General features: G+C 45.6%; 3 protein-coding genes across 3 annotated transcripts in view; 2 read left to right on the forward strand and 1 right to left on the reverse strand.

Moving 5' to 3' along the window:
• Positions 1–9,243: 9,243 nt before the first annotated feature.
• parp14rs3 (poly(ADP-ribose) polymerase family member 14-related sequence 3) lies at positions 9,244–26,673 on the reverse strand (the record flags this gene model as incomplete). Its single annotated transcript, XM_084443474.1, has 21 exons — positions 9,244–9,539; positions 9,808–9,982; positions 10,704–10,867; positions 11,285–11,941; positions 12,361–12,537; positions 12,744–12,920; positions 13,127–13,189; positions 14,101–14,220; positions 14,356–14,422; positions 14,594–14,766; positions 15,309–15,485; positions 16,189–16,251; positions 16,765–16,869; positions 17,616–17,804; positions 18,194–18,370; positions 18,499–18,561; positions 18,693–18,797; positions 19,305–21,266; positions 21,528–21,758; positions 21,869–22,108; positions 26,502–26,673. The coding sequence occupies 21 exons, from the start codon at positions 26,671–26,673 to the stop codon at positions 9,244–9,246; spliced, it is 5,553 nt and encodes a 1,850-aa protein (XP_084299600.1).
• Positions 26,674–27,114: 441 nt separating this feature from the next.
• nmi (N-myc (and STAT) interactor) lies at positions 27,115–31,758 on the forward strand (the record flags this gene model as incomplete). The annotated part of the gene is made up of 9 exons (XM_084443475.1): positions 27,115–27,150; positions 27,271–27,327; positions 27,422–27,580; positions 27,750–27,866; positions 28,402–28,567; positions 28,906–29,012; positions 29,654–29,840; positions 30,192–30,295; positions 31,355–31,758. The coding sequence occupies 9 exons, from the start codon at positions 27,115–27,117 to the stop codon at positions 31,553–31,555; spliced, it is 1,134 nt and encodes a 377-aa protein (XP_084299601.1). The 3' UTR covers positions 31,556–31,758.
• A 32,772-nt stretch (positions 31,759–64,530) lies between these two features.
• Positions 64,531–72,089, forward strand: part of LOC311313144 (rho-related GTP-binding protein RhoE) — an 11,612-nt gene continuing 4,053 nt past the window's right edge. Inside the window, exons 1-2 of the mRNA XM_084443205.1 lie at positions 64,531–64,799; positions 65,082–65,169. Coding sequence (XP_084299331.1) covers positions 64,650–64,799; positions 65,082–65,169 — 238 coding nt within the window. The 5' untranslated portion in view covers positions 64,531–64,649. The remainder of the gene's footprint in view (positions 64,800–65,081; positions 65,170–72,089) is intronic.

Below are 72,089 nucleotides of genomic sequence, written 5' to 3' on the forward strand. Positions count from 1 at the left end.
TCTCACACGGCTGCTCTACCTCCCCCTGCCGCCCCATGGACCCCTGGGTAAGTGTCTGGACTCATCTTCCTACCAAAGTATTCTAGATGAAAATGTTTCTGTGGTCGTATATTCATACTGTGAGATTTAAAAAATATATTTTAAATATTATGTTTTAAATGGTAAGTTACTAATATGATACTTCTAAACACTGTTCTGGCGTAGTCAAGGGATACAATGATTTGGGATGACAGTAGAATGGGCTTTAAGTATTTTTCTAATATGCTATCATAATACCCACTGGGTTCACATGAACATCTGCTGATCTTCAGGGTCTATACGTCCTCTGGATTACATGTATCTTTTTTATTTGTCTTTTCATATTGTTGTCAACATATATTAGCTTTTCATAGAAATATATTTTTACGTTTTAGTCATTTAATTAGCATACCCTTTTATTAAATGTTTATTAAATGATTTATCTACAAAGTACATTTGTCTAGCCCTTTGATAAGTACTGTCAACTACTCGATTAGAACGTAACAATCAGCATTTGCACTGAACACTCTTAAGGCCAATTCCTACTGTCCCAACATTAACCATCAAACACCAACCAACAGCCAACACAGCTGGGTTCTGGTGGGGTTCTGCTGGTGTTCTGCTGGTGTTCTGGTGGTGTTCTGCTGGTGTTCTTGTGGGTTCTGCTGGTGTTCTGCTGGTGTTCTGCTGGTGTTCTGCTGGTGTGCTGACCGACCTGTTGTCTGTTGCCATTTGTTGGAATCATTTTTTCCCCCAATTCAACTTGCTCAATCAGCTTTATTGTTGAGGTTGTGGTACAGTATGTTTGACCAGTGGGCTTTGACTCTAACAAACTTTGGTGTAGCGTCCCCTATTTCCATAATAAACTGGAAAAGTGAGTTATTTTACCAAACATTCTAAACCCAACAGCCAATAAGAGAATGTTTGGAATGTTGGTCATTGTTGGGGCAGTGTCTCCCCAATCAAACATGGCTACCATCGACTTCATGATGCCCGATCAATATTCCACACCCTGTGGTAATACATGCCTGAGTAATGCAGTTTGTCATAAATCAGACAGTCATTCCATAGAGTTGGGAATCAGGGGCTTGTCCTTCGATGAGTCATCCATAATTCAAACAAAGATTTTTACAGAAAATACATATCAGAAGAGCATTACAGGGTTACAAAACAGATCAGAACCCCAGAGTCTTGTTCTGTTACCAGATACACTCAGTCATCTGTGCATAAGCACCAGAAAATACCATAATGGTATCATTTACATACAAATATGTATTCTCAGAGCACTTTTTAGAAAGAGACTCTCAAAGGTCTTCTCCTATTCCCCTTTCATAAGGATAAATAAAACAAAAATACTACTAATAATATATAACACTACTAATAATAATAACTAATACTAACTAATTTCTATTTTTATTGTATAACGAATACCTACTAGAAAATATAAATGCTCTCCAAAAATGTCTATTTCTCTATCACAGTCGATGATGTCAGTAACACCATTGGAGCTAACTTCCCCTGAAACTATGACATCCATGGCCTCCCTAGCAGAGCTGGTCAGAGGCGTTCATCAGGGGTATCTGTTCGTTATTACCCCCCCTGCCCCGGTGACTCCTCTGGGCGGGGTGGGGGTAGGGAGGAGGTTCATCTGGGAATGTCTACAGTCATGATGATTGTGACTCTGGAATATGTAGGGGTGGGTCGTATGCCCACCTCCCTTGTTCTCTGTAAAGCGCATTGTGTTGCCTCTGGGTATGAAATGCGCTATGCGATTGATTGATTGATTGATTGATTAATTGATTGATTGATTGATTGATTGATTGATTGACTTCACAGTCAATAGTTATCTCTGGTGTATAAATGTCAACCCCATTGTCAAACTGACTGTTCACATTCCACGAATCAGGAGAAATCAGTGATTGAAGATGATGGTGGATGAATGTTATGCGGGTGGTGTGTGACGGTGGATCAATGTTATGCGGGTGGTGTGTGATGGTGGATGAATGTTATGCGGGTGGCGTGTGATGGTGGATGAATGTTATGCGGGTGGTGTGTGATGGTGGATGAATGTTATGCGGGTGGTGTGTGTCAGCGCGGGGGTTTTAAAATACTTTGTTCTTTCTCCAGTCTACCACCTTGGTCTCCCCGGCATGGCTGCTAGCTCTGTTCATCATTCATCCAGTCTATGGAATGCCCTCTCTGCGTATGAGAGGTAAGTGTGTGTGTGTGTGTGTGTGTGTGTGTGTGTGTGTGTGTGTGCTACTGTATATAAACACATGTCATATTCTCACCGTTATGTGTACCAGAGTAGACATGAGATGAGATGGTTTCGACAGGAATTTGGCATGAATATTCCACCAGTCACTGCAACTGATTGAATGTGCGAAGACCAGAAGAAGTCACTGTGGTATTGGCCAATAGCCAGTACCTGATCATTCTGATTGGTCTAAAACTGATTAATATGCACGCACCACATTCATGTGACTGTTCAATGACTGACTAATATGTGTGATTCGGTTTCATGTAATTGAATTTGATTCACCCCAGGACCGCTGATACTGATATAATGCTGGATGCAGTTGGTCTACAACTGATTCACCTGGCTGTATCAGTGGATATGATTGGTTAACAGTGGTCCTCTACCCTCTGCTCTGCCCCGCCCCCAGACAGCTGTCTGCATGTGTCTCCAGAGCTGGACCAGCTCAGGATCCAGGGAGAAGCTGTGGTTCTGGGCTGCCCCTGGCTCCAGACGTTCCTCAGAAAACACAAGCTCTACACCTCCGCCGCTGGGTACACCTACCAGGTCACCAAGAACAGCGGGATGGTGGGCGTGGCCTCTGAGGAGGAGGAGGAGAAGGGGCGGGTCCTCCAACGTGACGGACAGCTCTGGCTCCTCCCAGCTCACGTGTCAGACTCTGGAGAGTACATCTGTGTCTACAGGTACTGTAGGAATATACACAAAATAGGTCCTATACATGCCCAGCTGGAGGGTGAATATGGCAGTTAGGGCTGGGTATCAATTCGAATTTCATGAATCGATTCGATTCCGATTCACAAGTTTCAGAATCGATTATCACGATTCAATTCGTTTCGATTCAATATTGATTCGGTTAGTGTTACTAAAACCTGTTTGTTTTTTTAGCTGTAACCTTAATTACATGACTGCCAAGTTATGCAACACATCAATACTAGGGCTGGGTATCGATACTGATTTCCAAAAATGAATGAATGAATGAATCATTGAATGAATGAATTAACTATTCATTCCTTCATTTATTCATTCATTCATTCATTTAATAAAAGATCGATTCTGAGATCCATGAATCAATTCTGAATCATTTGATTCAGAATCGATTCAGAATCGATTAATCGATTTTTTAAAACCAGCCCTAATGGCAGTGGTTGGTGGACTGAAACGGCATTTGTACTGAACCATAGTTCCACAGTTGTAGAGCACACTGACTTCAGGATCTCAGCCCTATTTAGATGGTCTTGGTCAAGGTCTCGTAAGGTCTTCCCTAAAAGTGGCAGCTAAATATGTGTCTCTCTCTTTAAATCTATAGGAATGACTCTTTCTGTGTGGCAGGAAGCATCTCTCTGCAGGTGTATGCAGACCTGCTCCCTGACCTGGACAGCATGGTCTATCCCATCTCCAACCCAGAGGGACAAAACGCGTCCATCCAGTGTCCAGATATCGAGGAGTTCAACACAACAGAGGATATAGACTGGTACAAGGTAATACATGACTAGAAGAGATTGCATTGGTGTGATGTGTGTGTGTGTGTGTGTTTATGTGTGTGTGGATAGGTTTCTATGTGTGTACTGTATGTACAGTATATGTGTATGTGTGTGTGTGTATGTGTGTGTGTGAGTGTGTGTGTGGATACGTGTGTGTGTGTGTGGATACGTGTGTGTGTGTGTGTGTGTGTGTGTAAGTGTGCATGTGTGTAGGTATGTGTGTGTATTCAGTGCAGTAGGCTACATCCAGTATGACAATCTATTTATGCCAAAATCACCTCCCCAGGACTCCAGCTCCACAGCGCTCCCTGTGGGCAGTGGTCGCTACTACAGGGAGAGACAGGACTTGTTGCTCCTTACTGATGTGCGCCGATCGGACAAGGGCCTGTACACCTGCAAACTCAGAGTGCACGTCAACAACCGCCAATACAAAGTTAGCAGGATGCTGCAGCTTCAAGTAGAAGGTAGAATAATTCATTAGTACTGTATCAGCTGCATGAATCATCACCTTTAAAGGGATAGTCTGCTCAAAACACATTTAACAAACTCCTTTTATTTACTTTTGTCATGTTCTCTATCTACATAAGTTGAAATGCACTGATTTACTTTTGGTAGTGTATATATTCATCTTAGTTGTTCAATCATATGGGCAGTTATATTTAACAGTTTAACTTCTTGATGGGTGTTTTTAAAGCTAATGTGAGAGGTAACAGTGACATTGACTATGAAAATGACAATATTTTGTTATGTATTGCAATGTGTCTGATTCCTCTCAGGATCTGACTCAGGTGTTCATACCCAGACCACCCAGACCACCCAGACCACCCAGACCACCCAGTCCATCCAGACCACCCAGCCCACCCAGACCACCCAGTCCACCCGGCCCCACACTCACTCTGCTGGGACACCTGCTTCCCATCCAGCAGACCGGACCAGCCAACCTACTGTGCACTGTGAGTCCATCTGAAACACTAAGACAACAGGACAGCAATTACCATTACATGTTCAAACAATGGAGGCATGTCTATGTTAGAATAGAATAGAACGTTTATTTGCTATGGTGAATGAGTGACTGATGGCCTGATAGCTCTTGGGTGAGCTGGCATGTGGACTAGTCTGTTATTCTGTTTCCTTTTTTAACTGTAGTACCCCAGAGCCCCAAGATAATCTCCCCAGTAAATGGCACAGTGCGTGAAAGTCCTGAAGGTGAGTGAATGAGTTTTTCATATAAATACTTGACCATGGAACACTATTCATTCTATTCATATCAAGTCCCCGTCCATAACCCCATTTGAAAACTAATACTAAATAATGCTAGTCTGGTGAGACCATCCTGATCTTGCGAGCACTGGTTCTGTCTCTCTCCATGTGCAGAGAGAAACAGAATGAGAGCTTGTGAGAAGAGGGTGGTCTCATGAGGCTAAAAGAATGCCTCCTTCTTTCCTCTCCTCCTTGCGATCATCTCTGATTAGGATTCAAGGATGTTTATTTGTCGTATGTACAAGATGGCCTACAGGTACCATGTACTGTACAATGGTCAAAATAAAGCTTTAGAGAGGACACTAGAATTAACATTGGATAGGTGAAAACACACAGCTGTTACTAATCTAGTCAGATCAGATACTAATCTAGTCAGATCAGATACTAATCTAGTCAGATCAGATACTAATCTAGTCAGATCAGATACTAATCTAGTCAGATCGGATACTAATCTAGTCAGATCAGATACTAATCTAGTCAGATCAGATACTAATCTAGTCAGATCAGATACTAATCTAGTCAGATCGGATACTAATCTAGTCAGATCAGATACTTATCTAGTCAGATCAGATACTAATCTAGTCAGATCAGATACTAATCTAGTCAGATCAGATACTAATCTAGTCAGATCAGATACTTATCTAGTCAGATCAGATACTAATCTAGTCAGATCAGATACTAATCTAGTCAGATCAGATACTAATCTAGTCAGATCGGATACTAATCTAGTCAGATCAGATACTAATCTAGTCAGATCAGATACTAATCTAGTCAGATCAGATACTAATCTAGTCAGATCAGATACTAATCTAGTCAGATCGGATACTAATCTAGTCAGATCGGATACTAATCTAGTCAGATCAGATACTAATCTAGTCAGATCAGATACTTATCTAGTCAGATCAGATACTAATCTAGTCAGATCGGATACTAATCTAGTCAGATCAGATACTTATCTAGTCAGATCAGATACTAATCTAGTCAGATCGGATACTAATCTAGTCAGATCAGATACTTATCTAGTCAGATCGGATACTAATCTAGTCAGATCGGATACTAATCTAGTCAGATCAGATACTAATCTAGTCAGATCGGATACTAATCTAGTCAGATCGGATACTAATCTAGTCAGATCGGATACTAATCTAGTCAGATCAGATACTAATCTAGTCAGATCAGATACTAATCTAGTCAGATCAGATACTAATCTAGTCAGATCGGATACTAATCTAGTCAGATCGGATACTAATCTAGTCAGATCAGATCAGTGATTGCTGAAAGGAAGGAGGAAGGATTCAGTGTGAGATGTTGGATTAGAACAGTTCCCTTCTCTCCATGCGAACAATATCACTACTACGGACAAGTGATGACACGAATTCCAATGTGCCTGTACTTGTTACACATGACAAATAAACTTTCTATTCTATTCACCCACAAACAGGCTCAGGACTGACAATGGTTTGCAAGGTTCTCACAAACTGCCAATCAGTAGATTCCACGGTGGTCACATGGTTGGTGAATGGCCAATCAGTGGAGGTTTCCTACCTTGATGAGCGGGCACTCCAAGGCGGAAGGAGGTAACTCATATTGCGTGTGTGTGTGTGTGTGTGTGTGTGTTTCTTTAATTCAATCATGGGATTCAACTTCATATTACAGTTCAATTTACAGTAATACTATACTGCTAGTTAATGTGTCTGAATATTGCAATAATTCGCTGTTGTAATCAGGGATATAGCGAAAAGGAAATACTGAAACATTTAATATTAAGGTACTAAGGTACAAACAGGTATATACAAGGTGCAAAAAGTATTCTTGTGTACTGTAAGTGTCAGTAATATACCCTAGATCACTACTGATTCCATATCAAGCATACTCTCTACTGTACCTGTTTTGGATACTTGGGGTTCATATTATAACATTATTCCATTTCCATAAATGAGTTATGTGACGTGTGTGTGTGTGTGTGTGTTCTCAGGGTAACCAGGGGGGCAGGCGGTTGCCATGTGGAGATGCGCCTGGTGATCCTGGGGTTGAGTAAAGAGGACGAGGGGGCGGAGCTAACATGTGTCACTGAGAACCAGGGAGGAAGACAAGAGGTCTTCATTCTGCTCAGACTGCAGGGTAGGTCTGCACTTTGGGGGGGTTGGATTTCACTGAGTGAGTGAGTGAGTGAGTGAGTGAGTGAGTGAGTGAGTGAGTGAGTGAGTGAGTGAGTGAGTGAGTGAGTGAGTGAGAGAGAGAGAGAGAGAGAGAGAGAGAGAGAGAGTGAGTGAGTGAGTGAGTGGGTGAGTGAGTGAGTGAGTGAGTGAGAGAGTGAGTGAGAGAGAGAGAGAGAGAGAGAGAGAGAGAGAGAGAGAGAGAGAGAGAGAGAGAGAGAGAGAGAGAGAGAGAGAGAGAGAGTGAGTGAGTGAGTGAGTGAGCGGGTGAGTGAGTGAGTGAGAGAGTGAGTGAGTGAGTGAGTGAGTGAGTGAGTGAGTGAGTGAGTGAGTGGTGGAGTGAGTGAGTGAGTGAGTGAGTGAGTGAGTGAGTGAGTGAGTGAGTGAGAGAGAGAGAGAGAGAGAGAGAGAGAGTGAGTGAGTGAGTGAGTGAGTGAGAGAGTGAGAGAGAGAGTGAGTGAGTGAGTGAGAGTGAGAGAGTGAGAGAGTGAGAGAGTGAGTGAGTGAGTGAGTGAGTGAGTGAGTGAGTGAGAGAGAGAGAGAGAGAGCGAAAGAGAGACACTGGTGAAATGACTCCAATAATATATTCCCCCCCCCTTCTCTCATATTTCAGACTCAGTGTCCACCTGGGCGGCCGTGGCGGTAGTGGGCTCGGTGTATTTCCTGTTGGTCCTCGCCGTCCTCCTCTACTTCCTGCGCAGGCCCCAGAGGAAGGTGGACTACTTCCTGGCTCGACAGAACAGCTCTTTTTAGATGCCGCGCCGCAAACACAAATACCTCAATGTCATTGGTGCTGTAGGCCCGCTCCTTGATTGACTGTTAATATTGTTACTGCACTGAAATGGCCTTGAGAAATCACTCATTGATTCTTGTGGATATCTAACATCAGTTTGTATACAGACGCAGAACATTATGCAGATTATTAGGCATATAGGTGAACCAGATGCCATATAAACCTGGTTTAAAGAGATGTGTGATGTATGACACTATGAGGGAGAGCTTCTCTATATAGACTCGTCTGACAGATGCAAAAGAAACCTTTTGTGTTTTAACAGTAACCCAGATGATGTAAAGAGGTGTGTGATGTACGACACTATGAGGGCGGTCGAGGCGAGAGGCTGGTAGACGGAGTGTGTGTCCAGGCTCCGCCCCCTCGGCAGTAGAATGTTTCTACCAGTGCAAAATGGGCGCCACTGTAAAGCTCTCATGTAACAATGGGACATAAAATAAAAACGTTTTTCAATAAAAGCTTTTGTCTGGCATTGTGAAACCAAGGAAGGCCCGTCTCTGAACAACTAGTGACCAAGATTAAACAGTCGGATGACAAATGATAATATCACAGCTTTTATTGTTTCTCATTAGATCCAAATATGATTAACACACGATACACAGTCTCTGCAGAAGGCACATTGGGATTCTCCTGGTATGCGGTTAGTGCATTCATTAGTTCAATCATTCATTAGTTCAATCATTCATTAGTTCAATCATTCATTAGTTCAATCATTGCTGGCATTTGTGACACAGTCTGGTGTTTGGTTCTTATCTCAGCAGTTCTCAAAAGGCACTAGTGGTCCCAAAAACTTATTTAAAATTTTATTTTTTTAAAACTTTTTTTTCATATTATGAAAATTATTATTATTAGTATTGAAGGTGACGAACCCTAGCCTCGTGAGACCATCCTGATTTCGCAAGCTCACATTCGGTTTCTCTCTCCATAGAGATCTGTTTGTGCCAGATCAGAAAACGATTTCGCCAATCAGCGTTGGTTCTGAGGAATTTGAAACACAAACGGCTAAGCTGTGATGACAGCTCTGAAACTGAAAAATGACCTTGGCCTACTTAAGGACCAAAATACTGGACTGATATGTGTAGAACAAGATCAGGTATGGTATTGGTGATATTGCACAGCTTTTAGTAGAAGACATTGAGCCAGAATTCCCCAACATATATGGGGGAGTAGATCCCACTTTAAAATCAAATGGAAAGTAAACCAAGAACTCTGAGGCCTACAGTCCAAGAGCAAGTCTTCCGGTAGGTCTCTCTCAGTGATGATCTCCCCACTGCCTCTCTCTCAGGCCTTCTTGAAGCTGATGAGGTAGTCGGGATAGGCTCCCGCATCACAGAACACCACAAAGATCATTGGCTGCTTCAGGTTGTCAACTGCGCAGTCGTGGAGGTCAGAGCCGGGGTCGCCGGGGGTCAGGGGGTCCGGCTCCTTGATGTCCTGCCTCCCCTGGCAGGGTTTACCCACCAGGACCCTGGCGCGGTACATGTACTTCAACCCGCTGGCGTCCGGGTTGGAGTAGGCGTCCTGGCAGGAGTACCACGTGTCTTTGGCGAAGTAGGTTCCATTGCCATACATTGTAGCTGTGGAGGGAAATATACATATGGGTTAAAATTAGAAGTTCTCACCTCAGAAATGTTCTCAACCAGATATTAATACTTAATTAATACGTATTTGTGTGAACTCGTCCACACTGTAAATGAGGTAAACCTCAGTGCTTTACGAGTATAAATAAAGGTTTGAAATGAAATTAAATGAAATTCCTTTCATAAGAAATGAAATGGATGTTGTTCAGAAAGCACTGTTGCTATCAGAGCAGACTAGGGAGGTGCTTTCTGCTCTCTTCCTCACCGTTCCTCCCACAGAAGCTCCTGTTGAAGCCGTTGGTGTTGATCTTCAGGCAGATGTCCTTGGTGGTTCCGTGGTAGAGGTTCATCTCGTTCTTCTGGTTGGGATACTTCTTGTCCAGAGCCTGCTTCTTCACAGCGTACCTCTGCCACAGGTTCCGGCTCTGGATCCTCTTGATCTGAAGAGGAAACCACGGAGGTGTGGTCAGTGACCAGTGTTGCGCATGAACGCACTAGAAGAGCGCCGGTCACTGAACGCGCTCGTGTTTGTGATGAACCGTGAACTGAACGCACCCATCGGAAGCTGCCGATCCTGAACGACGTTCACTCTTGCGGTAGTTAACGCCGCCCCCGCGATAGTAAACTAAGCGTGGCCAGATACTGTGGAACTTTCCAGGTGAAAACCGGCGTAACGCACACAAAACAGCCCAAAAGATTTGGCGGAAAACCACCCAGTCTGGCAACACGACTGTGTCACACTGTTTGACGTCACCAACATGGCTAATATGCTACATCCATGGATGGCTAGTGAAGGGACTTCAGACGCTGCATATGAATACTTTTCTACCTCAGCCTGGGTACTTTTCTCCCTTGTGTTGGTACAGGATCATAAACCCCTTCACCAAGCATGGGAATGTGTTTTATGTTTTTGAACTGCTGCAGAGTAATTTGGTTCATGCAGTATAATTAAAATGACCATTGCATCTACAGTAGGCTATCCCTTTGCTGTACCTCTGGTTTCACTTTCTGCATAATAGGAAACTACAGACACTTTTTCAGTAGTAAAACGTATTAATTAAGTAATCGCTGTCTATGATTCTATAACGGGCTGTGGTGATGATTGGGGGATGGATGGATAAGAGGTATTATAAACAGAACAAAGAACTCTGGGAAGTTTACCTCAACCACTTTGATTGTCGGCTGCTTTGTAGCATTTGGTTGCTTGCAGGTTCTGAGGAATTCCTTCTCAACTTCCTGGTATTCTTGTGAGCTGGGAACCAGGTCAACAATGGCCAGATCTTTGGAGTCCATTTTGGACCAGCTTGGTGGGGGCTGAATAACAGCTGAGAACACACACACACACACACACACACACACACACACACACACACACACACACACACACACACACACACACACACACACACACAGACGGAAACAATAGTCACTCTACACAAAAACTGTAGTCAGACATTATATTGAAAGATGTTGATCTTATTGAGAGTTTGGCCTGATCTTATTGAGAGTTTGGCCTGATCTTATTGAGAGTTTGGCCTGACGCTATATGGATGTGTGACTGTCTGAAGAAGGGCTTGTAGCCCGAAACGTCATCTCGGTGTCAATAAAAAAATCCTGGGAGCATATTTCTGGTGTGCAGACTCGACTTTTCCTGAAGAGTTTGTTTTTCTGTCTAGCATCCAGTTTTAAACATTTCGGATGTACGTGCCTTTGTCCATTTCCTGCAATGCCTCAAACTCTACCTGTGTCAGCATCCACCCTCAGAGTCCTCTTCACTCTACTGATGGCCCCTTTGCTGTCGGTCCGCTGCATGCTGCTCAGGTCCACGCTGTATGTCTCCCCCTGGTGGCTGTAGGTGTAACTACGCGTCTTAGCGTGGAAGGCCAGCTCCAGGTCGTAGCTGAGGCTGGAGTCCAGCTCCTCCCAGGCCTCCCCCTCCCCCGCCTCCCAGCGCACCGTCCCCCTCAGCCTCCTCTCCTCCCCCGCACGGCTCTCCCGATCCTTGGCTCCCTGCAGCAGGTTGTTGACCTGGAGGACGGAGGCCAGCACGTCGTCCTTCTTCCCCGAGAGGGTCAGCCGGTCCTGGGACGCCGCCACCTGGACGCACACCTGGTTCTTCCGGCTGAGGGCCAGGATGGCCTCCTTCTCGGGCTCCAGGAGAAGGGCCAGGTGGCTGGACCACACGTCCTGGCTGCTGAGCTCCTCGGAGAGCTGCTCCTCCAGGAGCGTCTTGGCCTGCAGCAGGCCGGCCGGGGAGCCGGCGTACACCTCCACCTCCATGACAGGGAAGGGCACGGCCGCAGTGGCGCTGGCCAGGCACAGGGGGGCGCTGGTGGGAGAGGAGGAGGTGGACTGACTGGGTCTGGGGCCTTTAGAAGATTTCCTGGTCTTTTTGGCAGCTGTGGTAAGAGGGTATAAATCAGGAGTAGAAGTTACCAATGAGAGAAATGAATATTAACACTAGTAGTATTAGTATGGAGCTGTTGGCAGCTGAAGTGCTGTGATCTTTATTGGAGATACAGGTAGAGAGGTCGTTTTACTGGTGCATGAAACACACCTCTAATTCCGCGGTACTCTTGCCATTTAGCAACTTGTGTGTGTAGTCAAATCACTAATTTTTTATTATTCATTATTATTCATTAGTATTATTCATTATTTTGCGGCGCGTTAATTTCTGCGTACCTCGATCACAGCCGCCGGCCCAAAGGAAGTCAGAGGACGTGAGGTCGACGCGTACGCGTGGTCAAAGCAACTATATCACCATCGGGCTTTAGAGACCATGAGCTCTCGTTTAATATTCTTTAGCCCTCACACTCACCACTTGGAATCACTTTCTTGTACTTCTTCAAGACCTCCTCAAAATCCTTCATCATCTTGTTTTGGAAAATGACAATGTGAACGGAGGTAAGTAAGGGCTTCCTGAAGGCGCGCAGGAAGTGGTCTACAGCTTCCATCATGGCGTTCCCAACCTGCAACGCCCCCAAGTTCCCCGCACCTGGAGCAGACGAGGAAAAATACCACGTTACACCTCGAATCTGAGAGAAATAAACTTTGGTTTCTTCAGTGTCCATTGAATCCAATATGTTTATCATACATATCAAATATACGCTTTATTGTAAATATAGAAGTGTCAAAATCATGTCAATATGGAGAGTAAATACTACTAATGGAAATATTGTGTGATATGTGACTGTATCACACCTGTGCCAAGAGCTGGGAAAGAGACGGACTGTATTTTCTTGTCTTCACACATCTTCAACACTTTGAGCACGGAGCTGGTGACGTCCTCTTCCTTGGTCTGACCCACCATGTGGACGATGTGCTTGGCCTGGAGGTTGCCAGGTTTGGTGAGGACCACACCGTCGCTGGGCTGGGTACCTGAGGTCAAACAGAGGTCGAACAGAAATACAGCAACGGATCAATAACTACACCATTAGTCTACTGTGCTGTAGATGGTAGAATTTGTCATCACGTAAAAAATTGAAGATGTCATCCCCTTAATTGACCATTGAGCATTCTTGAATGACCATTCTAAATTGACCATACTTAAATAATAAAAACAATAAAATAAAAATGTCTCATACCCAGACTTTTACACTCGTCCACAACTGTCTGACCAGCTGCTTTGAGGATGGCACCCGACACACCTGCACAGTGAACATGTGTGTTACTTATGATTGAGTCAATCACATTGTCATGAGATTGTTTTGTATGTGTATTCACTGGGTACATATGTACACACAAAAAACCACAAGAAGCTTAACTGAACTCAGGTTGAGAGGAGGAGGAGGAGGAGGAGGAGGAAGAAGCTAACCTGAGCTCAGGTTGAGGAGGAGGAGGAGGAGGAGGAGGAGGAGGAGGAGGAAGCTTACCTGAGCTCAGGTTGAGGAGGAGGAGGAGGAGGAGGAGGAGGAAGAAGCTTAACTGAGCTCAGGTTGAGGAGGAGGAGGAGGAAGCTTACCTGAGCTCAGGTTGAGGAGGAGGAGGAGGAGGAGGAGGAGGAGGAGGAAGAAGCTTACCTGAGCTCAGGTTGAGGAGGAGGAGGAGGAGGAGGAGGAGGAAGAAGCTTAACTGAGCTCAGGTTGAGGAGGAGGAGGAAGAAGCTTACCTGAGCTCAGGTTGAGGAGGAGGAGGAGGAGGAGGAAGCTTACCTGAGCTCAGGTTGAGGAGGAGGAGGAGGAGGAGGAAGCTTACCTGAGCTCAGGTTGAGGAGGAGGAGGAGGAGGAGGAGGAAGAAGCTTACCTGAGCTCAGGTTGAGGAGGAGGAGGAGGAGGAGGAAGCTTACCTGAGCTCAGGTTGAGGAGGAGGAGGAGGAGGAGGAAGCTTACCTGAGCTCAGGTTGAGGAGGAGGAGGAGGAGGAGGAGGAAGAAGCTTACCTGAGCTCAGGTTGAGGAGGAGGAGGAGGAGGAGGAGGAGGAGGAGGAGGAAGAACCTTACCTGAGCTCAGGTTGAGGAGGAGGAGGAGGAGGAGGAGGAGGAGGAGGAGGAGGAGGAAGAAGCTTACCTGAGCTCAGGTTGAGGAGGAGGAGGAGGAGGAGGAGGAGGAGGAAGCTTACCTGAGCTCAGGTTGAGGCTGGTATTGGTGCTGCTCACAATGGCGTCAGTCTTCTCCTTGGTGATGTCACCACAAAACACTTTGACCTTCACCGGCCCGATCATGGCTTCAGTGGTGTTGGCTGGATGAACAGGGGTCAAAGGGTACCATATAAAGAAGGGAACTGTGCTGTAGAAATCATGTAGATATAAGCGCCAGAATATTTACAATATTTCATGTTCGCAGTATGAAACAGTTTGAAATTAATTGGACTGACTGCTAGCATCTTCATCTTCAGAGGTAGCTGACCAATCATCATCCTCATCCTCAGAGTCATCTTCATCCTATATTACAGTCAAAAAGAAGTGTTAAGAAAACTCCTCACAACCCTGCAGAGTGAAGCGCCTTCATGGAGGCATTGCCATCATCACCCAAGGTGTCGTTTCAATGACCACATTAAATCGACAGCAAGGGAATTACACCTGGACACTGACGTCTCCAAATCCATCATTTACCATCACTTTGGATTTCCACTGGTCAAGTCCTCTCTGGACGTCCTGCAGGACCTTGTCCTGGTTCAGGACCACGTAGATGAGCTTGAGGACGGTGGAGGAGCGCTGGGAGAGGTGGTCTCTGATGCCCTGGAGCATGGCTCCCACAGACTCCGCCCCTGATAAACCACCGCCGCCTGGGAGAGGAAGGGGCAGATGGGGGAGAGGAAGGGTCAGAGGTCAGATGGGGGAGAGGAAGGGTCAGAGGTCATGTATAACCTGGAGTAAGGTATAACCTGGAGTGAGGTGTAACCTGGAGTGAGGTGTAACCTGGAGTGAGGTGTAAACGGGAGTGAGGTACAAGCGGGAGTGAGGTAAAAGCGGGAGTGAGGTGTAAACGGGAGTGAGGTACAAGCGGGAGTGAGGTAAAAGCGGGAGTGAGGTGTAAACGGGAGTGAGGTACAAGCGGGAGTGAGGTAAAAGCGGGAGTGAGGTGTAAACTGGAGTGAGGTATAACCGGGAGTGAGGTGTAAACGGGAGTGAGGTACAAGCGGGAGTGAGGTGTAAACGGGAGTGAGGTACAAGCGGGAGTGAGGTGTAAACGGGAGTGAGGTACAAGCGGGAGTGAGGTGTAAACGGGAGTGAGGTACAAGCAGGAGTGAGGTGTAAACGGGAGTGAGGTACAAGCAGGAGTGAGGTACAAGCGGGAGTGAGGTATCACCGGGACTGGTTTTCCTACCACTTCCGACGGCGGGGAAGGACACGGTGGTGATCTGCCTCTCCTCACAGCGCTCCAGCACCTTGGTCACGCGCACCGTGGCGTCCGTCACAGAGTGGGGCCCCAGCATGTGGATGATGAAATCACAGGGTAGGTCCCCTCCACTGGTTACTCCTGCCTCACTGCCCTTCAGAGGGCCTTCAGAGGAGCAGAGAGGACAACACACACACACAATCAATCAATCAATCAACTAATCAATCAACTAATCAATCAATCAATCAATCAATCAATCAATCAATCAATTCCTTTATTTAACCAGATAGGCATCATTGAGATTAAAATATCTTTTTCAAGAGCGATCTGGCCAAGAAGGCAACAGAAACAAACATACAGCAATAAAAGAGACATAACAACAGACAATACAGAGAGACATACTTTCACAGCAAGAATCAGTTGTAGGGCAAGTTATCAAACACAGTTGCATTGACCAAGAGAACTGGTTTCATAGTCTTTTAAAATGGATTTAAATTCACCCACACAAGTTAAACTGTAAGACTGTGGCACATACACCAGGTGACACCATGTGACATAGGACAAGTCTAGTCCTGGACTACACTGTCCGCACACCGTTTGAAAAGCTCCCAAAGTGATTTAATAAAGCGTTTCAGCCGGCGTGGCCTGCTTCAGGTGTAACAGGTAATACCTGTTGTAAATGTTCAACTTTGACCCCACTTGGGTTCAACACATTCCCCCTGTACTGTATATATATCCCACCCTTTCACATGTTTGGTGTTGCACCTGAAGCAGGACACGCCGGCCCAAACGCTTTATTAAATCACTTTATACACATTTAAACTACATTTAAACCTTTCTTCTGTTAAAGGAGGAACAGGACACTCACGGATGTGTTGGCACTCTCGTTCAACCGTACTCCCAGCTGCTTTGAGAATCGCTCCAGAGACCCCTGAAAACAACAAGGGGAAATTAATCTGCTTATCCTTCTGGGAGAACTAGATTAGACTGACCATTCATTTGAGACAGACATGAAAAGTCATTTAATTTCTTTCTTTCTTATCTAGTCAGTGGCATAAAATAAAATAAATGGTTCCCTTACATCAGGGGTGTCAAACTCTGGCCCGCGGGCCAAATTTGGCCCGCAGTGTAATTATATTTGGCCCGCGAGGCAATACCAAATGACTACTAGAGCTGGCCCGCCAGTATTCGATTTTGCATGTCTGCACTATTAAGTTATATATTGTATGGTAATAAGCGTTGCTTGTTCCATATTCAATGTTAAAGCAAAACTTGTTTGGGTCCATATTAAAATTTTCATTTGTTCAATGTTGGCCCGCGACTTTTTCAAGTTTTAAATTTTGGCCCACTGTGTATTTGAGTTTGACACCCCTGCCTTACATGATAAATAGAGCAGTGTGTGTAATGTACCAACATAACCATTTAATGAATGTACAGTACTAACCTCCAGTCGAGTTGATATCAGAGTTGGAGGTATTCACAATGCCTCTGACTGATTCAGTGGTTATGTCGCCTCTCCTCACCTCAACTCTGACCCCATGGATCAACACTAGGGGAAGGGGAGGTCAATGATAAACAATTACTTGGATTATTTCATTAGAGTTAAGGCAATACATAGCGTTTTCTCCGGTTTTCTCTGAACTGCGCCCCCACAGGCTCTACGAGATTGTCTTTTTGTGTGTTGGCTGTAAGCCGACACACCAAGAAGAGAGAATCCTATTTGTCGCTCCCTTCCTCTTTCTTCTTGTTCTTTTTCTGGCTTCCTCTGTGATGTTTCGCTTCAGTTTTCTCACCTCCGCCATGATATCATTGAGCTAAAAAACGCATGATATCCATAGACAGGGAATAGTTAGCTACTACTGTGTTGTTTAAGCACAACGTTGCGCATGCGCACTTCGACTGAATGCTGCGTCCCGGGGGCGCGAGTTTTGAAAGGTAATAAATGTCAATGTATTAACTTTCTGAGTAGACTGGACGATTCAGCTTACTTTTAGTAAATCTAATTGGAGAATTAGCACCAGACATGTTTGTAAAGGTCCAAATATCGTGATGTATTGCTTTCATTTTTACAAAACAAATAAAAAATACAAAAATCGTTATCAAACCTTGATTTGAAGGAAGCTTAGACTGAGGTCTTTGAGATGCAGCCTTTGGCTAAACAAAAAAATACCATTACTGTATGTTAAAGTCTCATAAATCAATACAACATTACAGCAGAAAACATCACATTCCGTGGAAGCTAAAGATCAATCTTAATTCAAATCAGACTTAATAATTCAACGTTTTGTATCAGACTTACCTGTTTGACACGCTGTGTCTTGGCGTTTCTCTTGGTGATGTATTTGAGCATGCTGTCGAAAACCTTCTGCTCAAAAGCAACTATGAAGATGCGTTTGATGCTGGAGGAAGCAGTCTGAGACGCATGGTTCTCCAGCCCTCTCAGCATGGCCTTGAGGGAGTGTTTGGGGTCAATGCCACCTCGCCCTACGGTTCCATAGAAACACACATCACCTTCGGGATCACCGAGTGACTGCGCACAATAGGTATTGTAACTAGAGCAAAATTATTTTTTTATTTGAATGTTTTTTTGTGTCAGTTATTGAATTTATGTGGTAGAGCCACCGCCCATAAATAAACGAGCGTGGGTCATATATTTGTTCATAATAGACCCTTTTACAGCCTTCAACAGCACAAGTATGCGCGCGCATTCTTGAAACAATAGCAGGCGGAGACAGACGAATTCAGAGCAAGGAGAACTAAAGAGCCGTATTTTTAATAAAGGACATAATGAATGAAAAGTGAACCAATCATATAATGAAATATCATAGCTATCAATTGATATGTTAAATATAATGTGAAATCAGGGGTGATACCTGTGCCGATGGTGGGGATGGCCACACTGGCAGCCTGCTTGCTCTCGCACAGCTGAAAGACTTTCTCCACAGAGGTGGTGATATCGGTAGTGTTGTCAGGTCCGACCATCTGGGCGATGTGTTTACAGCTCAGGTTCCCACTCCCTGTCAGGACAACGCCACCAGCACTCTGGACACCTGGCGAAACAGCTCCAGTCATTAATAAGGGATACGAGGTTCAAGTTGAATAACTAAATGTATGATGGCTGAAGATATCAAAATGTTGATTTCGTAACCCGATTGTATCAAATAATGTAGGTCTATACCTCGTGTTTTGCATTCATCCATGACAGATTTCCCCGCTGCTTCTAGTATGGCTCCAGACACACCTGTGCAGAAGACATTTGATTTCCGGTTGTGAGTCAAAGCAAACTGAAAACAGCTGGCAAAAAGTTCACTTCAAAAACCAACACATGTACAATCCAAATAACGCATGACTAGACAAAGTGAATGGACTGACCAGAATTCAGATTGAGATGGATGTTGTTGGAATTCACAATAACATCCACAGTCTCTTTGGTGATGTCTCCCTTCTTAAGGATCACAGAGACTCCAGCAATAGTCACTGTTGGCAGGGAAAGACCAGGGAGAGCATCTGAGTTATTATATCAACAGGCTAATTAGATGTACAGTACGGTGATGCTGAAGCATGATTCCTAGTTGAAGGAGACTACCTGTAGACCCTGAGCCTGGTTTAGCTAGTAGGGGTGGAGCTGAGGTGTGTGACGCACTCTGTGTAGGAGGAGGAGTAGCTGGTGCTCTGTTTGGCACTGTAGTTTGATGATAGCCCTGTGCAATAAAGATAAGATCAAAACATTTGACCCATTTACAGCATATCTCCCTGTGCGACCGATGCATCACAAGACAAGCAGACAAGATCTGTTAACCAGGACAAGCAGGCTGTGTCATAGCATTTAACACAAATCCTGTTTAACTGGATACTTCAAGTGTGGGAGGTGTAGAAGCTAACTCACCAAGTCTTCAATGGCTGACCGTAATTCTTCAATGACCTTGGCATCAGACTCTAACAGATATATGTTCTTTAGGTGTTGAGTTGATGTTTGATGTCCACCGATGAATTCACGAATTCCGCTGACCACTGCTTCACAGCTCTGTTTGACTGGGAAGCCAAAAGTGCCACAGCCTAGCACTGGCATCCCAATCGAGAGGCACTTCCTGTTGTCTGCTTTCAGCAGAGTTTCACAGACGACCGTCTCAAGATACTTGCCATTGAGAGTTGAGGTTCCCCACACAGGGATCACTGCATAGACCAGCTCCTTGGCTCTGATGGTGCCTGGGTTTGACATAACCACATCTCCTGCCATTAAGCTCTGTTTCTCCTTTAGGCACTTGTTAATAACCTCCTTGATCTCAGGCCCTCCGACTTGAAGGAACCGCTTGGCGATTGGGTTATCGAACGCCATGGTGCTCAGGGGACAAACTAAAGCATCTGATGCAAATTGCGAGATACAACCCTGAACAATGGTTAAAGTGAGACTTCCTTCTATATCGAAACTGTGCTTCTGAGAGTCAGTGGTCACTTGCGGTAAAAGATAGAGAATGCACTGCAGTTCTTTGGCTTTGGCCTTCAGCGCCACCTGGTTCTTCTCCAGGACCTTGGACTGTCCAGCATTGGAGTACACATGCTTCTCTGTTGTGATTGCACCGACCCTAATTTTCACCGCCTCTACAGCCTCTTCGATCTTTTCACTCGCCGCTGTGACTTTCAGGCAAGGGGATCCCTGAGTTTTGCAGGCCAGAATAGTCACCCCCAACCCCAGGACCGGAGAAAGGTCCACGAAAGACGCAAAAAACTCTGCTTCTTGGACTGATTTCAGAGGGACATCCACTGTCGTGAGCTTCTTGTTCTCTAGGTAGCCTTTTATCTTGCTTAACACATCTGCCACCACACTGGACAAGCCACAAATTTCAATCTTTGCTCCGAATGGTGAGATGCTGACATTTTGGCAGTTAAGGCTAGATTCAAGGTCCTTGTTCAGTTCGGAGAAAAACTGCATCCATTGTTCACTTTTCGTGACATTGACTTGATCTGTGCTGAGTCCGATGACCTCTTCTCTGATGACCTCATGAAGTTTGTCTTCAGCCCTCAGGATGTCACCTTTCTCTGCAAGGATCTGGATGGACTCATCGCCAAGGAGAAATACAGATGAAATGTGGTTCTGAGCGAAGTGATCTCTTTCAAATTTCTTCAGATCCATGGACTTCATGAATTTCACCAGAGGTGCAGACAGATCAAGCGGTTTGGCTTCAACGTTCATCTGGGTCTCTTTTATGAGTCCCTCTGCTCTGCTCACCTTGTCCTTCAAACCCTTTAGACAGATGACTAAGCTTTCTTCATCTTTGGAGAGCATCAGGTTCCCTATTTTGCCAGAGATCCGGTCACAGATAAAATCCAGCTCCTCCTTGGATTTAAACAAGATCTTTCTCTCAATCGTGTCCCTCTCCATCTCAAGCTCTTCATTAGCGTTCTTCAAAATCTTCTCCAGTTTCTCAACAACGTTCTTGATCTCTGTCTGTGTTCCCACCACTACTACCTTACCTCCATCTCTCATGTAGGAGATGCTGGTATCAAGGCAGTTGAGCTCGAGGCAGCTGCCCTCAACTCTCTCCCAAACCTCCAAAGCAGCAGACAGCTGGACCTCCTTGTACTTCTCCAACAGGTCCAGAGCCTCTCTGTTGACCTTCCTCTCCCATGCAGGGCCCAAGCGGAGTGCGCCCAAAGACTCCTTCTCCATGGTCATCTGCAGTTCCATCTGAGGCGGCTGCGTGGCCATGTTGATAGAAACGTTAGCATGGAGCTTCTGTAGTCTGGTCTGGATCTCCTGCTTGCGTCCTTGGACACGGTATATGAAGCCCAGGAGCTCCGGGCTCAGAGGAAGCACCACTTTGGTGGGGAGGTCTGTTTGGATGGCAGTTGGTCCACTCAGAACCTTCTGCAGGCTGGAGTAGAAGAGTTGAGCTGTGAGTTCAACCCCGCTGAGATGGTGTTTCTGCTCCACCACCCTCTGTGCGGCTGTAACAAGAGAAACAGCGGATCAAATGTATGAATGAAGCGAGATCTTTAAAGTACTATCCACTGTATCTACAGTATCTATGTATCTATCCATGTATCCATCCATCCATCTTAAACTAAGACCTGTCATAGCTGTAGTCAATGCATGAAAAATGTCACTCTTGTTGTTTTGATATTCAGTGCCCTATTATGTTTATGACATTATACCACTTTCACTGTAAAAATTCAAATCAAGTTTCACCAAAATTTCAGATGACCTACTGTGACAGTCCTCAAAGCTTATGACCACACTCTTGTATTGGGTGACCCAGAACAGGGATCTGATATCACCCCCTTTGCTTCTCTTGTTGGAGAAGTAGAGACTGAGGGTGTCTTCCTTGATTTGGCTCATATCTCCTTGGACAAGCACAGAGTCAGTCAGCTCCAATCTGCATGCTGCTATCTCTCCAAAGTCCAACTTAGAAGAGCACCTCTTCAGGAAGGACTCTACATCTGTGGACATGTACATAGACATTGATATGACAGAATGCAGTTGGGCCGTGGACTTCATTCATAGTTGGAAATGTTCTGCCATAGATGATTTGGTGTTAGTTTTGACCCACCGATATCCTGTTTGAAGGTGACCACGATTCCGTCTCCATCGTCGAGTGTCTCCCAGGCGTGGTCAGCCCCTTGGCTACAGCTGTGGATGAACAAGGAAACCAAGCTGCATTTGCAGCTGTCATCAAACCCACTCAGGACAAAGCGCCGTGGGTCCAGCTTCCCCTCGTCCACTCTATCATGGTACACCTCCACCGAGATCCCAAACTTCTTCTCCTCAACGGCAAGGACCTTCTCCACATCTGAGGGTAAGTATTTAGGGCACAGAGCTTAACCAATAGGACCCTTGCATAGATCAATAGATTACATTCCATACACTCTCATATTGTCTAAAATGTAATGTACCTATCTCAGTATCACCAATATTTTCAGTATCGCTGGGAATTGTAAAGACTCAATTAATGGAAAGGTGTAATTGTTTCATTTGAAATGGTAGCAGGTGTTGTCTAGTGACCTGTGGGTACTTCCTCATTCACTGTATTACTGGCAGTGCTGAGTCATGCCATTGTACCGGTAACCTCTGAACATCACAAGCATGATAGACTCTAGTAGACATAATAATCAACTGTTTATATTGTCAGAAAAGAGTTGAAATCTACATGAAAATCATGTCTATTACATTTGAAAATTATTAATTCAATCAGTACAGACAACCATACCTGACTGATTGGACAGTTTGAGGATCCAGCAGTTTTTTCCATGTTTGATAAGGCAGGGTGCCTCAGACACAAACTGTTCAAAGTACATCACACAGATCGCTTTAGTGACATCATCGCCGTGTCTGACCAGTAGTGAAAGGACCCCTGTTTTAGCATCATCATTCACTGAATCTGAAAAAATGAACATGCACACCATACATGTAGGATACAAACAAATGAGCATCCTAAATGTGTTTTCTGATCATCCTCTCCGAATGAGATTTTTTTTTCATGAAGTAAGCCTAATGCCAATCATACGGTACCTGCCGTGTCCTCAAATACATCACAGTCCTAAATCAGACAAAAATGTAAATTAGGTTCCAATTACATATCACATGTATGGCCGACAATTATTGCAAATACCGACTTAGGACCTCACTCCCTATTCCCTATATGGGGTTCACCATGTAGTGAACTACCAGGGGAATGGAGAAAATGTAGGGTACATGCGCTGTTCCCTGGAAATCAAGGTGAATTGTGGGTAATAAATAGTGGACTATATAGGGAATGAAAATTCCGTGGAGAATTCGGACACTACAAACAAAATGGCTGACGCCCCATATAGTGCACTATATAGTGAATAGGGAGCGATTCCAAACACAGCCATAGTCACCTTCTCCTCCGCCCTGGGGACAGAGTTCCTTAGCAATGTGAGTTTTGCTTTGTCCGGGCGAGGTAAACGCGGTGGTTTAACTTTTCTCACTTCTTTGACATCCTCCTTCAGTTTCACTTGAAGCACAATCTCTCCAAAAGGTCCTTTAAAGTTTACCAGGTGGGTCTTTTTTGTCAAAACCTTTTGCATATCTAGAGAAGAGATGACACGTATTCATCACACAGTACACTGGACAACGTTTCATGTTGTGTTATCAAATCACCATGGGTAATAACTCCTACAGTACTATACTACTTCCTGTCTCCACGATAAGGCATTATATTCATACGATAAGGCATGATATTCATACAATAAGGCATGATATTCATATGATAAGGCATGATATTCATATGATAAGGCATGATATTCATACAATATGGCATGATATTCATACGATAGGGCATGATATTCATACGATAGGGCATGATATTCATATAAGGCATGATATTCATATGATAAGGCATGATATTCATATGATAGGGCATGATATTATGATAAGGCATGATATTCATATGATAAGGCATGATACTCATACGATAGGGCATGATATTCATATGATAGGGCATGATATTAATATGATAGGGCATGATATTCATATGATAAGGCATGATATTCATATGATAAGGCATGATATTCATACAATAAGGCATGATATTCATACGATTGGGCATGAAATTCATACGAATAGGGCATTAAATTCATATGATAGGGCATGATATTCATACAATAAGGCATGATATTCATACAATAAGGCATGATATTCATATGATAGGGCATGATATTCATACGATAGGGCATGATATTCATACGATAAGGCATGATATTCATACGATAAGGCATGATATTCATATGATAGGGCATGATATTCATACGATAGGGCATGATATTCATACAATAAGGCATGATATTCATACGATAGGGCATGATATTCATACAATAAGGCATGATATTCATACGATAGGGCATGATATTCATACAATAAGGCATGATATTCATATGATAGGGCATGATATTCATACAATAAGGCATGATATTCATACGATAAGTCATGACAGTCATAATACTTGTACAGGGGGGGGGGGGGGGGGGCACAACCTAACGCCAGGGCTCGATGTTTACCTTTTCCCCAAGTAGCACTGTGCTACCATGTTGAAAAATTTAGTAGCACACACAGAATTTTAGTAGCATAATGAAAATTCTGCAATTTTCGTATGACAACAAATTATCATGATTATTTTTAATATTACGACCGACCGTAACAAAAATAGAGACACACAATGTAAAGGGGAAGTAAGAATAAATGTATTAATTTATTAATAATATAAAGATGCAGCAAATGGGATGTGGCATGAGTAAATCAGTGGTGTTAAGTGAGTGGATGTAGTTGAATGTATGGGTGAAGGGGTGTATAGTGAGTGGAGGTAGTTGAATGTATGGGTGTAGGGGTGTTGTATAGTGAGTGGAGGTAGTTCAATGTATGGGTGAAGGGGTGTATAGTGAGTGGAGGTAGTTGAATGTATGGGTGTAGGGGTGTATAGTGAGTGGATGTAGTGAATGTATGGGTGTAGGGGTGTTATAGTGAGTGGAGGTAGTTGAATGTATGGGTGTAGGGGTGTTATAGTGAGTGGAGGTAGTTGAATGTATGGGTGTAGGGGTGTATAGTGAGTGGAGGTAGTTGAATGTATGGGTGTAGGGGTGTTATAGTGAGTAGAGGTAGTGAATGTATGGGTGTAGGGGTGTATAGTGGGTGGAGGTAGTTGAATGTATGGGTGTAGGGGTGTTATAGTGAGTGGATGTAGTAGAATGTATGGGTGTAGGGGTGTATAGTGAGTGGAGGTAGTTGAATGTATGGGTGTAGGGGTGTTATAGTGAGTGGAGGTAGTGAATGTATGGGTGTAGGGGTGTTATAGTGAGTGGAGGTAGTTGAATGTATGGGTGTAGGGGTGTTATAGTGAGTGGAGGTAGTTGAATGTATGGGTGTAGGGGTGTATAGTGAGTGGAGGTAGTTGAATGTATGGGTTTAGGGGTGTATAGTGAGTGGATGTAGTAGAATGTATGGGTGTAGGGGTGGTGTATAGTGAGTGGAGGTAGTTGAATGTATGGGTGTAGGGGTGTTATAGTGAGTGGAGGTAGTGAATGTATGGGTGTAGGGGTGTATAGTGGGAAAACATGAGAAACAACCAAACAAGGAAGGAGAGAGAGACCGTCATGTTTCAGCTGTGCGTCTCCTGAAACAAACACGGTCTTTCCAGCTAACTTTTTATGTGCGACACACCACTTACAGTACATTTTCCTTCCTTTAAAACCAGCCACGGGAACGCGTTCTGCCACTGGGCATTGTGGGCTACCTGTAGACCTTCCACTTCGTGTTGGCAGTGGCACTGATGCCTCCTGCTTCACCCTGAGCCTCCTCTGACCCTCTCTCTGACCCTCTCTCTCTCCTCCTGCTCCCCCCTGCGCCTCCCCTGACCCTCTCTCTCTCCTCCTGCTCCCCCCTGCGCCTCCCCTGACCCTCTCTCTCTCCTCCTGCTCCCCCCTGCGCCTCCTCTGACCCTCTCTCTCTCCTCCTGCTCCCCCCTGCGCCTCCCCTGACCCTCTCTCTCTCCTCCTGCTCCCCCTGCGCCTCCCCTGACCCTCTCTCTCTCCTCCTGCTCCCCCCTGCGCCTCCCCTGACCCTCTCTCTCTCCTCCTGCTCCCCCCTGCGCCTCCCCTGACCCTCTCTCTGACCGGGATCTAGATCTACGCTGTATATGTATGAGTCCACTTATTGATTACAAACATTCATATATTTTAAACTGCTATGTACGCTAGTAGGCTAGGTATACCAGCACATTTTGGTCCAATTCAAACACTGGTTAAATGCTAGCCTACATTATTTTGTAATAGGCTCGCTGAAGAAAACATTCCTTCATGTGCAAGTCTTTCGAGTTGACCACAGAACTATTGTTGAAAATAAAAATGCGGACATTAAATTGTCATGGTTTTGAAAGCGCATTAGGGCAGAAATATTTAGAAAGTTTACCAATTTTTAATTTAAGACTTACAGTATATAGCCTAATTTGTATTATTATTTTTTGCTACAGTTGGTATTTCTTTCGAATTACAAAACGCGCATGTAAATCGCAGGGTCCCTGTTATTAACCTCATTAACTCAAATGTCTTGTAAATTAGCCTATGTACCCCAAACCAAAATGTGTTAGTGTATGCCCCGCTCTCCCCTACACAGAACACTTTTTGTAACCAAAATTGAATAAAATAAAAAGTAGGCTAGGCTACAGTAATTACCTCCATCTTCATTGTAAACCAGCAATGCCTTCCTTTTGTCTTCAGGATAATCTTGTATTCCCACTATATATCCCCCGGACCGTCTTTTGTTTTGAAAGTACAGTTGTAACCGTGGTCTCACTCTGTCCAGGTCGTCTGGGAGACCCTCCACAATTAAGACTTGTTCCGTCATTGTCAGCCTCCAGTCAACGTCCAGAATCACCTGTCAGGTAGTGTCCCAGGCAGGTCGAAATAGCAGTGACTTGTGCTCAAACGTCGGCTGTATCGATCAACTTAATATGAAAATGTTATGATCACCCAGCTGTTTAGTTTCGACTACAACAGAAACCCCCTCACCGTCTGGCGGCGGACTGGAGGATACTTGTTTGTTGCCTTGTCTGTATCTTAAGTTTCACTTTTGATTCTGGATCCATGTGACTTCGGCGAAATCTCTTCTTGGAAAAGGAATCCGAAACAAAAGCACCGACCCTCCACAACGCTCTGTTTGGTCTGAAGTGGATCTTGTTTGTGGTAAGTTACACAATTATGCATTTTATGCTCAATTGAATAATAATAAAGCCCAAGTGCGACGACACGGACTCCTAATGTTACAATTGTATCTTTCACGCAGATAATGAGTGAGTCTGGCCACGATGCGCTGGATGGAGCGGTGAGTAAGATATACTTTCTGTAACAGAATATAAACATCACTAGACTATCCATGTAGCCTATTTAATCCTGTATGAACTGATAAAGTCATTAACAATATGTTCATGGTTTTTACGACTAGCTGGGAGAGGGACTTGTGGCCGACAATGCACTTCTACAGGCCTTGGAAGAGCTAAAGGTAGGCTAGGCTACTCTTACAAATCGATCAGCAAGCATTTTGATTAGCCTACTAGATCATTATTTTCGTGTTTAATATGTTTGATCCATATAAGGCAGTGGTCGAGAAGGAAGAAGACAAAAAGTCTCGGCTAGTTTTGGAGAAACTGGATGCAGAGGATTTGAAAAAAGAGGCCAATAGAGAGATGTTGGCTGTTAACAACCAGGCAGATGAGCAGAAGAACGAGTTCACCAAGATGATGAGAGGGATAAAGGTAAGATGATGCTTTCACCTCCACTAGGGTAGGCTACTCTAGCATGGGCCTACTGTATTACACGAGTGAAGGTTTTTATTCATGCATTAATGGATTCAGTGGATGGAGGCAGTAGTAGATGATATTATTTCATGTTGTAATGTTTTTGTGTTGCATTCCTGTTTTGCAGGACGACGTGTCCCAGTGTGAGAAACGTAACGGTGACCTGAGGGGGAGGCTGAAGAAATGCCTGTCTGATGTTGAAGCTAATCAAGCAAAGTCTGCTAAACTTCTGCAGAAATTCAAGGTAAAAATGAATAAATACATAAATAAAAATAGTATAGTATTAGTGTAACCCATACGTTTCGGCATGCCCTGGGTGGGAATCGAACCCTCGTCTCCCACGTGACTGACATCGTTTTAACCAGCTGCGCCAATGAAAAGCTAGCTCTTCATTTCCGCTGGTGGACGGTATTTATACTGGGGAGTGAGTTTAACCAACAGCTCGCTACCTCACTCAGTTACATTAGTACTGTTGCTGCTTGTGACCAGTACGGTACTGTAACCTCCGAATACCCTACCGGATATGACGCTATGTAACCATCCCTAAAAGCTTGTGTTTCAGGTAAACAACCAAACACAAACTAGATATCATTTTCGTGGTGCTTGCCAAGAACATTTCAGTGAGATCGTGCCACTCTTACAATGTCATAGATTACATTTCGCAACTATGGAACGGCATTGTGTGATATGGGGTTGCATGGAATACCTGTGAATGTGCAAATATTCAAAGAGGGTTCGAATCTATGGACAACCCTCATGTTTGCCACTGTGTCGTCCAGATATATGCTCAGATCCCAGAGAAGAAGGTGAAGTTCACTGGTAAGCTGAGTGAGGAGAGTGAAGAGGACAGCGTTCAGTACATCAGGGGGGTGTTCACCATTACCCAGAAGCCCTCCCTGCTCCTCGGGGCGGGGCAGGCTCTCATCACCTTCGAGGAGGAGAAAGGTACACCGGCAGGAGGAGCTTTGTGAACATTAGTTGTGTGTCTTCATCCAGATAGACACTTTAGGGAAATTCTAATGTCAATGGCAGTTATTTTATTTCTATAGCATAATTCATACACATAAAATAGATGAGATAGATGATAGAGATAAAAACATAAATCCAAAGTGTTCAAATGTGCATATTTATTTCACTTTCATTTAGACATTGTTATTATGAGACGAAGGTCTCTTTTGCAGATGAGCCCTATAAAATCCATGGCTGTGTTGCTAGTAGCCACTCCCATGTTCCCACTGTGATCTAAAAGTCATGTTTCATATTTACCCTTCCTCCTCCCCCAGTGGCCTCCCAGATCCTGAGGATGGCCAAGTGCTTGGTGGCCTGTGACAACAAGACCATCTACGTGAAGCCCAGGGCGATCACCCTGGAGCCCTCTGTGAAGTTCGAGGTACAGTGCCATGTCACAGTAGCAGCAGAGGAACGCACGCACATCAAACAAAGTGCGACAGGTGCTCGACAAAAATTAATAAACTTAAGACCGAGAGAATGTCCTCACACTGTATTTAGCTGTGCAATTGCACCTGAAGGAGGCCATTTTGGCCGAAACGTTGTGCCCTATTTATTAAAACTCACCGTGGGAGCTACATACAGTGTGCGGACATTCTCTCTGTCTTAACAGTACTGTGTCATCACACAAAATAGTAAAAAATGTAAGACTTATACTTTGACGTGAATTACCAGGAGCCTGTGATGTGGATAGATGTTCTCAAGCAAACACACTGAGTCAATGACATCCATGTCATCCATTACATTACATTAGTCATTTAGCAGACGCTTTTATCCAAAGCGACTAACAATAATTGCATTTAACGCAGGAAAAGCCAACGTATTACTACTTGCCAGAACTCACAAGTGCATCTCCTTTCTAAAACAAGTGACTAAGAGCATAATCTAGTGCTGAAGGCAAAGTGCAAAAATAGCAATCTAAAGTACAGTGCAATACAATACAATACAATAAGGGCTTAGGAGGGAGGATTGTTGATCCACTGACAACGTTTTAATCCAAGGTGTACTGTTGTGTCTGGGCAGATCCACCTTGATGTCTCCAAGAAGTCGCTCAGGTTCTCCGGCGTCCCGTCCGCCATGGAGGAGGAGCGGACCCGAGACCGTCTGGAGATGAGCTTCTCCCGGCCCAGTAGAGGAGGAGGGGAGGTGGAGAAGGTGAACTATGACCGGAGGACTGGGACTGGCCAAATCACCTTCCTCAGCACCGGAGGTATAACGGGAAGTGTGTGCGCTTGTGTGTGTGCTCTACTTTTGAATTATAAAAGCAGGAAGTGTGTGTGCAGGAAGTGTGTGCGCTTGTGTGTGTGCTTTTCTTTTAAATTATAAAAGCATAGACAAGATACCCCTCCTTTTAAATTATGTTTAGCTTAATTGTTGATTACTGTACTGTATTTTCTACTGTTCATTTGTATTGTATTTTAAAATTGTAATAGGACATATCATTCATCCTGTGTGAACATGATGTAAGTTCTCCTAATAAAACAAACTCAAAAAGACTAAACAGTCACAGCAAAGTTCAACATGCCAAAGGTTCTCCTTGTTTCCATGTCAACCCCTGTAGTGGCAGAGAGCCTGGCGCTGAACAGGAAGTACTGGGTGGACGTGGAGCCTGAGGTCAAAGTGAACGTTGGTCCGGTTTACGATTATCAGCTGAAGAAGTTCCAGGTAAGATTCTAGCCTGAAAAAAAGATTTGTTAATCACTTTTTCATGTTGTTTGTGTATGTTGCCTTCTTTTGAGCCTTTTGTTATTGATCTTTCTGGACTTAAGTTTGTAAAGGGAGTGTTATGTATGTTAGTTTGTAAAGGGAGTGTTCAGGTCAGACTCCAAAGAAAGCTCTATTGGTTCAGAAGCAGTAGATTTGATTTGAAGTGAACTTTGAGAAAAGCAGTCATCCTCATCTTTGTGTTATTCTAGCTTGGGAGAGGCCCTCTGTGGATTACAGTATAGAGGTTCAACCAATGTTCATTCAACTAACCGTTTGCTAAACGTAATACCGCAAAGCACTACAGTAAGATGCTCCTATCCTGATAAAGCGTGGGCTAACTGCATCCCATTCTTCACATAGCTCCTAATCACAGTATCTCACCAATTAGGGATGTTAACAGTTAATTGACTATCGATTAATCGCCAATAAGAATTTACTCGAGTAAGATTTGGTTACTCGATTAATTGCTTGTTAATGGAACAGAACTTTTTTTTTTTTTTTTTTAACGAACATTATCAACGGGAGTTGCGTAAAATGTAATCCTGATTTAGGGTTTGACTGCACATGAGGGCGCCACGCCATGTAGAGAAGGCTAATTGGGATGCCGGAAGGAGACAAAAAAAGAAGACACAGCGGAAGAAGACAAAAAAAACGAAGCGAGCAAAGCGCAGTCCAGCGCAGGACGTTCTTATCAATTAATCAACTATTATTTGTTAAGTTTAACAGTTATCGATTAATGAAATTCCTTGAAATTTGCAACCCTATCAACAATTGCCATCCTTCTCCTCCATCCGAGGGGTCAAGGAAGAATTTTTACAGCTCACTTATCTGACCCCCGGGTGATTACTGTTTTTTTGCTTCCCTCTGGAATATGTAGAGAGTGGGTCGTATGCCCACCTCCCTTGTTCTCTGTAAAGCGCATTGTGTTGCCTCTGGGTATGAAATGCGCTATACAAATAAAGCTTTGATTGATAGATTGATTGAGTTCTTCAGTAACTAATCAGTCTTCCCTCTCAGTCGCTCGGCGGGGCCCCGAAGCGCTCCATCCTCCTAGAGGACATCGAAGACGTGGAGGATGAGGAGGACCTTCAGGACCACCTGGAGATCCACTTCCAGAAGCCCAGCAACTATGGAGGGGAGGTGGAGAGCATCAAGTACATCTCCTCTGGGAAGACCAAGGCCTTCTTCATCGAGGACGTGGCCGAGATGGAGGCCTGAGATCTCACCTCACACCATCTATAGGCTAGGACCTGGAAGTCTCTACACCATCTATAGGCTAGGACCAGGAAGTCTCTACACCATCTATAGTCTAGGACCAGGAAGTCTCTACACCATCTATAGGCTAGGACCAGGAAGTCTCTAAACCATCTATAGTCTAGGACCAGGAAGTCTCTACACCATCTATAGGCTAGGACCAGGAAGTCTCTACACCATCTATAGGCTAGGACCAGGAAGTCTCTGTCTTCCCATTTGTAGTCATTACATCGCGCATGGAAAAAAATAGATCTTAGACACTCAGTGTAGAAAGGGAATGAACCGAAATCCAATTGTGCAATACGTACTGTAGGTTGACATTTATTGTTTGGAAAGGATGCAGGATGTTTCGTTTTAGTTTGAACAAACACACGATTAAACACATGGCTTATGATTTGGTATAATTTACTATTCCCAATATAATACTGTACCAGGTGAATGTCTGATTGCATTGTTCTGATCGTATAATAAAGGTGGAGCTGATAGAAGATTTGACCTGAACAGATTCTGTCTACATAGACTGTCCAGCCAGAGGTGTACAGTAGGTGTACAGTAGGTTTGGGTAGGGCAATAGATACTGTATGTTCATACCAATATCAAGCATTCATTGAATTGTCTCTACCTATACATTTTGATAAGGTGTGATTATCATAGTTAAAGTGAATAAACCTTAACATTACTTGAAGAAATCATTTACTAAAGAAGTTTTATTTAGTATTTGAATGAATTAATTTTCTTTTGGTCTCATCAATGTTCAAAACAAACCCTACATGCATACAGCTGATCTCTGGCACTTCCACTGTACTCGCATAACATTCCACTGGGATGAATACCAGCTTGATCAAGCTAACATCTAGAATGAGATTATAGTGTATTATATAAAATCAGGATGTGATAAACTGTCAGTGCGAAAATTACATTGTAATGTTGAAACAGTGAAACAAGATGGTGCACCTACAACGTCTCAGCATGGTTCATGACGCGAGTATGTAGTGTAATTATAGGCGCAGTAATATTTCAAATAGAACTGTAAAGAGGCTTTGCCGTGGTATATCGTGTCACATACAACGCCTTTTAACCAAGCACCCGTTGTATAATGATTCATAATCAACAAGGTTTATACTGCCTATTTTCCTGTATGTTCTTCAGATGACCTCTAGATGGCAGTGTGTGATTATGTCATAGCTCAAGCTCTCAGTCTCAGCACATATGATTGGGGCAGAGATTGGCTTTATTGATGTGTATTATTTATTGATTATGTATTCAATGGAATATATTTTATGGAAGGGGTGATATCACCACAAAAAGCTGGAGAGGTGATATTTAAAATACCGCGCATAGAAAAGCCATCTATTTTTCTCTTCACTTTCTTAGCAATCATACTGTTGATCACGCAGTGGCCTTTACAAAGCTGTCTCATGAAGGAGAGGCTGTAAAGTCCGAGTGTTTGTCTGGAATACCATTATACTGGGCTATGAGTCATTGGGGATATCCAGAATTATTGATTTGACCTGATTTAACCCTGATTGCAAATCAAGCCATGGCATGAATACGGCAGCATGAAGGTAGTAACATACAGTAGAAGGTTATTAAAGGAGTAGTTTTTCAGGAAGTAAGAAATTATATACTTTGATATAAGATTACAACAGAAGTAGAATTTTGTAATTTTTTTTGGCATACATCGTTGTGAACACTATGACCAATTATGTGAACCAAAATGGGACAATGCTTTTTTCATTTCAGTGCGACTTTAACATGTTTTTTGAATGATTTTTCACGGTGCCCACCCACATCCATTGTATGACCAAAACGGTGGTAGAGCAATTATCAGACTTTCTCAAAAGTGCTAGTTTTATCATCGTTTTGATCTGAACCATTGTATATGATCATAAGTAACCTTAAAACAGGGCTAAACATGCATTTTCCCTTTACTACTCCTTTAAGAACCTAGTTGTTGTCATTGACCAGGATCTCTTATTGGATGAGGATCCAGGATTTTCCATCTATGGAATATGGCCAAACTCAAAAGCATGATATCAGTTCATGCTGAAAAGCTAGTCTGAGGGTTTATAATAATAATAATATCTATTCATAACCTCCAGTCTAGACTATTGTAATGCGCTGCTGTCTGGTTGTGGTTTGAAACCTGTAAAGACTCAGACTGGTCCACCATGCAGCAGACAGGATGCTGATGAGAACCAGGAGATATGACCACATCACACCTGCGCTGTTCTCTCTCCCCTGGTTGCCAGTTGATTGTCAGAGACTTCTCCTAACTGTTAAAGCTTTTAAAGCTTCATGAAGCCTCCTCTGGTTCCCGATGTGTAGCTGGTCCGGGCCCTGGTCATGTTGCTGGTCCAGACCCTGGATGTGTTACTGGTCCAGACCCTGGATGTGTTGCTGGTCCAGACCCTGGTCATGTTGCTGGTCCAGACCCTGGTCATGTTGCTGGTCCAGACCCTGGTCATGTTGTTGGTCCAGACCCTGGTCGTGTTGCTGGTCCAGGCCCTGGATGTGTAGCTGGTCCAGACCCTGGTCATGTTGCTGGTCCAGACCCTGGATGTGTTGCTGGTCCAGACCCTGGATGTGTTGCTGGTCCAGACCCTGGTCATGTTACTGGTCCAGACCCTGGTCATGTTGCTGGTCCAGACCCTGGTCGTGTTGCTGGTCCAGACCCTGGATGTGTTGCTGGTCCAGACCCTGGTTGTGTTGCTGGTCCAGACCCTGGATGTGTAGCTGGTCCAGACCCTGGTCGTGTTGCTGGTCCAGACCCTGGATGTGTTGCTGGTCCAGGCCCTGGTCATGTTACTGGTCCAGACCTTGGATGTGTTACTGGTCCAGGCCCTGGTCATGTTGCTGGTCCAGGCCCTGGTCATGTAGCTGGTCCAGGCCCTGGATGTGTGTGACTGCTCCATCTCATTAGCCCCGGGCCGGGCTTGGAGCCGTTCCAGACTCCACTCCTGATTGTGGAATAACAGTGACCTCACTGCGTGGGCCAGGGGGATGGAGACCCAGGACTCTCCTTCCAGGCAACGTTTCAAACATAATCAAGGTTTGAAAAATGAGGCTCCTGAAATGTTAAGGGTGGGATGCAGTCGTTGCCTGTGCATGGGCCTGCTGCACTTTGCTGATCATTATCCAGATGACAGAGTGACAGTGTCCTTGTTCCAGAAGTGTCACTAAGAAGTGAATACAATTATACTTGACTCTTGTGTCCCTTCTCTCTCCTCAATCCAATTCAATTCAAACCTTTATTTAGCCATGGGAAGCCCATTGACACATAGAACAAAGAAGCAATACATTCATAAAAAGCAAACGACACTCATAAAACAATACAAGACAATATTCAACAATGCATAGAGATGAAACTTATAATTTAACAAAAACAAACACAATCTTATCCATTGTATTTATCACTTGTTTAAAATCCCCCATTGAGACTATAAGTGTCAAGTTGACATTGTGTCTAGTTTAAGAGTATCTTCCAGCTCATTCCTGAACCAACTGGTCTTGGTACCTTGTCTGGTGACCAGAGCGCCATGTGATGAGTGATGTCAGGTAACTAGGTAGTTTTTGTAGGATTACAAACGGTTAGTTCTGGTTCTTGATTCTGATTGGCTGGAAGCCGTGTTAAAATACTTTGTAACACACACCTGGGACCACATATCATTCCATTTTCAGTATTAATGCGCCTCCCATTTGATCCAATGCATTGTAGTTGTTGTTGTTGCTTGGCAACCCATTTGTTAGGGGAACTATTTTGCTCGGCGGAATTGAGGGAATGATGCTTCGTTTTGAATAAATGTTAATATTTTACATTGCTGTGTGTCTATTTTACACTAATAGCTGTAGTAACCGTTGTATAAAAGCAATAAACCACTCGAGGCCGTGTGTTATAGTGATTTTATAACAGCTAGGGGGCGTTGTTAGGCCCACTGACTGATACAGGTCACAATGGTGAGTTCTAGAATGATCACCTGTAATAAAACGAAGACTAATTAAGTGTGTCAAGCTGTTTTAGAATGGCCAGGCCTGTGTGCATAATATGATGTATTATTATGTTTGCATAATATGAATATATTATAGATCATGTCCCCATAGGCCAGAACTCACAGGAAGGTTGATTGTACTAAAAGCTTCCTATTGTCACGTGAGAAACTACATCTGTTTCTACACACGAACCCAAGCTTCACACACAGCTTTTTTTGTCATTTCATCAATATGCATTTTAAATTCAATTTTCATCAATAAAAATCTTTGCAGGAGGGCACTAACTCAATTGCACAACCATCAGGGTGCAGGAAATAGAATTACTTTCCGTAAAAAGGCGTGACCTAGAGTGTCCTTGGGTGTGACCTAGGTTCTGTCCTTGTCCACTGCTTTCAACAGCTGCCCTAGCTGTGTCACGCCCTATGCGAATGAAGAATGAGATAAAAAAAGAGGATGATCTGTTTTGCTATGTCTGTCATCTAAATGCCCCTGCTGGTGAAGGCTTGGTCACCGTGGAGACAGAGGGCAGTTCGGTGCTGAGTCATCGCTGTGTGCTGAGGTCATCCCGACCCCCTTCTATTGTTATGAAGTGCAGATGTCCGCTGTCCCCATGGTCGGGCACAGTGACAGTCAAAGATGTTCGAGTCACCTCAGAAGGCAGCAGGCTTGCTTGACTAAGTGTGTGAGCTTACGGAGTGTTTGTTCATTCGCTATTAGCCAAACACATTTGAATAAACTGTAGGTCCATGAATTATTCACCTGTAAAAGATGCTCCGGTCACACAGACACTCTCATTAATATTCCACACAGCGTTCAGGTGCCCTGAATCCCGTTGAGGGCGCAGTGTGTTAACCCTGGTACAGGAGGTAGTATGAGCTCAACCTTATACCAGACAGCACACAAGATTACACGTTCACACAGGAAACACCCAAACAATATGGGGGTAAATTCCTGTTTTGAGTTGTTGAAAAGCATATAAAGCATATAAAGCATATAAAGCATATAAAGCATATAAAAGATACACAGATTCTACTTCTGTTCTCATGCGAATCTTCACAGTATTTCTCTCCAGAGTTATGTTGTTGTTGGGTTTTTTTCACACACACACACACACACACACACACACACACACACACACACTACACGTACGCACACACACACACTGCACATATGCACACAGACACACTACACATACGCACACACACACACACTACACGTATGCACACACACACACACTACACATACAAGTGCGCGCACAAACACACACACACAAATACACACACACACACACACACACCAGTTTCCCTCCCTCTACTCCCCACTTTGGTGGCCCCTCTGGTCGTGAGAAAATCGGCACTGCGTTTTAAGAACCACACTTCCCACAATTCCTCACTCACTCGCTGTAATGATGGGAAAAAATATGATAACAAACGTGCGTGAAGCAGGATTGGGAGATTGTAGCTACTTCAATGGACCTTCTGGAAGGATGGCTTCAATGCAGGTAAATACTGGTCTTCTTTCTTTTATGTGCACGTAGATAAATTCACGGGGCGAAGTGCAAAACGTGTCACTTCCGCTTCCACCACAAGATTTCCCGCCAGTGTACTTGCCAATACACCGAAATTCTAAAATAATAAATTTACAGGGTCGCAGGCAGTCTCATGTCATGAAAACGATTTTGGGGGTCTTGCTAAGGCCAATTCATAAACTAATAGCAAGGTGAATATTGAACTATGAAAAAGTTCTCATTGAGCTTTAAGAAAGAAATAGTTTAAGAAATTTGGATTCACTCACACTTGAACTTGATTATAATAAAAGAAAGAAATGTAACATTTGTTTCACCTGTAATATTATAGTGCTGCACATGGAGGAAGTCATATATTATGGCGATGGACAGGAAGGAAGTTGATGAAGCCCTTCAAGGTGTGTAATCAGCGCCTTTGAACTTTCCATGAGGAAATGAGAGGTCAGCTAGTTGCATGGTGGCCAGAGTCGGCAGTCATGTGACCTTGGCCAGGCCTCGGCTGTGGTCCTGAGGGGGCAGAGAGACCTCCAGACACAGGGGTGGTCCTGTCTGTCTGCGTCTGCCTGCTTGTCTGCCTGTCTGTCTACCCGTCTACCTGCCTGTCTGTCTGTCTACCCGTCTGCCTGCCTACCTGCCTGCCTGTCTACCCGTCTGTCTGTCTGTCTGTCTGCCTGTCTGTCTACCCGTCTGCCTGCCTGTCTGCCTGCTTGTCTGCCTGTCTGTCTCCCCGTCTGCCTGCCTGTCTGCCTGCTTGTCTGCCTGTCTGTCTCCCCGTCTGCCTACCTGCCTGTCTGTCTGTCTGTCTACCCGTCTGTCTGCCTGCATACCTGCCTGTATACCTGTATGTCTATCTGTCTACCTGTCTGTCTGTCTACCCGTCTGCCTGCCTGTCTATTTGCCTTCCTGCCTGTCTGTCTGTCTGCCTGCCTACCCATCTGCCCGCCTACCTGCCTGCCTGTTGGATGGATGACAGATGGATGACAGATGGATGACAGATGGCTCCAGCCCGTCCTGGGTCTCTGCTGGCCTGGTTGAGCACTGGAATGCATATCGCTCAGGTCCCTCTGGGGAGGGGAGGGGGGGAGGGGAGGGTGGGGGGGGGGTTACTACTCTGAGAGGGGGGGAGGGGAGGGTGTACTACCCTGAGAGGGGGGGGGGAGGCTAGGGTCCTGGGAGCTCAGTTTGCCCTTGGCACAGAGCTCTTCTGCTCTTGATGAATGAGGCCCCCCGGGACTTGAAGGGGGGGGGGGTATGGGGTAGATGGAGGTGGGTGGTGGTGGAAAGGAGAACAAGGTATTGTCACCGTGAGTGAGCGTGGAGACTCAGGACATTTTATCGGAGGCCAACATCATCACCCTGGTGTGTTTATAAGGGAGGGGACATTAGAGGTGTTCAGGTTATGGTGGAGTGGGGAGCATCAACCTGGTGTGTTTATAAGGGAGGGGACATTAGGGGTGTTCAGGTTATGGTGGAGTGGGGAGCATCAACCTGGTGTGTTTATAAGGGAGGGGACATTAGAGGTGTTCAGGTTATGGTGCTTCTCTCTGCTCTCTGTGAGGGGACAGGCCATGTTGGTCTGTGTGGGGACAGGCCATGTTGGTCTGTGAGGGGACAGGCCATGTTGGTCTGTGTGGGCGGGGCCCCAAGGCAGGCAGGGACACACATGTTGTTATCCACCACCTACACCTCTGTCTCAGACGCAACAGAATTTCCATAGCAAAACATATAGTTATTGTACAGAGTTATACTAAAGTATAACACTTGAGTGGCTGTAAGCATCCTGGTATGGCTAAGCATATTAATGCAAGTCACTGTGGTATGCGGTTAAACTGAGGAGGAGGGCCATATTGTTTATTATGATTATTAAACATTATTATTATTATTATTGGATATTGTATTTGTTATGTTGTTATTTGTGTATTTGTGTGAACTCGTCAACACTGTAAATGAGGGAACCCTCAGTGCTTTACGAGTATAAATAAAGGTTTGAAATTGAAATTAAAAATATGGATCCCCACTGAAGGTTTATGGTCCAGACTCCCTTCAACATTCCTCTGACCTCTCTGGTCGGCAGGTCAGCCGGTCCCTCAGGCTGCTGCTGACACGTTGTTTGGACTGGGAGCGGGGTGGGGCTTCCTGATTGGTCCCTTTCCTGTCAGCTCAGGTGAAGCCAATCACGGGACACCCAGGATAAACAAACGAGAGATTAAAGAGGCGGGCCCGACGAGGGAAGAGAGAAAGGGGGAAAAACGTGGTCCGTCATAAATGGCTGACTGATTTCTCTCATTGACCCTTGGCACAGGTCACAGTCCAGATTAGCCTCTGGCTAAGGTTTGATATCACAAATATTAACCACATCGATTAATCTCTTCACACGATAGAAATTATGACATTCCCAGGGGCCTTTCCCAGGAGCCATTGCATTAACATGTTCAGTGTTCAATGTTTTCAACTTCCTGACATTGAGAGAATGAATAATGTTAGCCTGAGCCACCCAGGGCTGCTACTCCCACACCGTCAGCTACCGAACCTATTATGTAGAATAGTGGCACAAGGTTATTGTATAATGAAGTGGTTTATAAAGGGTTGCCTCTCAAAGGTTGCCCCATCAGCACTGTTGGGAGTCGGGGAAGCACATCCAGAGAGTCACCAGGATGACTACCACCATGGGGGATGCAGAAGAGGCGAGGTCTTCCAGGCTGTTCACCGCGGGCTAATTCTGGAGCAGGTAATTACAGTGAAATGGGAAGATTAGGTAAGGTTGGATGTTTGAGAGGCTGGTCAGACTGTAGTGATTTCATAGATGACTGCTAGAATAGCAATAAGTCATTCAAAATGGAGGAGTGGAAAGTTGGGCTAATTTAGCATTCCCTTTGGCTCACCGTCTGCCATCCCTTACAAATCTTCTAAAAGGACTAAAAATAAGCAGTCGTGACACGACTCCGCCGGCAGCTAGAACCACAATACTGTTATGGAGATGATAAACCTTCCCTCGGCTCATATTCTTCTGGACTAGACAGGCAATCTTTGAATTACCGTCATCTCGGTTGCAAACCCTATAATTTCAACGCCCAAACCAAAACAATGAAAACCTAGTATTGAGGACCAGGCCTGTTCTTTGCCAGTGTCTACTTTGTGTGACTATGACTGGTAAAAAAAACAAAAAAACATAATACGGTGGAAAATAATGATAGTGAATATGACCCAAAGGAGAACTAAGATGTGTGAATGGCTCCCTATTCACTATATAGTGCACTATATAGGGCGTCAGCCATTTTGTTTGTAGTGTCCGAATTCTCCACGGAATTTTCGTTCCCTATATAGTCCACTATTTATTACCCACAATTCACCTTGATTTGCAGGGAACAGTGCATGTACCCTACATTTTCTCCGTTCCCTAGGTAGTTCACTACATGGTGAACCCCATATAGGGAATAGGGAGTGAGGGAACGAGGGAGCGATTCCAAACACAGCTCTAGTCTTAATGCTTCCTGGCGGAGAAGGCAGCAGCGCGGTGTGGGTGGACAGTTTAATGACGAGGTAACTCATGAATATCTCATCTGGCAGTGGAGAGGTGCGGTAAGGTTAACGTGCAGAGGGGACAGGGCAGTATTCATTAATCTGACTGGCTGGCGCGGCAGAAGTGTCCGTTCTCATCTGGCCAATGCCGCATCACCTCTGCATAAATATTTAAAGCGATGATTTAGATGTAAATGAGGTGTGCGTTACCTGGCGAGCTCCGACTTTCCTCAGCTTCGCCAGTGGCAAGAACTCATCACAGTATCATAATAACGATAGCAACTCCTTCCCGAAAAGAATATAATCCACCTCGTTCTGGTGACTGTCGTGTCCAATCACTGAGATGTGGTTTGGAATTGATGTCTTTAGCCTACTTGGGGTGTCAATTTGACATTGTTTGGGCCTAAATTAAGCGTTAATAGTGCTCATACTCAACATCGTTATACCAAATGGTAAATGGACTGCACTTATATAGCGCTTTTCCACCTTAGCGGCACTCAAAGCGCTTTACAATGGCCTCTCATTCACCCATTCACACACACTCACACACCAATGGCGGTAGCTGCCATGCAAGGTGCTAACCTGCTCATTGGGAGCAATTTGGGGTTAGGTGTCTTGCTCAAGGACACTTCGACATGTGGACAGTCGGAGCTGGGATTCGAACCACTGAGCCTTCGATCACTGAACGACCCGCTCTACCAACTGAGCTACAATCGCCCCAAGGCGGCCAAGGCAAGATCTTGATCACTGTGAGGATGTTTGAATGCCACCACCGTTTCAGTCTTCAGCGTATCACTCATCGTCGCTGACTCATCACTTGAATATTCTGTTATTGTCGGTTGTGGGGGCTTTACTGTAGATAGCTTCTACTTAAGTGACCTCCATTTACTTGGAGGAGGATACATTCACGGCAGAAAACAAGACTTCAGTGAACGCAAAGCATAATTGACTTCTAATTGAAGGGTTGGATCCTGAGCTCTCCAGCGGAATGTAGTTGGAAACCTTGCTTGTAAACAACAAATAAAGTGCTTCTGGACCAGCGCGGGTCAGGGGCAGAGCCCTGGAGGACTTCTCCTGGAGGAGGGTGGGCGGGGGTGGAGGTGGTGTCTGCGGCCGGGGCCTCTGTCTCAGGCTGTGAAAGCGCTTGGGCTGGCTGGGAGGTCTGTGGGCCCCCTGGGCCCCGTCCCAGCGCGGGGGCCCGTCTGGCCACACGCCGGGTATAAACAAAGGTACTGCCCCGGGCCCGGGGCTATAGAACCCTGCTGAGGAGGGAGGGAGGGAGGGAGGGGCTGTTTGGACCGTAGCCGGACAGCGCTCTCTGAGGAGACCGACATGCGAGAGAAGGCGAGATGGAGACGTAGGAGAGGAGGAGTGGACATGAGAGAGGAGGAGTGGGCATGAGAGAGGAGGAGTGGGCATGAGAGAGGAGGAGAGGAGGAGTGGACATGAGAGAGGAGGAGAGGAGGAGTGGACATGAGAGAGGAGGAGAGGAGGAGTGGACATGAGAGAGGAGGAGAGGAGGAGTGGAGGAGAGGACATGAGAGAGGAGGAGAGGAGGAGAGGACATGAGAGAGGAGGAGAGGAGGAGTGGAGGAGAGGACATGAGAGAGGAGGAGAGGACATGAGAGAGGAGGAGTGGAGGAGAGGACATGAGAGAGGAGGAGAGGAGGAGAGGACATGAGAGAGGAGGAGTGGAGGAGTTGACATGAGAGAGGAGGAGTGGAGGTCTGGGCTGGCAGCAGGGTCTAGGCTGTGGGAAGGGAAGGAATGCTTGAGCCATCTGTCTATCTTCAACAACTAAGATGACACTTTCTATAGAGTTCTAGTTGGTTCTATAGAGATCCAGTTCAGTTAAAAAACAAATGGTAGTACTGTAGCTACTGTAGATGGGTCAGGGGTGTAGTCCATTTGAAAACATTGATCTGAAATATGTAGGGGTGGGACATATGCCCACCTCCCTTGTTCTCTGTAAAGCGCATTGTGTTGCCTCTGGGTATGAAATGTGCTATACAAATAAAGCTTTGATTGATTGATTGATTGATTGATTGATTTGTCAAGTACTGTATGCATGCATGAATGTAAAATGCAGAACTATATAATCCATGTGTGTGAAAGACTAGAGTTATAAGACATTACCCTCAAAAAACGTTTGAAAACTCATTCCTGCACAACTCAGTCCTACAGAATGTTCAGCTACACTGAACGCAATGAGAGATCCGAGTGAGAACGACTCCATGTGTTTCTAATGGATTCATATACATGTAATAAAGCCAAGGAGATTTCAAAACCTGTCATTACTTCTCCATTCATCTGGGGATAGATATGACTGAGGCCGCCTCCCCTTTCCTGAACATCAGACATGTAGATGTGGTGAATAAGCCTGACAATGAAATGGATATTTCCTCTGGGTGCAGGGCTTAAGACGTTGTAGACTGAATACTGTTCCCCGAGTAACTGTCGTCTGGCCAGTTTGGCAGACCTCATTTTTCACTTGCCCATTTTCCAACCCCCAGCCGAGGACTGAGAGAGAGAGGAAGAGTGAGAGAGGCTGTTTGTGTCTCAGAGGAAGAGAGATAAAGATAGACAGAGATGTATGTATATTACATATATACATTGCTCTCTGTCGTATATATATATATATATATATAGAGAGAGAGAGAGAGAGAGAGAGAGAGAGAGAGAGGGGGGAGAGGGAGAGAGAGAGAGAAAGAGAAAGGGAGGGGAGAGAGGGGGAGGGGAGAGGGAGAGAAAGAGGGAGAGGGAGAGAGAGAAAGAGAGAGAGGGAGGGGAGAGAGAGAGGGGGGGAAAGGGGAGAGGGAGAGAAAGAGAAAGAGAGAGAGGGAGGGGAGAGAGAGGGGGGGGAGAGGGGAGAGGGAGAGAAAGAGAGAGAGGGAGGGGGGAGAGAGAGAGGGGGAGAGGGGAGAGGGAGAGAAAGAGAGAGAGGGAGGGGAGAGAGGGGGGAGAGGAGAGAGAGAGAGTGAGAAAGAGAGAGAGGGAGCGGAGAGAGAGGGGGGGGGAGAGAGGAGAGAGAGAGAGAAAGAGAGAGAACATCTGTTTGATATTCTCATTGGGGTAGGAGAGAGGACTGTAGGTCATGTGAGGCGTACATTACCTCTGCATCATAAATTGGAGCGCTGGAGGATTTTACAAACCACAGAAACCCGAGTCTTCAACTCCAACGGTTCTCACGGGTTCTCCAGGAACACGAGGACGGCGGGTGTTGGTAGTCGTGGCGAGAGTAGTCGGCGTTCTCCACTCAGATATCTGACGCGATGCTTTATCACAATAAAGAGGAGATTTATCAGAGTTGTCCAACATGGCGGAAAGACACGCGAAACAATGAGAGAGTAATGGCATCATGTGTAGTCATTCTTCTTGGTTAGACCCAGATGTAGTTGACATTTGCTGGGATTGAAGGATGTTAGACTCAGGGCTCATCAGTGTTTTCCAAACTGCAGGCCGACGTGAAATTACTTTTCAAACTTCGATCTGACACGTGTAAAATGGCGTCCGCGGGAACTTCCTGAGATCAGAGGCGAGCTGCTGGTGCAGCAGACAGGAGTGACCTTTTCTGAAATGGTAAAGGTGTTTGGTGGGTTCGCTGCTGGTGACACAGTGGATGAAGACGGTTCTTGTGGAGACTTCAGGGGTCTCCTACAGAGCCGGTCACACAGGCGAGATACGCGGTCACCTACAGTAGGGCGCCATATGGCTGATGGGAGCCAAGCAGGAAAATGTTTTTATTTTAAAAAAAAAGTTTTTTTTTTTTTTTTTTTCTCCCCTCTGTGCCCTAATCCCTTCGGAATGGCGCTATGTCCATGTAGCTGTGCAACGCCCCCCTTTGTTAATTCCTTGGCACTTCATTACTTTTTGGTAAATCAGTTCTCCTTGAGGAGGAATCCAAGATGGCAGCTAAAGCAACCCTTCGTTTGTGAGGATTTGATGTGCTCCGACCTGTTTAACCTCTGCCTCTTGGACAGGTCATCATTGTAAATGAGAATTTGTTCTTAATTGACTTACCTGGTTAAATAAAGGTTCAATAAATAAATAAAATAAATAAATAATCGTTTGTATTATCCAGCCAGGGGATAAGTTTGCCTAGGGCACCAAATGTGCTAGCGCCGCCACTGGTCGCCTACACTCCTGGCCTCATCAGTGATCACCACTGTCATCCATCTTGATTCATAAAGGACAGAACTACTGTAGTCCTGCACTTTCTCTCATAACTGTTTATCTCAGAAGGTAAGACCGGAATAGTGTTCCTTGTCAAAAAAAAGTATTTCCCTTCTCCCAGAGTCTGTGGGTGTTTCTTCTGTAAAGATTCCTAGTTTGTAAGAAATCAGTCTTTTCCCTTTCCACCGAATCATCTTTCCCTCTGAACAGTGGGCTCTGTTCGAGCGCTGGGCTCTGACACCAGTGTGCCAGCAGTTCAAAGATATCTGATGATCAGAAGTTTGGTCAGCCTGCTTCCAAGACCATTCCTTTTCCTCTAAATGACTTCAAGAGTTAGAAAGACAAAAAAATTACCTTGTTTTCTTGATAGCTAACTGAGATTAAATTGCACATCTGTGGTAAGACTTGAGACAGTGATTTTAAGTAATACCAGTCAATATATTTTATGCAAGTTGTGCAATTTAGTATGGCCTTTTGACTTCCTGAGTTCCGTTAGAGGCCCGGACAACGATAAAGCAGACAGATAGGATTGGACGAGCATTTCATGTTTGCAAATCAATGTCTGCCACCACTTTGAGCCCCAACCTGTCTACTGAGCAGGGAGGTGACATAGAGCACTGGCACACTGGTCATTCTCTCACAATTCACAATGGACAATGACCAGCCTCGGAGACTTAGCCTCACTAAACATCTGAAAATGAATAGTATCGGGGGTAATTGGGGGTGGCTGTAGCTCAGGAGGTAGAGTGGGTCGTCCAACAATCGTAGGGTCGGCGGTTCGAATCCCGACTCCTCCTGACGACATGTCGAAGTGTCCTCGGGTGAGACACTGAACCCCAAATCGCTCCCAATGAGCAGGCTAGCACCTTGCATGGCAGCTGCCACCATTGGTGTGTGAATGTGTGTGTGAATGGGTGAATGAGAGGCCTTCATTGTAAAGCGCTTTGGATAAAAGCGCTGTATAAGTGCCGTCCATTTACCATTATCATTTACCAATAGTATACAGTGTTGTTGAAGCAAAGCGCTGCTAATGTTCTACATTGAAATCAACCACTTGATAGTGATATAAAAATGAGCAGTAGAGCATGGCAGATACTAAAATACACCAAGGGTTCATCTTGAAAGTGTCCAACTGAAAGTGAAAAAAACATTATGGAGAGGGGGACAGGACATCTTTGGAATGGCGGACAACCTATAAATAGATTTCTTCTGACAGTCTTCGGAGATGAATTTCTTGTTGATGAATGGCAGCACGCTAAAACAGCAGCGTCCGAGCTGTGAGCAGACGTGTGAGGGAAAATGGCCCGTGACGGTTTGAGCAGCGAGGCCATGTGAGAGGGAGAGCATTCCTAACTACCCGTCCGTCCACACGCACTCCCAGTTGGGCTGTTTATATCGGTCTAGCTAGAGGGCTGGTGAGTGTGTGCATCTTATGGTTTGGGCCCACGTAAACTAAATTGTTTTTTTTTAACTTAAATGTTTATTGGGTTATGTATACAGCAGAAACAAAATTGAAACAGTCATGGTATGTCATAGTGTACATCATTCTTACAAGGGTGAATACAGAGTCATTTACTCAAATGAATGTGTCAAATGGTTCACATGCACAAGTCATAGATCAACTACTTCTCCCACTTTCTAACAAACACATTTTCTCTCACTCTAAGTTCATAGGTCAATCTCTCCATAGTACAAATTTATCTTACAATTTCTAACCACACGTAAACTACATTTTACTAGGACTAATTTTATAATATCTAAATACTTTTCAACATGTACACATAGGTTTTACCTCAGGTTTAGGCTTGTGGTGATACTAAGATCTTGATTTCTTTTCTTCTCTGAGTGTGAAAGGATGATTCTCCCCTCAGCGTAGTGGCTGGATGAGACTCAGACATTTTGGATTCATAAATAACATTGATCTCATCAAATGATATCATCTGCTGACGTTCCAACACAGACAGCAGCCCCCTGTGAGAGACCAAACAGCCAACCTGTCTTTCTCACATTCCTGCTCATCTCCCCGGAGAGACCGAGAGAGAGACCGAGAGAGAGAGAGACCGCTGGGCCTCAGGAGTGTCTGAGCACGCAAGCCAGGCCGCAGTATTTCACAGCAGTTTATTGTGGAAAAGAGCTGGGTCTGTCCTGACCACATTAGAGTGAGCGCGGCGTGCTGGTGACGGGCCTTAATAACCACTCGCTCTCCGCCTCGGCTTCCTCTCAAGCCCCAGGAGCGCTCTGGGGTCGCTGGGCTCACGCTCGGCCAGACGGGCCAATAAAAAGACATTCATCAACCCCCCTCCCCCCTCCCCCCCACCTGAAAATCCCCACCCCCTCCCCTTGAAACCCCACCCCCTTCCCACATTGTTGACGTGTTGATGGTTCCCAAGGTGAGGAAGACATTTTCCAGCGGCGCGTCCAATAATGAATTCCCCCCCGACTCGTAACGTAGCCATGCCTGTTCCTTCCTGGCGGAGGGGAAACGACCCTGACCGCTTGATTAAAGGTTGATCAACTCCCCCTCGTTAGTGGACTAAGGCGCCATGTTGGCCTTTATAGACTAAAACTCCATCCAGTTATGTCCATGACTGTTTTAATACACAAGTGCATATGGGTTGTTGACGTTTAATGATAAACGCAATAATCTAACTGCATTGGAATATATCAAGTGGTGTACAGTACAGTAGACCTGACTGGTGAGGTGTGTGTGTGTGTGTGTGTGTGTGTGTGTGTGTGTGTGTGTGTGTGTGTGTGGGCACGCGCGCACGTGCATGTGTGTATGTTCCTCCTAGGCCTGGCCATGTGTCATGGATTCTATGTGTGTTCCAGATGACGGTGTTTGGAGAGAATGCCTGACCTGTGTTGGGTGAGTCAGCTGTGCTGTTGTGGAGGTTCAGTAGATGAGTGTTCAGTGGTCAAGCGATCCTGTGGCCGTGAGGTGGACTGTGCTCGTCACGCGGCTCGATGCCGGACAAACACCTCATGCAGAGTAGTTCTCTTGAATATGTAGGGGTGGGACCCATGCCCACCTCCCTTGTTCTCTGTAAAGCGCATTGTGTTGCCTCTGTGTATGAAATGCGCTATACAAATAAAGTTTGATTTGATTTGATTCATCTCTGACCACGACCTGACAGAATGTGTTGCTCCGCTTATAAATACTGCTGATGGAGTGAAAGGGACGGTGGTCGGAGGATGTTTGCTGGTTGTAACACATGTCGACCCCAACTGAATGTTCCCTGTGGCTTAGCATGAGCAGAATACGGTTTCAAACCCAATTCTATTCATACTTCGAAGTCAATGGGGTGCAGAGGGAAAAATAAAGAGAGCTCAGGAGACAGCTCACCACGATAAAACCGTAGATCTTAATCGTGCGTTTAGATAAACCAAAAGCTTAAAGAGGACAATCCTGAGGGCAATCCTCATCTTTGTTTGACCGTTGACATCGTCAGTTGAACTTTGTGAAGGTTCTAGACGTCGAGGCAACGCCTACAGTATGTCGTCAGCGAGGGCTGTGAGGAGCGCACCCGGGACTGGAGGTGTGTGTCTTGGGTAAATGTCAGCAGAGACAACCCCTCTTGTGGTCTCTTCCTGCCAAGTGGTGGATCAAAGACATTCCCAGCGTTATTGCAGCCCTGTATGGCTGTCCCAGTCAGGCACAGCTGCCCAGGGAAGGACCCTGTCTTCTGGCAGATCGGAGCTCCAGTTGGCGCTGGTGAATAGCTTTAGTCTTATAGCTACACCGCTAAAACGGTAATCGGTTTTCGCACGAAATCACACACACGCACACACACCTATACTACACACACACGAACGCACGCAGGCACACACATGCACACACACGTACAGTACGCACGCAGGCACACACATGCACACACACGTACAGTACGCACGCAGGCACACACACAGACCGAAACAGAGAACAGAGCAAATTCTAGTACAGCCTGTACAGTACATACTTGTACGGTGCCAAGTAATGCAATTTGTAACACTCAGAATCCAAAACTGTGCTCAGCATAAGATTTAGAGGCTGAGGAGGCTGTCTGGTTCATAGGCTGAGCTGGCTGATTGCGTACCAGCAATGATTCAATGACAACACCCCCCTCCCCACACACACACACACACACACACACACACACACACACACACACACACACACACACACACACACACACACACCCACACCAGTGTCAGATGGCGCAGTTTCACATCCAAGCCTTTTCCAACCACAGATCCGGGTCACACAGAGCTTCCATCATTCCCAGTAGAGGCTGTTCATCTGGGGAATCACCCACCCGGAATGATCCGGAAGCATTCTGAGGTTCCAACGCTCCACAATGCTGTAAGCTACACTCCTCCCACTCAGATTCACCCAATGTTGTTCGCTGCATTATCTAACCACGATGAGGGCTTCAAAACCCACTGATCTAAAAAAAAATCCCTCTCATGCCAACGTAATCAGTGTAATAGGGCTAGAATAATCAGTGTTATGTTAATATCACAAAAGTGCCCAAGGAACATACAGAACAGCAGGCAAGCTAATAGCACTGGCAACCTTCAGTATAACATTGGAAAGTCCGGGACTGAACACATGTTGACGTCCTCACACTCGTAAATCAAGGGGGGGGAGGACTTTCCCCCGACCGGAGCGAGCGAGGCTGAAGAACAGTGCTGTGGAGGGCCCATGGTGAGCGCCAGGGTCGCGCTGGTTTATTCCAGTTTAATTAAGGGAATCGTTGCCAGAGGTTTCCTGGTAAAGAGGTCAAGAGTGATGGAGCAATTTCCTGTTTTCAAGGTTATCAGCTTGATTTCGTAACGTCAGGTCAACACGCTGTGGGTTTTTCCGAGGCTAACAGACCCCAGATAAACAACACAGAAGAGATCCACTGGTTATCCAGAGGGAATGTTGTGTTTTCCTGCTGATCATATTTAGGTTTATGGTCTTGAACGAGACAGTGGAGGTCTCTAGGTGTTTCTTCCTCGTTGAGATACTGTTGTAAATAGTCTATTGATTCTAATGTAAGGGGTTACCCAGATAGCAAGCGGATCTGGGCCATATACAGGCCAGATCTGGCCCTTGTGGCTTAGTTCCGGCCCATATATGGCCCAGAATCATGACACATCCGCTTGCTATCTGGGTATAGGTTCAACTTTAGAGAACGAGGTTGAGGTGCTACTGCTTTTTGACTGGGTATATAGACATTAATTAAAAGCCCACCTTTGCTCTGATGATTAATGATATAAGCAAGCGCTGTGCACACAACATATTACAGCCATTACTCAACTTCAGGTTCACTGTGCAGTCCAGTCAACATGTCTGTGTCACACCTTCCGATGAAATCTGCATCATCCATCATTGATGCGGGTGATGTTTGCGGGCTATTTAAGATTCATATCTGACCATGTGTGATGGGTTATCTGGACACAGGAGATTGTCCGCAACCTTTGTTGCCTCGGCTAACATAGAGTTGTGCCAAAAATACATTTGTTCACTGTGGTTGCATCACACAGATGTTGTGGTTCCTGTTGGGTGAACACAGTCCCTTGATGGTGAGATCAAACCACAAACTGCTTGCATTGCAAAAACATTAGTTAAAATACAAGAAATAATAAATACTGAATTTGAGAAGAAATTACTTAATACTAGTGAAATTATCTGTCCATGCAGCAAGATAATTGTACTCGTCTTCCTCCTCATCTTCCTCATCTTCCTCCTCATCTTCCTCCTCATCTTCCTCATCTCCCTCCTCATCTCCCTCCTCATCTTCTTCCTCATCTTCCTCCTCATCTTCCTCCTCTCCCTGTGTTCCTGAGTGAGGCCCTGGCGGGGTTCTGGAATGCTGTGATTCCCTAGTGATGCTAATCCTGTTGTGTGCTAATGGATATTGAGCGCTCTCCCTGGAGCGATGTGCAGGCTTTAAAAGTAGTCGTTCTGGAGTTTGTGGGCACGCCTGGACTCTCTTGGGTTCTGCTCTCATCCAGTGGATGACTGAAGCCAATTAGACCTCATCCTCCCCCTTCCCAGTGGACCAGCATCAGCCACATTATGATAATAATGCATTACACTTCACTAAATGGAAGAGACCATTTTGGGTTTGGGGGAGTGAATGTTCTTAAAAAGACGACAGTTCTCTCCACAGAACTCCTTTCGTTTTCTCACTCTTTTAACGCTGTCCCACGTCAGACACTCGAGGCGTCGGCACGCCCTTCGGTACAGAGATGAGGTCGTAGGGCTCAGCACTCCCATGAGCCTCCTGGATACATGGAGGGGCACCTGCCAATCAATCACTCGGACTCCGGGGCCGGGCGTAGCGAGGCTTTCGCAGCTGAGGTCATGTGTTATTTCATGTGCGTGAGGTCCCATCAGTGGGCTCATGCCTTGATTATGACATGACAGCTTGATTTATGCGGCGCTTCCTGTTGCCAGGGGCGATCGGAGAGGTTCCAGGAGGCGGTGAACGTGCCAGGCTTTCTCCTGCAACGCGCCTCGATGCTCCTCTACCACGGGGTGATTGAACACGCATATCAATTTTCCATGTCTCCGAGACAGTGCTTTCGACTGAACATTAATTTCCTGGCAAATACTCCACATGGTTTGTCCCATCACTGACTACATTATGAGCAACTGAACAAAAAATGTTTGTTAAAATTGTTTTCACGCCTCAATACTAAATGCATTTTCACCTAGGCCCCACTTTGTACTGTAGCTACAGTATGTTTTTGCAGACTGGGCTCTAAGTCAACACCAATAAAAACAGCTCAGCGTGTCAAGTAACCAACAGAATATGAATGTGGAAAGTGGATACTATGGTCAACGATTTTAACACCTATGGATAGTTAATTGTTCCAAATTACCTTGAGAAGCCAACAGATAATTACCTTTTAATGAGCTGCTCAGCTTGCTGGCTGTGAAAGCGCCTGAAAAACAGTCTCATTACCTGGTTCCCATCCCAGGATTGACAGAGGTGATTACCACCCTGGTGAGGCGGCTGACATCCATGAACTATAACCACCACAGCCCTCCCTTCAGAGCTGGGCTGATAGTTAAGCAAACCGCTCACGTTCAACACTGTGGGATTCAACACTGTGGGATATGCAATATTTGGATTTTTGCTGTATTTTGATGTTCATTTCTGGATATATATCGTACTATAAATCCTACTGACCTACTATTAAATGGGGAAACCTGTGTGTCTGTCTGTCTGCATCCATGTATCTACTCAGTAGGTTGTCCAATCCATCTGAAACTGCACATGGACATTGAACGTTGACGCAGGAAGGGACTGACAAAGCAAAATTTTCCATTTGCTGATTATATGTAGCCTGGTGTCACCATCCTGATCATGTGAGCTCATATTCTGCTTTCCATGGATCAGTTTGGACTTCTCCCCATCCACATTGATTTCCAGAAATGACAAAATAATGGGCCAATCAGGGACTGTGTTCTGCCTGCTGTTCTGCCCCCGAGGGTGGACGCAGCCCCTGATTGGTTATCGTAGTTGATCCGTGGAAATGAAATACATGCTAGTGGCAAAACGGTCTCCCAAAGCAACAAGCAGTAATGTTAGTAGAATAAACACAGCCATAATGAGAATCTGTTTATTGAACAGGTGGTTTTCATACTAGGAATTTGCTTGAGTCAGTGGTGCATAACACTGATGGAGACAGCATTAGACAGAGGGCAAGGACAAATGGACTGCACTTATATAGCGCTTTTCCACCTTAGCGGCACTCAAAGCGCTTTACAATGGCCTCTCATTCACGGTAGCTGCCATGCAAGGTGCTAACCTGCTCATTGGGAGCAATTTGGGGTTAGTTGTCTTGCTCAAGGACACTTCGACATGTGGACAGTCGGAGCTGGGATTCGAACCACTGACCCTTCGATCATTGAACGACCCTCTCTACCAACTGAGCTACAGCCGCCCCAAGACGCTACAGTGCAAAGACATAAGTTATTACAGAAATAGACTCAATCAGAGACAACAAGAATATGCACTAGCGGAGTTTCTCAGAGTAAAAGAGGTTTTTGCCGTTCTTCAGTGGCTGAAGGAGTTTGTAGTAGAAGTAGTCTACTCACGCCCGCTGAAATCGTCCAGACTGTATCACAAAAGGGATTTTTTTGGCAGGGAAGTCAAGGGAATATAGATTATATGAGCATTATATGAGCATTTGCAAGCATTTTTGACAAGTCTGCAGAGTTGTACTGTGTGTGGAGTTCTAGTCTGTGTTGAGTTCTAGTCTGTGTTGAGTTGTACTGTGTGGAGGTCTAGTCTGTGTTGAGTTGTACTGTGTGTTCTAGTCTGTGTTGAGTTGTACTGTGTGGAGGTCTAGTCTGTGTTGAGTTGTACTGTGTGGAGTTCTAGTCTGTGTTGAGTTGTACTGTGTGGAGTTCTAGTCTGTGTTGAGTTGTACTGTGTGTGGAGTTCTAGTCTGTGTTGAGTTGTACTGTGTGGAGGTCTAGTCTGTGTTGAGTTGTACTGTGTGGAGGTCTAGTCTGTGTTGAGTTGTACTGTGTGGAGTTCTAGTCTGTGTTGAGTTGTACTGTGTGGAGGTCTAGTCTGTGTTGAGTTGTACTGTGTAGAGGTCTAGACTGTGTTGAGTTGTACTGTGTGGAGTTCTAGTCTGTGTTGAGTTGTACTGTGTGGAGTTCTAGTCTGTGTTGAGTTGTACTGTGTGGGGTTCTAGTCTGTGTTGAGTTGTACTGTGTGGAGGTCTAGTCTGTGTTGAGTTGTACTGTGTGGAGGTCTAGTCTGTGTTGATTTGTACTGTGTGTTCTAGTCTGTGTTGAGTTGTACTGTGTGTTCTAGTCTGTGTTGAGTTGTACTGTGTGGGGTTCTAGTCTGTGTTGAGTTGTACAGTACGTGCATCCCTGGTCTCATGTACATCTCAGTCACGCTCATGACATTTCTGTACAGTCGCTCCCAGCAAAGAGGGTTTATTTCATCTGTCTGTTACCATGGATGTGTCAGAATCTCAAGTTCACATTGACGTTACATCAGTAGCCTGTCTCGCACTTGGAAGTGATTTCAATGAGAAAATAACACAGGCCTACACATTATTATTGTTTTTGAATGGAATTTTGTCAAGTGTTTGTGACATGTGTGATACGCGTCACAAACACTTGGGTGTTTGAAGTCTGTGGTGCGCACTTCCCCGGGTCTAGTAGATATTGGACTAGATCTGGACTAGTAGATATTGGACTAGATCTGGACTAGTAGATATTGGACTAGATCTGGACTAGTAGATATTGGACTAGATCTGGACTAGTAGATATTGGACTAGATCTGGACTAGTAGATATTGAATCAGCTGATCGGGGTGGAAGCATTTCTCAACCTCAAGCAGCACAGACGGTGCAGTAGTCGCTATCGATTGCCCTGCGTGTTTACTTGTGGGCTCTGTTGTTTACTTGTGGGCTCTGTTGATTATGTTTTTGGGCGCCAGAGGGGGGGTCAGTGCTCACTGGACCAGGGGTCAGAGGTCAGCCAGGCCGCACTGGGGGACATCGTTCTGTCAGCTGGATGGGGACTTTGAACCCAATCAGTGGTCATGCGATTTCCTCCTGGAAAAAACATTGTCCTAGTTGATTGTTCAAACCAAAGTTCTTATTATATGTTTTGTTTGTCGCTGCTTTTTATTAAATCAAATAATTATTCATTCATACACTGCACTGTAACGTTTATTCCTGTATTTTATTGTTCCTGCATTTTGTTTTAAATGTCCTTTTTTGCATTTATGACCTTGTATGTGTTGCACCTTGTCTTGATGCTTTTAATGTCTCATGTAAAGCACTTTGAATTGCCTTGTTGCTGAAATGTGCTACAAATAAACTTGCCTTGCCTTGTTTTTGTAAGGAGGCTTTTCCTTGTTTATCAGGAGAGAGGGTCCAATATGGACCATATGCTGTAATGTATTATTGTAATGTATGTAAAATTGTAATGTATGTAAAATGAAGACGCCAATAAACAAATGTACATAAACACATCAATGTACGCAGGCGACATTTTAGCTCCAGTACTGTAGAGAATGTTCTAGTGTTCATATAATCCTCTGAGAAAGAGGGGCGGAGCTTCAAGCCGACCCACGGTAACCAGAGACGGCGTCCAGAGAGCAGCCGCCGCAATCAGGAGGCTCACTGGGTAATTATGGGATGTCTGGGGTCGCTCTGGGAAAAGTTCTCTTGTGACAGAGCGGACATTCCTCTCAGGAGATAGCAGGACTGGAGAGCCCTCTGTGGCACCTGAACACTCATTATGAGGACATTCATTAGCGAATAGACAACTGTATTCACTGTATCCCTTAAATATGGAAATGTCTTAGTCATCTCCCTGTGAAAGTGTTAATTATGAGATTTAGATGGTGTGTAAAGTGTGGAGAGGGTAATTGAGACGGTTTCAGACACAATAAGACTCTTTTGCAAAGCCTCACCACTTTTAATTGGAAAAACTATTTTTGATACTTTCCAACCTATGGAGGTCATTTTCTCTGGAGTGTTTTGGAAGTCTAGAGTCCAAGGAGGAAGGAACTTTTATACCAAAAGTAACATACCGCTACTTCAACCGAGTACTGCTACTGTAGTAGTACTGTTAGTATTGCTGTAGAGTATATGTCCTTCTCAGAGAAAATACTATTATACTGTATTTACCTTGTCAGACTCTCCTTTCTGCAGCTTTCTTAGACACAGGTTGTGTGAAACTGCATCCTGTCCCTATTTGCAACCTGATTCCTTGTAACCTCCGAGGTCCTGTCACTATCCTCGCCCACATCTAAGGGTTAGTGTCGGGTGTCACAGGGAGCTAGAGAGGTTAGGGGCGTGGGAACAAGACGAGGGACACACATTCATCTGCTGATCTGAACAGTGACCCGTTTAAAAAAGACCCCAGGTTTACACCATAACACAAGGGGGGAAAATAAACGGATGTCAAATGTAGTCTGTTACTCAGGTACACTTCAGAGGGCCAACTGTGAAATAGTTCCATAGTTGGCCTTATCACACACCATTTTCTGCTCTACAAACTAACACGTTAGCTGGGAGAACAAAGGAGCAGGGAGGATCAATCAATCAATCAATCAATCAATCAATCAATCAATCAATCAATCAATCAATCAATCAATCAATCAATCAATCAATCAATCAATCAATCAATGCTTTATTTGTATAGCGCATTTCATACACAAAAGCAACACAATGCACTCTAAGTTGGACCATGCTACACCCTTTCACCAAGTTTCGCGAAAATCAGTCCAGTAGTGTTTGTGTTTGTGTAATCCTGCTAACAAACACACACACACACACACACACGCACACACACACACACACACACACACACACACACGCACGCACGCACGCACGCACGCACGCACGCACGCCACCGAAAACATTACCTCTTGCCCTGCGCTCCTAGGAGGAAATTTGCCGTTTCAGCAGTGGAAAAATGACAGCAAAGGTTGGAAATGCAGATACGGAATATGCATAGTAGCAATAAGCATAAACAAAGAAGAACAAGGACTATATACATCCATACATACACCATGTGTAAAGTATAGAATAGAATATGTCTAGGAATACATCCATCCATACATACATACATACAGTACATACACATACATACAGTACATACATACATACAGTACATACACATACATACATACATACATACATACATACATACATACATACATACATACATACATACATACATACATACACCATGTGTAGAGTATAGAATAGAATATGTCTAGGAATACATACATACATACATACATACATACATACATACATACATACATACATACATACATACATACATACATACAGGCTGTATAGATATGTCTAGTAATACACACATACATACATGCACACATCCACAACACTCAGAATACTCAGGCCTGTTATACTGTCTGATGGCCGCTGGCACAAGAAACATCTGAACCGCTCCGTATTGCACCTGGGTGGGAGGAGCCTGTGGCAGAAAGTGCTCCCCAAGTACAGGGATTGGCTGATCTCATCATGTAAACTCTTCATTCCGAGACATGGAGTGAGTTGTATCTCAGACATCCAGCATCTGGCCTTGTGCATGAACTCATATCTGAATTCCCCCAAATAATATATGCAAGGCTCAAATTATTATATGCTTCACTAATTCTGAATCATCCATTTTCAAAACTGCCTCTATGCCATGTGTTGGCGGATCAAAGACTTTTCACACCCTAGGGATAAGATTTTGCCTCCCAGTCAAAAGCTGTACTTTGCATTAATATGTTAATGTTAATGTGGTCTAGGAGTATATTGTATGGCCATAATACTCTGTTCCTCACAACTAAACAGCTCAGTTAAATTGTACACTCCCTTTAGCCCTTTTGAGTCAGAACCTGCATTTGAGGTTTTGCCCTCACTTGAACTGTCTCTATTTAAACTGTCTCTACATAAACTGTCTCTACATAAACTGTCTCTACTTAAACTGTCTCTACATAAACTGTCTCTACATAAACTGTCTCTACTTAAACTGTCTCTACATCAACTGTCTCTACTTAAACTGTCTCTACTTAAACTGTCTCTACATAAACTGTCTCTACATCAATCTTCTCTACTTAAACTGTCTCTACTTAAACTGTCTCTACATAAACTGTCTCTACATAAACTGTCTCTACTTAAACTGTCTCTACATCAACTGTCTCTACTTAAACTGTCTCTACATAAACTGTCTCTATATAAACTGTCTCTACATAAACTGTCTCTACTTAAACTGTCTCTACTAATTGTCTCTACAGTCTCATTTCCGGTCAGATGTCTTCTTCATTGAGACTGCATTTAAAAATCGGACAGAATCAGAAAAATAAGAACTAGAAATGGTGCTCAGAGAGCAAAGACCTCCGCCAATGAATACATTTCGTGGGTCTGTGCGTGGGAGTGCGTGTGAGCAGGACATCTGGTTCGAGAGCTGGCTTTTTGGTTGGTTTGGTTTGTTAGGTTGAAGGTTTTACGCCAGTGGAGGTGAATGGCCGGCTGTGTGTGGCCCCGTGATTCAGATCCAGTCCATAATGTAACGGGTTCTAAGGTAACCCATGCTACACCCTCCACCAAGTTTTTGTGAAAATCGTTCTGGTAGTTTTTACGTAATCCTGCTAACAAATAAATAAACCAACCAACCCCACTGCGCTTTCGCTGGGGTGGAGGTAATAAAATAAAATTAAACAAGGAATTAAGCCGTACATGGGAGAGAGTACGACTGCTGGAAGGCTAAAATACAAAGACAAGTCTGCAACCCATCAAAGGACTATGGGGTCACCAGATATGCTCTTCAGAGGGTCATTTTCCACTGCCTCATTCCGTCAGGATGACCACATCAACAAAACCTTGTACTGTACCTGAACTAACTGATTCACCATTCGTCTTCGACTTGGGCTGGTTACATTAGCTAACTAACTTGGCTACCGACACAATAAGACAACAACTCAATAAAATGTGCCATGCTAAATATACCCAATACCCAACCTTTATATGTCTGGGCACAGCCTGTTTCTATCAGCACTTACAGTCCCTAATGTATCTCATTTGTGGTTTGCACAGATATTCAATTTCCATTCAGATATGAAATCATTTAGATGGAACTAGCCAAGGCACTAGCCAAGGTCTGCTTCAAAAGATGTAGGCTAGCTCGCTATGAGCCTAGAGGATGAACGGGACGATGGTTATTCTCCTAGTTCAGTTCACGTTGGGTTTCCAGCTCTGGCAACGAGCCCCTGAGCGTTTTGGTGTGATAAATACCAAGCTTCAGGCTGAAAGGGTACAGCTTCGCTGATTTATACCCCTCAAACCTGCCATTAATCCTAGCTTTCTCTGGGTGTAATTTATAGTAATGAGGACCAGCCAACCAGTGATGGTGCCTTTACTGGGTTTGACCCCCTGTCTGGCTCCCTGGACTCATGCAGTCATGGCTAACTTCACACTGAGGCTCTGAACATCCACAACACCCTCAATGAGCATCATCCATCTGGTGCTCCCTGACTGCAGAAAGAGGTCGCCATTTACAGTGGGGGATTTGGAATGTGATTAGTTTAGAAAATAAACTGCCTTTGCTTGAGGTGATAGATCATCTATGTGTTTTATCAGATTCAATTTAGCTTTTATTTTCAGCAATAGAGTTTTGGTATCTTACCCTTTAAGGATATTATTCAAGAGGACATCAACTCTTCAGACATGTCTGGACATGTCCTCTCACCTTCTGCTTAGGTCACTCTGGGGGTGGACAGCCACATTGAGCTTTAAAGGACCATACCGGTCTAAATATGATGTGATCTCCTAAAACTACTCACACAACTCAACTACTGAAAATGATTTGAAACTAACTGGGACGAGTTTGTCAGCGCAACGAGGGAACAATGTAAAAATATGTTTTAAAGCCATCACGTTCAACTTTCGCAATGTAAGTAAAACACGAAAATGCAAACGTCTTTTAACATGAGCTTTACTTGGGAAAATGGATTGAGGTAATGTGATAAACGTTGGGTGACTATAAGGAGGTCAAATCCTATTAAGACCGGTACCCAGATAGCAAGCGGATCTGGGCCATATACAGGACAGATCTGGCCCTTGTGGCTTAGTTCTGGCCCATATATGGCCCAGATCCGCTTGCTATCTGGGTATGGTCCTTTAAGTCATATCAATGGGAGCCTGACCTCAACCTGCGTCACGCTCATCCTCATTCATACAGGAGGCTCTTCCGCTGTCCGCTGAAGCGTTGACTGTGAAGTTTCACTATGAGGTGAGAACAAGACAGCTGGTTTACGCGTCGGTTACTGGGTCTGAGAGGACATGCTGACCTAGAAATACCAGCAGTGTTTAATACCCATGATGTGAGGGCCGGCTGGGGTCACCTGGGTCGGGGAGGAACTGACCAATCAGGAGGTCATATCCTCACAGTCCTCTGGGCATTGACCTCGGGGTCATCTCACTGCATTATGTAGATCTATAGATCCTTATACTTTAATGAGTGACGGGGATTCCTTATCTTGGTAGACTGTAGGAGAAAAAAAAAGATAATCTCTTCTGGTCCGTTTCTCATTTGGAATGTAGTTCAGTGTGTGTTGTGGTAATCCTGGTCATAGCAGGCCTTCCCTCACCACACTGAGCTGGAGGAGGTGGTGGACACATCTGTCTGGTAGCGCTGTAGGTCTTGGCTGGAGAACCAGCGAGGAGTGTAATTCACTCATGAGGGAGTTGGGAAAAGCTAAGTGCAGCTTTGGGACCTTGCATCCACTGCCTGGCTTCTGAGGGCTTGACACACGCACGCACGCACACGCACACACACGCACGCGCACACACACACACACACACACACACACACACACACACACACACACACATACTGATTTTCCCATTGTCATTACACTTTCATATTATGAAAATATTGAGTGAAAGTCACCAAAATAGCACCAGTAATCCATACTCCACGTGATGAATATACCACACACTGATCATTTTAAAATAATGACAATAAGCTGATTTATATCATTGATCTCTAGGCATATGCCCTCAGCTAAAAAGCAGGCATTGATAGCAAGCATATTTTCAGATGTATCACCCTTTCCAATTGAATAATTGCTGCTAATAATAAATGTTCTTGATAACAAGACCCTGAGGCGGTTTTGAACGGGGAGGAGAACAACGCCTCCCGCTAGTCCCTCCCACAAGAGGGGGTCAACAGACAGTGGTCGTCGTGGTTACTGAATAAGAGCTGAACATTCCCCTCGTCTGTAGATGAACTAGGTTGTAGGCCTACACTGCCAGCCCAGATAGCAAGCGGATCTGGGCCATATATGGGCCGTAACTAAACCACAAGGGCCAGATCTGGCCTGTATATGGCCCAGATCCGCTTGCTATCTGGGAGACTTTTTAATGTTTCGCCCAGAGTGACATGTTGAGGAGATCATAATTCTCTACGCTGTCATGGCTGTGTTTTCACCAACGCCCTCAGCCTGTCTGTTCAACGAGGGTGAGTCCTACACGCTCAAATATTGACCACCTGTCATGCGTGAATCAATCCGTTACTTCTGTAAGTCAACCCACTCAGACCTCAACACACATCCTGTGTGGCAGATAAAACCCCTGCCAGTGTTTCCTCTGCGCACCTAAGCCGTTACTGCTAAATCATTTGGTCACACATTCCAGGAAGGTTGAGTCAGAGGCTGCCACCACACTGGGAGGAATTGCAGGAATGACCTCACCAAACGCACACCCAGTCCAGGGTGACACAACGCTGGCAAAATAAACCCCTTTTGACGTCTGGCCCTCCCTCTCACACGCTCGGGACAAGATGAGGCCAACTGGACTTTTCACTGCCTGGGTGAGAAATCGTTTCCCCACACCCTGGATCCACCCCTGTGTTGGGTCAGAGGTCCTTGGCCGTTCCTTAATGAGGGTTAGCTTAGCTACCACCAGATCGTGAATAGTCATCAAGGGGTGGGGGCGGCGTTGGGCCCATTGAAGCCTGCTGGTTGTGTTTAATTAACCGCAAACCGGGTGGGGATGCCACACACACACCCCCCGCCCCCCCCCCCCAAACCCCTAGAAAACTGTGTCCCAGATGTTCACACCTACTTCCTCTTCCTGACCTGGTTTGAACACTCGCTGCTGTCGTCCTCCCTTCCCTCTCGCTCCTCCTCCCTCTGTCCCCAGCCTCTCTCTGTCCCCAGCCTCTCTCTGTCCCCAGCCTCTCTCTGACCCCAGCCCCTCTCTGCCCCCAGCCTCTCTCTCCCCAGCCCCTCTCTGTCCCCAGCCTCTCTCTGTCCCCAGCCTCTCTGTCCCCAGCCCCTCTCTGTCCCCAGCCCCTCTCTGTCCCCAGCCTCTCTGTCCCCAGCCCCTCTCTGTTCCCAGCCTCTCTGTGTCCCCAGCCTCTCTGTCCCCAGCCCATCTGTTCCCTCTCTGTCCCCAGCCTCTCTCTGTCCCCAGCCTCTCTCTGTCACCAGCCTCTCTCTGTCCCCCAGTCTCTCTCTGTCCCCAGCCTCTCTGTCCCCAGCCCATCTGTCCCCTCTCTGTCCCCAGCCTCTCTCTGTCACCAGCCCATCTGTCCCCTCTCTGTCCCCCAGTCTCTCTCTGTCCCCAGCCTCTCTGTCCAGCTACGGCTCCTCCTGACCCTTTCTAAGCCCTTTAACCAACGCCTGCTCCCCTCCCCCACCTCCGACCTGCCTCTCCTCAAGGCGTGTCTCTCCCGCGGTCTCCAGAGCAGCATAACCACCACTGAGCACTGCCTAGAAACTCTCCTCCCTATCTGACCAGACCCAGATAGCAAGCGGATGTGTAATGATTCTGGGCCATATATGGGCCGGAACTAAGCCACAAAGGGCCAGATCTGGCCTGTATATGGCCCAGGTCCGCTTGCTATCTGGGGACTGCTTCATGAAAATATATCACTTGATACCCCTCCTTTTAAATTATGTTTAGCTTAATTGTTGATTACTGTACTGTATTTTCTACTGTTTATTTGTATTGTGTTTTCTACTGTTTATTTGTATTGTAATAGGACATATAATTCATCCTGTGTGAACATGATGCAAGCTGTCCTAAAACTCAAACTCAAACTCTGTGTCTGAGCTGACAGGAAGTTAAATAGCGGCTAACGCTCGCAGCTGCAGACATTACGCTGCTCAAAACACGGGGGAGCGGATTTGAGAGCGTGTCTGAGGAGCTGGGAAAATGACAGGGATCATGGGTAATGCAGTTTAAACCAACCACGTAACATAGACCTTGGTTAGTGTGATGACATGCTGTAGGTGAACTGGGCCCAAGCCTACAGTGATGCATTCACCTCCTTCCTGTCAACTCAACAGTGTTTTATCCATCGGTGTGATTTAAAACCGGTGAAGACTATCTTGCTAAATGTAAAATAATTTCAAACTGTCGTTCATAGTCCATGTGCTGCCTGATTCTACTGGGAGGAGTTGGGTTAGGGTTAGGGTCACTTTGAAGTGGTGGGGGCTTTCATGGGGGGTAGGCACGACATGGAGTTTCTGTGGACCATCCCTCAATGCCATGCTAATTGAAATGGACTTGCTCTCCCTTTCTCTAATGGAAATCAACGGCACAAAACAATAAGCTATAGCAGAGAGATATACATCACTATCCTCACTCTTGACACTGAGTATGTTCTGCTAAATAAATAGTCCTTCTGATTCTGATTCTTCTCACCATCCAAAACTACACTTATTGTATTTACAAATTCTATATTTCCAACAATTTGCATATTCAAAAAGTGCCAGTGGACACGGCTGCATGGTGAACATCATTAGTAGCAGTCGACATCATTAGTGGCTCGTTTAGGTGGAGAGGAGAGGCGCTAAATGTCGCGCCCCGGGGGCCGGCCTCCGAATTCAGTCCTTTCGTTTACGCAAAGCAAGGATCCTCTCACTTTGAGTCCTCATTATGCGTTTACCACGAGGAACAGCTGGGGGGTGAAGACAGCCGACTCATCACAGCTCAGTGTAAGTGCTGGGGGGTGTTGGGGGTGTTGGGGAGTGTTGGGGAGTGTTGGGGAGTGTTGAGGAGTGTTGGGGAGTGTTGAGGAGTGCTGGGGCCTCTCGCACTGAACTGATCCTCTTTAAATGAGACCAGACAGATGTTGGCTGTTTGCTGTCATCATGTTCATCACCATAACACACACACACACACACACACACACACACACACACACACACACACACACACACCTCAGATTCACACTAACCCACTGGAGAACCGAGAGATACAACTGGCAAGTTATGTGGTGATAGAGTAGCAGTAAAGTGTTCATTCTGACGACATCCATTTATCCAACCCAACCGCCTCATAGACCCCCTGATGAATAGCTCATCTTGATCAAAAGCCTTTTTCCTCATAATCTTAGACCGTTTATCTGTCTGTTATCCTTTAATTCCACAGATAATTGAGTTCCTCCTCCAGCCCCCTCCAGCCTGAGGGAAAACCATTGACAAATTGAGCGCAAAGGCAAGTAGCTACATGTCCAAGCCCCCCTCACCTCACTTTCACACACACACACACACACACACACACACACACACACACACACACACACACACACACACACACACACACACACACACACACACACACACTCTAGACCGGAGGTGGGCCTTAATGACCTCACTCTCACAGATGTACACTCGAGTCCAAAGGTTGTATTAAATTGACAAACTGGCTTCTACTTTGTCACTCTGAACTGGTTTAAAAGAGGCTGCACTGGATCATATATTTGATTAATAATTTGTATAATTTGCAAAAGGTTCAAGACAGACCTATAGGCTATTAATTAATAAGAGTGGCTAAAATATAATTAGACATACTAAGCTCTTGTGTCACCACTTAGTCAAATCCACTAATAAAATACACACATACACAAAATACCTCATCATAACAAAAACAGTAATGCATTTAATAAAAGGTTGGAAATGACAGGTTAGGCTAGGCTACATAATGCATACTGAATAGATTTGACCTTTATAAGTCGTACTACAGTTCTGAAAATATGGATCATGGTGAGCAACATCATACCTGCCTTTGTTTACTGCACCGATTCGGGACCTCAGTTGAGTTCTGGGAGACGATCACACGTAGAGGGCGCTGTCATCACCTCCACCAGGGAAGGGGGCGGGCGCTGAAGGATTGAAGACAGTGATTGGTTCACCGCCCCGTATATAGTCCACTGTGCGCGTCATTGTCGGTTATTCACGGTGGTGTTCCCGGTGAAGGATATGAGCGTGTGCGAAGTGTCACTATCACGGGAGTGTTTGCTGTTGGAATGAATGTTGTTTCGGAGCTTTGTTACTTTGAAGTCAGCTCATTACGCACATTGAGAAGTCAATGAAGGAGACCAGATCCAGTTTAAAGCTTTCACCCAAACCCGGAATGGATCCTAACCAGAGTGTCAAGTGTAAAATAGTGGTGGTGGGGGACAGCCAGTGCGGGAAGACCGCATTACTTCATGTCTTTGCGAAAGATTGCTTTCCAGAGGTACGTGGACATCTTGGGTAGATACCCTGGCCTATTTGGATGTTCAACTTTTACGCATGACGTTGGAAAGCAAAGGAATACTACCCGAGGAAGAATGGATAGTGTTACAATGTTTTAATCTGTTTAAAATAATTATATTCACTTGTTTAAATCTATTCTCTAGCTGCCGCGGAAGCCCTACACACAACATGCGTTTTGTTGGATGACTTGATGTCTGGAGTGTTGTTGGATGTTGCGCATGTTCTGAATAACAGCCATGTAATGAATGCCTCTCTTTTATAGAACTACGTCCCCACGGTGTTTGAAAACTACACGGCCAGTTTTGAAATCGACACTCAAAGAATAGAGCTCAGTCTTTGGGACACATCGGGTAAGATGCTTTACATTCTATATATGAAAAGTATTGCATTATTGTAAAGCTGAATAGGAACAATGTATTGTTACATCTGATATCTATGCATGCGTTGCATTGCAGAGCGACTACAAATATTTCCCCGCCGCATCCTAAAGCTTGTAGGCAAATCAAAGACTTTGCGTAACTGGTGTGAAATTGTAATTTGACGGGTCAACCAATTGACCCACACGCACCAAACCAGCCATTCCAAGGGGAGAATACAGAACGCGGTGACGCTGCAACGTTGGAATGTGAGGATGGAGCTCTTTAGATCGTGGATTTATGTCCTCCGTGTGCAGTGTCCAAATCCACTCCTCCACAGTGTCCAAATCCACTCACTCCACACCCTCCTTCCACGCCTACAAGCGGCAGGGCTACATGGGCGTGTTTGGCACCAATGCAGGATTTACTGAAAGAAAAGTGAATGACTAAGCTTTTTCAATAACTGGCAGGTCCCTTCATTTGATTTGGCGTTAGTAAGTCATTATTTATTATTACTGCAGGTTGTAACTGTTCAGACTGCAAAATCACCTACTCGGTTAATATTCACACATTGCTTGCATTACCTGTTGGGGTTTTAAGTGACCCCTGGAATGTCCAGGGGGGTGTCCAGACCCAGCTCTGGAGGTAATTAAATGTAGTCTGGCTGTGGGACTGGGCTGGCCCCCACCCAGCGCTCCACCCCCTGGGCAGCTTGCCTGCTGTCTCGCCTGGGAGCTGCTTCATGGGAGGGGTGTGGGGGGGGTGTACTAGGCGGGGGTTGACCACCCTGGGACGCCGCTGTGACCTCCAGCTGATTGTGGAGGTCCAGCCAGGACACGGCCGTGATTACAGCAGAGCTCGGAAGAGCTGACCGTACCTGGCGTTCCCGTGGCGGTCTGATTGGAGGGGAAGTCTGTGTGATTGTAAAATTTGTCATATGCTGATCTAAGCAGAAACCACTCTGGAGGAAGCCACTCAACTGCAACTGAGTCTTAAAAAATAATATTTCGATTAATTGGTTGCAATGGTCCTTAGATTCCATTTGTGGTGTTAGGAGAGTTTTTCCTTTGCCTCACAAACGGTCCCGTCAGTGAAGTAGAATCTCCTTCTCTATGTTGGCCTCCTTTTCAGCGTCAACAGATCTCGGCCAAGCGGCCGCTTTTTGGCGCTGAGCAACATTCGTGCCTTTGAGGTCGGAAGGATTCATCCATTCTAACCGACTCACGATATGGGATCAGAATGGAATGAATTCATGTCACCCGCCAGTTTTCGTAGCAGACGGTTGCAGGTGCCCTGTCACACAGCTGGTGTAGGTGTCTCACCTCTGCGTGGGCTGGCCTTCCCCTCAGGCGTGCTCAACTCCACTGTAACCTGCACATATTGAATCAGGTTAACTCCCTCTCTCGCTGGAAGCCGTCCATGTTTTAGTGTTGTGGGAAGCAGCCCTCAGGCTGGTATTCTATCCCTCTGGAAGAGCGGAACGCCTGAGGAGCAGCTGGTGGGTCAGAGCTTCTATGTCGTGTCGGAAGAGAGACCGCCAGACCGTCGTCCTGTATTTGGCAGCGCTACTGGTCTCACATTCTCCCTGACAGGTGGATACTTTCGAGTCATTTTGAGAGAGGTCCTTTTAACGTGTTCTTTTCATTTTGCCAGTGTTGCTGTTGACTGATGTGACTGTTGACCTCTGCCTCTGGCAGAGTTGGTGTATCTGGGTTGAGGGAAACTGAGCTGCTTGGTTGGTATGTCGTGCACAAAGAGGACCCCCCCCCCCCCCACCTCCCACCATCTTTCCCACAAAGATCCCATTGTTGGTAATCCTGAGTTTTGGAAGCACAATTTGTCCATGTCATTTTAATGAAAGGTTTACCTGTTTTGCCTGAGAAATATTTGGGTAGCTGCTGGCTGGAATGTAATTCAGAATTAAAACAAGTGCACAGTGCCTGTGGAACCGGCGTGATTGTTATACACATTCGATCCATCTATCTATCTTAAAAATTGACATTTTGGCTCCTGAGCCCCAAGTCCAAATGAAGGCGTTGAATGAGCGGCTGTGTTGGGGTGGCTCTGTGGTGCCCCCCTGTGGTCAGAACCGGCAGGGGGAGCTCCAGAGGACTAGGAGACATGGGGAGGCAGTCTTCAGCTCTCATGCCCCTGGCCTTTGGATCACCCTGCCAGTGGACCTGAGAATGTCTGAGACAGTGGTAACTTTTAAGCGAGTTCTTAAAACGCACCTTTTTAACATTGCTTTTACCACGTAGCTTTAGTTGTGTTATTATCTTATTGTTCCTAATTTGTATTCTTTTTTTTTTAATTCTATTTTACATTTACATCTTTTTAATTTAAAATTATTTTCTTTTTATTGTTTCTTTTAAATCATGACTTTTATTGTTACCCATCTCTTTTTACATCGAGAGCTTTCTGCCAGTCCAAACCGCGTGGACCTGTGACCCATGTCGAGTTGACACTAATACAAACACACACACAGGCATACAAACACACACAGGCATACACACAAACATACTTTAACGAACCTCTATAAGGCTCGTTAATAGCTGTGCTAAGTGAGTTTACTCTCTAGTGTTGCGGTTAGCGAGTCGGGTTCGTCAGGAGCGTGGGATTGCGGGTTCGATCTGCACTTGGGGCATGTTCTCTACCCCCCCCCCCCCCCATTCGTTACATTGGTGTCAGAAGTGGGATGGTGACGGTGAGTGCCATCGGAGAGGCGTTTGAGGACGTGAGGGACTTGGAAGTGCGAGGGCTCGCTCTCCAGGACGGAGGAGGGTATAACCACCCTCTATAAGGCTAGTTAATAGCTCAGTTAAGTTATTACATTAGTCATTTAGCAGACTCTTTTATACAAAGCGACTAACAATAATTGCCTTTAACGTAGGAAAAGCCAATGTAGTACTACTTGCCAGAACTCACAAGTGCATCTCTTGTGTGGCCTGTCTATTTCCGCCATTTAGAATAGATCGCTACAGTAGAATTCACAGCAATGTTTTCACGTTAAAATTGTTGCAATTTTCAGTGGATTTTCAATGAGGATCCTGAAGTCGTGGTTGTTCTGTATCCCGCTGCTCCACGGCTTCTCCTGTGATGGAGCTTCTGGGTAATGTGATCATTAGAGGGGCCCACTAACCCACTTCTCACCTGGGGAGACGGCTCCCTACGCGGCTCATCTGCCATAACCACAGTAGTGCACGGCCCTGGTAATCCAAGAGTAGCGCGCAGCCCTGGTAATCCAACAGTGACGGATGACTGTGAGCCAGCGGTCAGGGCATCCCAGCCCCAGAGGGACGGGGAGGGGTCCGGTGGAACGATCCTCCGCGTACGTTTTAAACACGCCCTCCATCATCTGAGGAGATGAATGTCTGGTTCCACGCTGCTGGTCAGAGGGAGGACGGGTCATCGACGCGCTCCTCCTCCACGTTTACAAATGGAAGGCACAGTAGCCTAAATGTTTTCCGTGTCCAGATGATGAATGTGTCCGGACATGTCCTTTCTTTGTGGCGGCCGCCTGTTTTCAAGACTGTTAGCGGTGTGTGAATGTTTGTGTGAACGGGTAAATGAGAGAGGCCATTGTGAAGCACTTTGGATGAAAGTGCTATGTAAGTACACTCCATTTACCATTTAGTGGTTACAGTAGATTCCAGGACCTTTGTGGCTTTGTGCTTTTCTTTGTTAAATGTAAATATTGTCTTATAAGGGATTGTCTTCAAGACAGACTGGGAGCTCACTGCTCCCTCAGACACAGTGAATGGTGTTTACACACAAAATGGGGCAGGGATAGGCTGAGGTATGTCTCTGTCTTTGTCTCTCTGTCTGTGTGTGTGTGAGAGAGCGAGTGTGTGCGAGTGCGTGCGTTTGTGAATGCGTGTGTGTGTGTGTAAGCGAGTGTGTGTGTGTGAGCGAGTGTGTGTGTGTGAGCGAGTGTGTGTGTGTGAGCGAGTGTGTGTGTGAGCGAGCGTGCGTGAGTGTGTGTGTGAGCAAGCGAGTGCATGTGTGAGCGAGTGTGTGCGTGTGTGTGTGTGTGTGTGTCTCGAGGGACGAACCCCCTCAGGGCTGCAGTGAAACGGGACTAATGAGCTGCCAGTCACCACGGCCATTCCTCCGGGCTGGACGGCCGCACCCTTCGTCATCATTTGTTATTTTTGCTGAAGGTGAATCACAAAACCACCGAGACTTACCTGATCAATATCCCGTGAGGTGGGTCAGAGGGGTGAGGGCTGGACCAGCTAGCCAGCACGGTGGGGTGAGGGCTGGACCAGCTAGCCAGCACGGTGGGGTGAGGGCTGGACCAGCTAGCCAGCACGGTGGGGTGAGGGCTGGACCAGCTAGCCAGCACGGTGGGGTGAGGGCTGGACCAGCTAGCCAGCACGGTGGGGTGAGGGCTGGACCAGCTAGCCAGCACGGTGGGGTGAGGGCTGGACCAGCTAGCCAACACGGTGGGGTGAGGGCTGGACCAGCTAGCCAGCACGGTGGGGTGAGGGCTGGACCAGCTAGCCAGCACGGTGGGGTGAGGGCTGGACCAGCTAGCCAGCACGGTGGGGTGAGGGCTGGACCAGCTAGCCAGCACGGTGGGGTGAGGGCTGGACCAGCTAGCCAGCACGGGTCCCGGAGGCTAGGGTTTATCATCCAGACGGACGAGGGCCTCACAAGCCAGTTAACCGTTTAACAAGAACAAACATTTTAATCTCTACAACATCCCACTAGACATGGACCAAATGCATGGAACTAGAGGAACATGGCCAACAAACAAAGACCATAGCCAACTATCAGACATGGGAAAATGTCTAATGTCTTTGGATCTGGTCATGGAAAAAATGGTGAACAGGAAACGCCAGCATATGGTGTAGTTTGACGAGAAGGAGAATTTGGCTCAGGTAAATGAATAAAAAAAATACAAATTGAAGCTGGACATTACATTACAGATTTGTGTTTTTCCTGGCGCTCTCCGATGTTCCCGTTCAGATAAAACATGTTGATGTCATTAGCAAACCCTTTGTTTTTGTCTTTTTAGACGGGGAGAAACCCGTTTTTTCTTTTTCCGAAGCGTTTGAATTTCTGACAGTTGGCATGGGGGAGGAAGACTCCTACGTTACTATCCGAACCCAACTCCCCCCCACTCGGTTTCTTAGAGACGAGCTGCTTGACTTGTCATCATCAAATACCGTAACTGTCAGGGATGCTTCCAGGAACAAAACCCCCACCTCACCCCCTCCTCCCTGACATCAGTGATTGAACACTCGACTCCCACACACGGCCCTGGGGGGGTTGTGTTGTGTCAGCTGGAGGGGGGGAGGGAGAGAGGGAGAGAGCGAGAGAGAGGGGGGGTAGAGGGAGGGAGATGGAGAGAGAGGGAGAGAGAGGGGGGGTGGAGGGAGAGGGAGAGGGGGTTGTTGAGATTCCTCTGAGGATCTCCCAGAGGTGATCGTACGCTGGAGAAAACAGACTTCCAGAGATTCCTGGCAGTGGCACGGCATTCCTCACGCAGGGAGATCAGTGATTCCTCACACAGGGAGATCAGTGATTCCTCACACAGGGAGATCAGTGATTCCTCACACAGGGAGATCAGTGATTCCTCACACGGGAAGATCAGTGATTCCTCACGCAGGGAGATCAGTGATTCCTCACACAGGGAGATCAGTGATTCCTCACGCAGGGAGATCAGTGATTCCTCACGCAGGGAGATCAGTGATTCCTCACGCAGGGAGATCAGTGATTCCTCACAGGGAGATCAGTGATTCCTCACGGGGAGATCAGTGATTCCTCACACAGGGAGATCAGTGATTCCCTTGTCAGGTCTCTCACTCTGTGAACTGTCTTGGTGTTTTGTCCATCGGGCTCAGGGCCATTGGATTCACTAGATTCCTTAAATGGGATTCGTCTCGTCTATGCAGTTGAATTGAGGAAGGTATTGTGAAAGGAGCAGGTATTAAGGAACAGTATTGTGAAAGATTGTTCGAAAGCTATAGAAGAGAATTCCACATTTAATATGCAGACTGTGCAAATGAGATGAATCTAGCTGGTAGCCCAAAGTCCGGTCAGATCATGGATGTATTAATAGAAGGTCAGATGGAGAAAGTTGGGGTGGCTGTGTTTTCCTTACAGCGACGATAAAGAGAGTGACTCATTTGCTTCTTGCTCCCTGTCCCAAGCAGCTCCCTGTCCTATAGTTGTCCGCTGTCCTATAGTTGTCCCCTGTCCTATAGTTGTCCCCTGTCCTATAGTTGTCCCCTGTCCTAAGCTGCTCTCTGTCCTATAGTTGTCCCCTGTCCTATAGTTGTCCCCTGTCCTATAGTTGTCCCCTGTCCTAAGCTGCTCACTGTCCTATAGCTGTCCCCTGTCCTATAGCTGCTCCATGTCCTATAGCTGTCCCCTGTCCTATAGCTGTCCCCTGTCCCAAGCTGTCCCCTGTCCTAGTTCTCTGGCTGCATGAGTGGAGGCCGGTCCTGAAGCAGGCAGAGTCCGCAGCAGAGAGAATGGCTGAAATGATGACATGGGGTTGTTATTAATTTCGGGGTGTCCCTCAGAGCTGGCTCACGGTCAGACCAGGACTGAAGGAGCAGGGGTGTGTCTGGGAGGAAGCTTCTCACAGATCATCCCAGCTGATGCATAGTGTCCGCAAACTGAATCGTGTCTGATGTGAGAGACACAAGACAGCAAGGGACATTTAATGGCATTGCTGATGTAAATCAGGGTTTTGAGTAAATTCTGTTTACATTCAGGGAGCTTAGTCGCACTGAAATTAAAAAAGCATTCTAGATTTTAAGCCAATAATCTCATGACATCCACCCGTCAATCAACGTTATCCTTCTATCGAATCTGTCTAAAGTTCTTAACCTGTTCACTTGTCAATGTTCCAATCAAATTCCTCTTAACATGTCCCACCCTCATAAGCTTGTTTGCGTCGG

Source organism: Borostomias antarcticus (genome assembly GCF_949987555.1).
Source record: "Borostomias antarcticus genome assembly, chromosome: 9".
Taxonomy (NCBI): domain Eukaryota; kingdom Metazoa; phylum Chordata; class Actinopteri; order Stomiiformes; family Stomiidae; genus Borostomias; species Borostomias antarcticus.